This window comes from Cervus elaphus, chromosome 4 (assembly GCF_910594005.1).
Source record: "Cervus elaphus chromosome 4, mCerEla1.1, whole genome shotgun sequence".
In the NCBI taxonomy this organism is placed as follows: domain Eukaryota; kingdom Metazoa; phylum Chordata; class Mammalia; order Artiodactyla; family Cervidae; genus Cervus; species Cervus elaphus.
This window is the reverse complement of record NC_057818.1, coordinates 60,323,288-60,395,376: the sequence shown is the minus strand read 5'-3', so window position 1 is coordinate 60,395,376 and position 72,089 is coordinate 60,323,288. Positions and strand designations below refer to the sequence as shown.

General features: G+C 39.7%; 1 protein-coding gene and 3 pseudogenes across 1 annotated transcript; all 4 read right to left on the bottom strand.

Moving 5' to 3' along the window:
- Positions 1 to 26,868: 26,868 nt before the first annotated feature.
- Positions 26,869 to 40,933, bottom strand: LOC122692837 (annotated as a pseudogene).
- A 7,928-nt stretch (positions 40,934 to 48,861) lies between these two features.
- LOC122692836 lies at positions 48,862 to 49,643 on the bottom strand (annotated as a pseudogene).
- Positions 49,644 to 59,797: 10,154 nt separating this feature from the next.
- LOC122690101 lies at positions 59,798 to 60,614 on the bottom strand (annotated as a pseudogene).
- Positions 60,615 to 70,288: 9,674 nt separating this feature from the next.
- LOC122690134 (vomeronasal type-1 receptor 4-like) lies at positions 70,289 to 71,023 on the bottom strand. The gene has a single exon (XM_043897136.1). It carries the CDS (start codon positions 71,021 to 71,023, stop codon positions 70,289 to 70,291), a length of 735 nt encoding a protein of 244 aa, XP_043753071.1.
- Positions 71,024 to 72,089: the final 1,066 nt, after the last annotated feature.

Genomic DNA, 72,089 nt, shown 5'->3' with positions numbered 1-72,089 from the left:
GGAAAACTGTGATATCTGCTTAGCAGACCAGATGTAATCCTGTTCCTAGAAATCCATTTCTATGAATATATTCAACAACATTTTGTACATACATCACCCAAAGATTAGTTATATTAATAGAATTTATGAGAGCCCTAATCATTACTTGTAATAGCCCAAAACTCTTAATACCCACCTACCCATTAACAGCTGAATGATCAGTTAACCCTTTGATAGTCACACAATGAAGTCCTATATTGCAATGATAATGAAAAATCACCAATAATATAAAACAATAAAGATAAATTCACAAAGATGTAATGGAATGGAGGGCAAAAGTCCAAATGAAAGATGCTGTATGATATCTTTCATGTGAAGGCTAAGACAGGCAAAGTGATCTAGAATTAAATGTCATAATAGTTGTAAATGTGTACACAATAATCCAGGCCTAGAAATACACCCAACGAAGCTATAGTCTTGGAAACAGTGAGTTAGAAGGGGCAAAAAGAATTTCATGGGAACTGAGAACATTCTGTTTCTTGATCTAGTTGTGGTCTCCAGAGGTGCAATCATTCCTGAAATGTCACTGAGATATTATGCACTTTTAACCTGGGACCATGTCTCTAATTTTTTTTTAAGAAAACATGTATTTAAAAAAAATGTGGACGGGGCTTGGGAAAGGCTGTTTCTGTGAATGTGTCTCATCTGCTGCCTGTGTCTGTGAAGGAGGGGAGCTGTAAGCCAGGATCATAACTCCAACAATGAAACATCAGAGAATAGTAACACTGCTGCATACAGTGAATCACTGACTTTGTCATAAAATTCAGCAGAGCAGTATCCTAAATCTTCATGCTTTGTGTTGATGTGTTGCTCCATTTGCCATCATATTCATGGGGAAAATAATGTGTACAGAGAGATACAACTTGTGACCACATAATCTGCTCCTAAAGACCAGGAAATATAATGAACAGTAGACATATTTATCATACAGAAACTTTGAGAAAGAAGTTATATACTCTCCAGTAGTGCAAAGTGGAGACCCTGATATGTTCGGGAGTTTTTTTTTTTGAATGATTTTATATATTTTGTCTTTTTATTTATCTGTTTGTCTGCACCAGGTCTTAGTTAATGGCATGCAGACTCTTAGTTATGGCACATAAACTCTCAGATATCACATGTGGCTTCTAGTTCCCTGACCAGGGATTGAACCTGGAACCCCTGCATTGAGAGCACAGTCTTAACCTCTGGACCACAGGGAAGTCCCTTCCTTAGGAGCTTTTGCTTTAAGTTCCACCCACCTGGATTTCCTGGAGCTGATCTTGATGGCTGGAGACACTTACGGGGCCAGGAGGGTCAATGAACACACCCTGCCAGGTTTGGGTACATAGAGAACACATTTGAATGGCTAAATCACTGAAGACAAGCTTCAGTTAGAGCCTGCCATTGTCACGGAGATGCCTTTAAAGGGAATGACCATAAAGTTAGTACAGTCTGTGCCTGAAGGTCAAATCTGTGAACTTCAACCCACATTTGTTCTAGTAAAGGAAGAGATTAAAGTAAGAGAGTAAGCACCCAGGATTCCAGCTAAAGTCTGAGAGGAGCACGACATTCTTGTTGCCAACTCCCTGAGGCCATTCTGCCAGTTGTTTGCTGTTCATAACTGCATGGGGTAGGGACTGGCACTGATTTACTGCAAAGATAAGGAGATCCTAGGTACAGAGAGATCAAGGGATCTGTGTAAATTCACATGCTGATTACAGGCTGAGTGGTAAGACCCAGAGGAATCGGGTGGAGAGGGAGGGGGGAGGGGGGATAGGGATGGGGAATACGTGTAAATCTATTGCTGATTCATGTCAATGTATGACAAAACCCACTGAAAAACAAACAAAAAAAAAAGAACCTGGTAGGCTGAGTCCAAGACGGTGTCCTAAGCACTGTGACACACCAACCAAACACTTCAGCTGTGTTTTTGAATAATCCATTGTGAAATTTAGTTTTGTTTTTGTATCATACAGTTTATTCTATCAGTTCAGTTTAGTCATTCAGTCGTGTCCGATTCTTTGTGACCCTTGGGATGGCAGCACACCAGGCCTCCCTGCCCATCACCAGCTCCTGGACCTTCTTCAAACTCATGTCCATTGATTCGGTGATGCCATCCAAACAGCTCATCCTCTGTCGTCCCCTTCTACTCCTACCTTCAATCTTTCTCATTATCAGGGTCTTTTCCAATGAGTCAGTTCTTCACATCAGGTGGCCAGAGTATTGGATTTTATTCCATAGTGTTTATATATTAAAAGTTTCATTGTAGAAAGTTTCCATATCTGCATAAATATTTATTCTGTAGGTCAATAACATATCAAAATGATTCCCTGGATTCAGAAATGGAAACCCCCTCCAATATTCTTGCCTGGGAAATCCTATAAACAGAGGAGCCTGGTGAGCTATAGTCCATGGGGTCACAAACTGAGCCACTAACATGTACACAGACAGAGACACACAGTCCTGTAGGAAAGTATCTACTGTCCATATTGGATTTAATGAATGCAAGATTTCCTCAATATAAGTTTTGCAAGAGAAAGATGCATTCCTAACATGCCAGGCACAAATTAGCTATGGTATCTATCAAAAAAAAGTCTTGCACAATATTACCTTAATAAACTATGAACCATGAAATACTAGTATATGATAAATGAGTGTAAGATAGAAATGAAATAATATTTTTGATCTAAATCCTTAGGTCTTTTTAAATTTGAGGTTAAGTGAGACTACAATATAACAAGATTTGTGAAGAATATTACCATCCTAGACCCATGTAAAGTACAATCTGGAGAATATTGACTCTTGTGTGTTGCAAAAGTGAAACCATAAAGAAATGAATGTGTCTTTGGAATTGGTGTTAGAATATTATGAGATTAGACAACACATGAGAAGATCCATTTGGTCCTAACAAGTGTATTCCCAAACTCACCATTATAAAGCTGCCTTTTCCTTAAATGCTGCTTCTCTATCTTGAAGAGGGAAAGCAATCTCACCATCATCATCAGACCACAAATGTTTCAGAAAAGACATGATTGCTACATCCAGTAAGCACGTTACAGGCCTAGTGATATATATATATATATATATATATATATATATATATATATATATGTATATATATATAATCATTTCTGTTCTTCAAACAAATTCACATTCATGCTTTCCGTAGAGGATTACAAAATCATTTCTTTTCTATCCTAGTCTTTCTGGAAAGCATAGAGGCAGTATGATAACACTTTTAATACAAATTTAAAATTAACCTAGAATTTCTGAAAGGTAACATTATAACAGATTGAGGTTAAAAACACAACCCTTAAGCTCCTTGAAGATGATCTTTTGGCATGTCCCTGGTTGTCCAGTGGCTGAGACTCTGCCCTCCCAATGCAGGGAGCCTGGGTTTGATTCCTGGTTAGGAAAATAGATCCCACATGCTGCAGCTAAGAGTTCACATGCTGCAAGAAAAACACATGCTTTTTAAAATGATTCCTCATTATGATCATTAGGGTTGTTCCTGTGAGTCCTCCACAGTCAGAGTTTCACAAAATAGCTTTAGGAGCTGTCAAGTTCAGTGTTACCTGATGCTGGGAAAGATTGAAGGCAGGAGAGAAAGGGGAGGACAGAGGGTGAGATGGGCGGATGGCATCACTGACTCGATGGACATGAGTCTGAGCAAACTTTGGGAGACAGTGAAGGAAAGCAAAGCCTGGTGTGCTGCAGTCAGTGGGGTTGCAAAGAGTCGGACACACCTGGGGGACTGATCAACAAAGATCTTGATGTTGCTTTACCTAAACTCTCTCCTAAGGAATTGTTCTGCCTTCCTGACCTGCTTTGCCACTGGATCTGTTCCAACTCTACCCCCAGCCCACAGAAAGATCCCTTTTCCAAACATGAACACTTACTCAGACAGAAAGATCCCTTTTCCAAACATGAACACTTACTCAGACCTCCTTCCTTACGGACTCTGCCTCTTAGACTGAGATACAAAGTACTCGACTCCTTCTGATTGCTTCTCATGAGAAGGATGCTGGGCTCAGGGTGAAGGTCATGGCAGTCAGGACATGAGTGGGAGGGAGGCAGTCAGACCCCTAGATAAAGGTTTATGAGTTGTGATCTCATTCTCCTTCAGATCTGCAATTATCATTTCACTTGAAGTGGCTATGACAGGGCCAGCCTGAGAAGCTAATGATCTTTCTGAACAACTTTTTCTGAGTTGCTAATTACCAAAACCAATTGTGAGTCTCCTGTGAGTATCTCCAAAGAGACCACTGATGTGTTTGAGAGAAGCTCGTGATTTTTCATGATGAAGGTTATTTTGAAGTGATTAGGATTTCTACACAACTCTGAAATCTGTTGCCTTTGTAAACAGTTTGTTTGATCTTAGGGATTCCTCCACAACCACACCCAACCCACTTACAAAGTCAATTGTGAGTCTACCAGGCTTTTATTCTGGAAACAAAGAAAAAACACTCAATTAAACTTGAGCACGACATAAGAATTTTTTTGTGTGTGTGTTCATTTATTCATTTACTTGACTGTGCTGTGTCTTGGTTGTGGCATGCACACTATTAGTTGCAGCTAGTGGAATCTAGTTCCATGATCAGGGGTCAAACTTGCACAGCCCCTGCAATAGGGGCTTGGAGTCTCAGCCACCAGACCACTACGGAAGTCCCTGTATGGGACCTTCTTTCTTGTACTCAAAATATCTCTACCTCTTATCTTTCCTGCATCTCTGATCCTCCACTGAACTACGCAGTTTTAGATCCTGGGTGGAGACTTAGGTGGTCATTAGAGCTAGAGGAACATAAATGATAGTGAAGGAGTATTTTTGGGTCTTGAGGGTGGCTTTTCAGTGTTGGCTGGAGCGCTCATCTGTCTTTACAGCACTCTCAGGGCCTTTGTTCATGGTACACGGAAGGCTTCTAGTCACTGACATACCCACCATGGCTCTCTTTGGGCGTGGAGCCAAATCCTTGACTTGACCTTTCTCTACCATTTATGGTTCACACCTCAACTCCATTTTCTCCCCTGGAAGTAGACCAATGATTGCCTTCAGTTCAGTCACCCCGTCAACTCTTTGCAACCCATGGACTTCTGCACACCAGGCTTCCCTGTCCATCAGCAACTCATTGACCTTGGTGAAACTCATGTCCATCAAGTCTCAGATGCCATCCAACCATGTCACCCTCTGTCGTCCCCTTCTCCTACTGCCTTCAATCTTTCTGAGCATCTGGGTCTTTTCTGATGAGTCAGTTCTTAGTATCAGGTGGCCAAAGTATTGGAGCTTCAGCTTCAGCATCAGTCCTTCCCGTGAACATTCAGGACTGATTTCCTTTAGAATTGATTGGATTGATCTCCTTCCAGTCCCAGGGACTTTAAAGAGTCTTCTCTAACACCATGGTTCAAAAGCATCAAATCTTTGGTGCTGAGATTTCTTGATGGTCCAACTCTCACATCTGTACATGACTACTAGAAAAACCATAGCTTTGACTAGAAGGAGCTTGTCAGCAAGGTTGTGAGGCTGTCACGGCTAACGCCATGGCAGGCAGCCTAGATTAGGAGTAGGCCTGGTTTCCCAGGGTAATATAATAATCAGGCCTCCTAGAGCCAGCCAATCAACATATGCCTAGCCAGAGAAAAGGGAACCTATCAGGGGAAAGCTGAAAGCCCCACGTTGGGCCAACAAAAACTACCTTGCAACTGTGTAACCTATCAGCTTGCGCCAACTACGCACTGTGTAACCAATCCGATTGCGCCAACTACCTGCTGCTTATTTTGACCTAATAAATACCCGAGAGAACTAGGGCTCGGGGCCTTTCGTCCTCACACACCAGGTGACGGCGGGAGGCCCTGGCTCGAGTCAGTAATAAATTCCCCTATTGCAAGTTGCATTGTTTCGAAGAGTCTTCTTTCCCGACCGGGGACTCGGACTACGGGCAGAACAAGGTAATGTCTCTGCTTTTTATTTTATTTTATTTATTTATTTATTTTATGTCTCTGCTTTTTAATATGCTGTCCTGGTGTGTTATAGCTTTTCTTCCAAGCAGCAAGCGTTTTTTAATTTCATGGCTGAGTCACCATGTACAATGATTTGGGAGCCTAAGAAAATGAAGTCTGTCACTGTTTCCATTTTTTCCCCTTCTATTGCCATGAAGTCATGGGTCCAGATGCCATGATCTTTGTTTTTTGAATATTGAGTTTTAAGCCAGCTTTTTCACTGTTCTCTTTCACTTTCATCAAGAGGCTCTTCAGTTCCTCTCTGTTTTCTGCCATAAGGGTGGTGTCATCTGCATATCTGAGGTTATTGATATTTCTCCCAGCAAGTTTGATTCCAGTTTCTGCTTCCTCCAGCCTGGCATTTGGCTTGACGTACTCTGCATAGAAGTGAAATAAACAGGGTGACAATATACTGCCTTGACATACTCCCCAGTTTGGAACCAGTCCGTTGTTCCATGTCTGGTTCTAACTGTTGCCTCCTGACCTGGATACAAGTTTCTTAGGAGGCAGGTAAGGTGGTCTGGTATTCCCATGTGTTGATGAATTTTGCGCAGTTTGTTGTGATCCCCACAGTCAAAGGCTTATGCTCCTGAGTCCTGAGTTTCAGTGTCTCTACTGTGCATGAAGAAAGCTCTGGCTGAAAGGATTTGGAATAAGTCAGAGGCAGACTGTGTCATAACTTTTTGCAAAGGAATTTCTACTCATTTCTTTACTGGGGTTAAAGCACTGAAATATATGCCTGATCCTGTTGAAGGAGCTTGCCATTTAGGTGGCAGAAATGGATGATCCTGCTCTCATTTTTTATTGTCTGTATAGGGCAGGAAAGCTACCCTCTGGAATGGGAGATCCCAGTTCTTCATTCTGTCCTTAATGTTTTGCTGATTTCAGACTTCTAGGCTCATTGCTTCTTTCAGAGATGAAGCTTTGAGCTCTGGGCTGTAGGGATTCGAGGACACCTGGCTGTCCCTTCTACCCTCCACATAGCTTTAAGAACCCCTGGGAAGCTACCATATTTTTCCCAAGGACAGTCTGGAGATGGAACAATGAGTTGGTCATTGAAAGCCAAGTTTTCTGATACAAGGATGGTGTGACGGCAGCTCTGAAGCTTGCTCTGGAGCTCTACCTCTAGTTTTATACTCCACTCATCAGAAAGACGTTTTTTTTTTCCTTTTTCTGGAAAATTCTCATTTTATAAAATTTTAATTAATTTAATTGGAGGCTAATTAATTACAATGTTGTAACAGTTTTTGCCATGCATTCACATGAATCAGCCATGGGCTTACATTTGTTCCCCATCCTGAACCCCCCCCTCACCTCCCTCCCCATCCCATCCCTGTGGGTCATTGTTCCATTGATCTATATTTCTGTCTTTGTTCCAGTACCATACTGTCTTAATGACTGTAGCTTTGTAGTATAGCCTGAAGTCAGGCAGGTTGATTCCTCCAGTTCCTTTCTGGCAGAATCTTTATGGTTTTCTACGTAGAGGATGATGTCATCTGCAAACAGTGAGAGTTTCACTTCTTCTTTTCCAATCTGGATTCCTTTTATTTGTTTTTCTTTTCTGATTGCTGTGGCCACAACTTCCAAATCTATGTTGAATAGTAGTGGTGAGAGTGGGCACCCTTGTCTTGTTCCTGACTTTAGGGGAAAGGCTGTCAATTTTTCACCACTGAGGATAATGTTTGCTGTGGGTTGGTCATATATAGCTTTTATTATGTTGAGGTATGTTCCTTCTATTCCTGCTTTCTGGAGGGTTTTTTCATAAATGGATGTTGAGTTTTGTCAAGGGCTTTCTCTGCATCTAAAGATAATCATATGGCTTTTATCTTTCAGTTTGTTAATATGGTGTATTGCACTGATTGATTTGCTGATATTGAAGAATCCTTTCATCCCTGGGATAAAGCCTGCTGGGATAAAGGAAAGCCGTGGGATAAAGGTCATAATGTATGACCTTTTTACTATGTTGTTGGGTTCTGTTTGCTGGAATTTTGGTAAGGATTTTTGCATCTATGTTCATCAGTGATATTGGCTTGTAGTTTTCTTTTTTTGTGGCATCTTTGTCTGGTTTTGGCATTAGGGTGATGGTGGCCTCATAGAATGAGTTTGGAAGTTTGCCTTCCTCTGCAATTTTCTGGAAGAATTTGAGTAGGATAGGTGTTCATGCTTCTCTAAATTTTTGCTAGAATTCAGCTGCAAAGCCATCTGGTCCTGGGCTTTTGTTTGCTGGAAGATTTCTGACTACAGTTTTGATTTCCATGCTTCTGATGAGCCTGTTAAGATTTTCTATTTCTTCCTGGTTCAGTTTTGGAAAGTTATACTTTTCTAAGAATTCATCGATTTCTCTCAAGTTGTCCATTTTATTGGCATATAGTTGCTGATAGTAGTCTCTTACGATCCTTTGTATTTCTGTGTTGTCTGTTGTGATTTCTCCATTTTCATGTCTAATTTTGTTGATTGATTCTTCTCCCTTTGTTTCTTGATGAGTTTGGCTAATGGTTTGTCAATTTTATTTATCTTCTCAAAGAGCCAGCTTTGTACTTTGATTTTTGCTATGGTCTCTTTTGTTTCTTTTGCATTTATTTCTGCCCTATTTTTTAAGATTACTGTTAACCCTGGAGTTCTTCATTTCTTCCTTTTCTAGTTGCTTTAGGTGTAGAGTTGGGTTATTTATTTGACCTTTTCCTTGTTTCTTGACATAAGCCTGTACTGCTATGCACCTTCCCCTTAGCACTGCTTTCACAGTGTCCCATAGGTTTTGTGTTTTTGTGTTTTCATTTTCATTTATTTCTATGCATATTTTGATTTCTTTTTTGATTTCTTCTGTGATATGTTGGTTATTCAGAAGCATGTTGTTCAGCCTCCATATGTTGGAATTTTTAATAGTTTTTCTCCTGTAATTGACATCTAATCTTATTTCACTGTGGTCAGAAAAGAAGCTTGGAATGATTTCAATTTGTTTTGAATTTACCAAGGCTATATTTACGGCCCAGCATGTGATCTATCCTGGAGAAGGTTCCATGTGCACTTGAGAAAAATGTGCAATTGATTGTTTAGTGGTGAAATGTCCTATAGATATCAATTAGATCTAACTGGCCCACTGTATCATTTGAAATTTGTGTTTCCTTGTTAATTTTCTGTTTAGTTGTTCTATCCATAGGTGTGAATGGGGTTTGAAGTCTCCCACTATTATTGTGCTATTGTTAATTTCCCCTTTCATACTTGTTAGCATTTGCCTTACATAATGCGGTGCTCCTATGCTGGGTGCATATATGTTTATAATTGTTATATCTTCTTCTTGGATTGATTCTTTGATCATTATGTAGTGTCCTTCTTTGTCTCTTTTCACAGCATTTATTTTAAAGTCTATTTTACCTGATATGAGTATTACTACTCCTGCTTTCTTTTGGTGTCTATTTGCTTGGAGTATCTTTTTCCAGCCCTTCACTTTCAGTCTGTATGTGTCCCTTGTTTTGAGGTGCGTCTCTTGTAGACAGCATATATAGGGGTCTCACTTTTGTATCGATTCAGCCTGTCTTTGTCTTTTGGTTGGGGTATTCAACCCATTTACATTTAAGGTAATTATTGATAAGTATGATCCCGTTGGCATTTACTTTGTTGTTTTGGGTTTGAGTTCATACACCCTTTCTGTGTTTCCTGTCTAGAGAAGATCCTTTAGCATTTGTTGAAGAACTGGTTTGGTGGTGCTGAATTCTCTCAGCTTTTGCTTGTCTGTAAAGCTTTTGAGCTCTCCTTCATATCTGAATGAGATCCTTGCTGGGTAAAGTAATCTGGGTTGTAGGTTTTTCTCTTTCATCATGTTAAGTATGTCCTGCCATTTCCTTCTGGTCTGAAGAATTTCTATTGAAATATCAGCTGTTATCCTTATGGGAATCCCCTTGTATGCTATTTTTTGTTTTTCCCTTGCTGCTTTTAATATTTGTTCTTCTTGGTTGATCTTTGTTAATTTGATTAATGTGTGTCTTGGGGTGTTTCACCTGGGATTTATCCTGTTTGGGACTCTCGGGCTTGGGTGACTATTTCCTTCCCCAGTTTAGGGAAGTTTTCAACTATTAGCTCCTTAGGTTTTTTCTCACAGCTTTTCTTTTTGTCTTCTTCTTCTGGGACTCCTATGATTCGAATGTTGGGGTGTTTAACATTGTCCCAGATGTCTCTGAGGTTGTCCTCATTTCTTTTTATTCTGTTTTCTTTTTTCCTCTCTGCTTCATTTATTTCTATGATTCTATCTTCTACCTCACTTATTCTATCTTCTGCCTCCATTATTCTACTGTTGGTTCCCTCCAGAGTGTTTTTGACCTCATTGATTGCATTATTCATTATTGATTAACTCTTTATTTCTTCTAAAATAAACCTTTTTATTTAAACCTTTCTTGCATGTTGAACCTTTATTGAAACCTTTCTTGCATCTTCTCAGTGCTTGTCTCCTGGCTATTTATCTGTAACTCCATTTTGTTTTCAAGATTTTGGATCATTTTTACTATCATTATTCTGAATTCTTTTTCAGACTCCCTATCTCCTCCTTTTTTGTTTGGTTTGGTGGGCATTTATCATGTTCCTTTACCTTCTGAGTATTTCTCTGCCCTTTCACCTTGTTTAGATTCCTGTGTTTGGGGTGGCCTTTCTGTATTCTGGCAGTTTGTGGTTCCTCTTTATTGTGGAGGTTCCTCACTGTGGGTGGGGATGGACAGGTGGCTTGTCAAGGTTTCCCGGTTAGGGAAGCTTGTGTTGGTGTTTTGGTGGGTGGAACTGGATTTCTTCTCTGTAGCATGCAATGAAGTGTCCAGTAATGAGTTTTGAGATGTCAGTGGATTTGCTGTGACTTTGGGCAGCCTGTATAATGAAGCTCAGGGCTATGTTCCTGCATTGCTGGAGAGTTTGCATGGTATGTCTTGCTCTGGACCTTGTTGGCTCTTGGGTGGTGCTTGCTTTCAGTGTAGGTATGGAGGCTTTTGGATGAGGTCTTATTGATTAATGTTCTCTGGAGTCAGGAGTTCTCTGGTGTTCTCAGGTTTTGGACTTAAGCCTCCTGCCTCTGGTTTTCAGTCTTATTCTTACAGTAGCCTCAAGACTTTTCCATCTATACAGCACCAATGATAAGCCATCTAGGTTAATGATGAAAAGCTCCTCCACAGTGAGGGACACCTGAAGAGGTTCACAGAGTTACATGGAGAAGGAAGAGGGAGGAAGGAGATAGAGGTGACCAGGAGGAGAAGAGGGGAAATCAAAAGGAGATTGAGAGCAAGCTAGCCAGTAATCAATTCCCTATGTGCTCTCTACAGTCTGGACCCCTCAGAGAGGTTCACAGAGTCATATAGAAAAGAGAAGAGGGAGGAGAGAGACAGAGGTGAGCAGGAGGAGAAAAGGGGGAATCAAAAGGAGAGAGACAGATTCAGGCAGTAATCAGTTCCCTAAGTGTTCTCCACAGCTGGGAACACACAAACAGGTTCACAGCATTTGGTAGAGAAGAGAAGGGAGAGGGAAGAGATAGAGGCAGCCTCGTGGAGAAAAAGGAGAGTCAAAAGGGGGAGAGAGCAATCAAGCCAGCAACCACACTCCCAAGTAAAAACGGGTGCTGAAAATTGGGTTCTTAAAGGTAGAAAATTGATAACAAATACCAAAAAGCAAAGATTAAAAATCTAGAATAGAGGTTAGACTCTCAAAAATACAATATTAAAAAAACAAAGTCACAAAAATTATAAAATATATACATAAAGCTTGCTTTAAAAACAGGGTCTTTTTTTTTTTTTTTTTTGCAAGGTAAATGTAGGTTATAAAAATGAAAATTAAAGGAGTAATAGTGAACTTAAAAATAAAATTTTTTTAATTAAAAAATAATAATTGTAAAAATATATCTAGGAATTTCTCTGGAGCCATTGCAGGCAGTGTGGGGTCAGTTCAGTTTCAGATAGTTTCTTGACCCAGTTTATACTTCTCAAGACTTATAGGCCCCTTCCAATGTAGTCGGTGCTAATTACAGGGCTTCAATCTGTTGCACCTGTCACTTCCAAAGCGGTTCCCTCTGTTTTAGCTTCTTCTGTTTGCTGGTCTCCTCCGTGTCTAATTTCCGCCCTGACACAAGGGGGCAAAGGTGGTCACTTATTTAGGCTCACTTGTTCAGTCATGCTGTGGGGAGGGAGGAACACCGCTAACAAACATCACTGGCATGTGTGGGGAGTGCTCACAGTGTCTCGGCTGCACTGAGTTTGCTGCCACTCAGGGCAAGTGTGCTTTCCCAGTCTACACTTCTGAGACTCTAGGTTCCTCTGCTGGGGAGCTGTCTGAGGCGGGCCCTGGGTTGCGTGCACTTCCCAGGTCTGAGCCACTCAGGTTCAGGTTCTTGGGTACTTCACAAAGGAGCAGAATCAGTTGGGCCTGCAATTTTGCCCTTCCCGGGGCCGAGCAGCTCAGGTGACCAGGTGCTTGGCTAGCACAGTCTCCCGAGGTGGGGAGCACGTCTTATCACTTCCCAGGTCCCAGCCGCTTGGTTTCCTGGGTGGCAGTGGGCACGCCCATCTTAGGTGTGCCCTGTGTCTCTTCTGCGCAGCTGATCTCTGACTGCGACCATCCCGGTGGATGTCAACTCCAGAATCCGAAGAAGTCTTGGCTAACAACTGGGGACCTGCTTGCAGTTTGGTAGAGGATGCCTCTCTGGGGCAGAGATTGCCCCTTGCTGGCTCTAGCTGACCCCGTCTGTCTCCCTGTCTCTGGCGGGGGATGGGCCAATCCGCAGCTGGCTAGCTCTCCTCAGATATTTGATCAGTCCTTTGTTCTGTGAGTGGGCCTGGCAGTGCCTTAGGTTAGGGCTTTCACAGGATAGTTTTCTCTCTCTCTCTCTCTCTCTTTTTCTCTCTCCTTCTGGGTATCCCACAGTTTTGGTTGTCATCTCACGTTAGTTCCCTCAGATTGCCCTCAGGGCATTAGGCCCAGTCCTTTCCCTAAGTAATGCAGCCTGCATGTCCTTGTTCAACCACTTGCTGGTGGTGGATGTGAGCGCTGGGAGTTGCCATTAGGCACGTAGTCTGTGGGTTTTATTTATCTATTTATTTATTTATTTTTCCTCCTGATTATGTTGCCCTCTGAGATTCCAAAACTCCCCACAGACCCACTGGTGAGAGTGTTTCCTGGTGTTCGGAAACTTCTCCTCTTTTAAGACTCCCTTCCGGGATGGATCTCCATCCCTACCTCTTTTGTCTCTCTCTGTTTTTATTTCGTCTCTCTTTTTATCTTTGTATTTTGTCGTACCTCCTTTTGAAGACAATGGGCTGCCTTCTGGGTGCCTGATGTCCTCTACCACCATTCAGAAGTTGTTTTGTGGAATTTGCTCAGTGTTCAAATGTTCTTTCCATTAATTTGTCAGGGAGAATGTGGTCTCCCCATCCTATAGCTCCGCCATCTTAGGGCTGCCCCCAGAAATGGTAATGAGACACAATGCAATATTACTCAGCCATTAAAATGAATGAAATAATGCCATTTGCAGCACCATGGATGGACCTAGGTATTATCATACTAAATGAAGTAAGCCAGACAGAGAAAAGCAAATCAAATACAATATCACTTTTATGTGGAATCTTTTTTTTTTAAAAAAGATCCAAATAAACTTACTTACAAACCAGAAAGAGACTCACTGGCATAGAAACAAACATGATTATCAAAAGGGAAAAGGAGGAAGAGGGATAAATTAATAAGTTTGAATTAACATATACACACTACCATATATAAAATAGCTAAACAATAAGGACCTAGTGTACAGAACAGGGAATTGCACTCAATAGTTTGAAATAACATATAAGGGAAAAGAATGTGAAAAAGGAAAAAAAAAATAACTGAATCACTTTGTGTGTACACCTGAGACTAACATGACATATAATTCAATTTTTAAAAATATCTTAATTAAAAAAGCAAAACAAAAAACACACAGAAAACCCTCATTTAAACTGGACTAGGAACTTGCACGTGGATTGCTTCTACATTTGAGCCCATGGTGCAAGTGTCATAGGCATATAAAGTATGTCTGGAAAACCTTTACCCTTTATACACTGAAGGATCAGAAGTGGAATTTTATTTAGGCTGTGCTGGGTCTTTGTTGTTGTGTGAGGGCTTTCTCTAGTTGCAGTGAGTTTGGGCTCCTCACTCTGGTGGTTTCTCTTGCAGAGCACAGGCTCTAGGCACACAGGCTCAGAAATTGTGGTGCATGGGCTTAGTTACCCTGTGTTATGTGGGATCTTCCCGACCCAGGAATCGAACTGGAGTCTCCTGCATTGACAGCTGGATTCTTTACCATCAAGTCACCAGGGAAGCCCTAAATATACACTACTATATGTAAAATAGGCAATTAATAAGGACCTAGGGGGAATTCCCAGATGGTCCAGTGGTCAAGACTAACTCCTTTCTATGCAGGGAGAAGGCGTTCAATCCCCGGATGGGGAACCAAGTCCGACATACCCCGAAGCCTGGTTTACAACAAAAATGAAGGGACCTACTGTATAGCACAGGGAACTCTACTCAATACTCTGTAATGGCCTATGTGGGAAAAGAATCTAAGAAGAGTAGATATACATACAAATGTATAACTGATTCAATTTTTTTATACACCTGGAAGTAACACAACACTATAAATCAACTATACCTTGATAAAATTTTAAAAACATACAGTTTACGTTTTTCTGATAAGATTAGGGGATACTGAGTTCTTCATGTACAGAAAGCAGAGACTGAATACCATGCAGTCACGGCTCATAAGCAGGAAGGGGCTGATAAAGGGAAAACACACAGAAATCAGGCCAGTTGTATACACCAACCATGAACCGGGATTATGATAAAGAGCAAAAGTAACATTAAAGATGCAGGACAGGGTGTGGAAACACATGAAGGTGCTCGCCAGGAGTAGGATGCTTTGGGTGGCTCTGGACTCAGCGGAGGATCTGGGAGAAACACTAGCCTTGTGAATATACTGGACTCTCTGACTGTGTCTGTACAGGGTGAGAATCATGGAGCCACTGGCCCAGAAGATGAGCACAGAAAATGACATTTCAGGGAACACTATCAAAGCTACATATATTGAGCCTGAGATTTTCTCAAGATCTGTATCAGAACAGTAGCCTGAATGTCTCATGTGTGTGCTGCGCCTTTTGTCAGAAACATATAACGCATACAGAGGAAAAAAGAGATGTACAAACATGCACTGGATCCAGCAGAAGGAAATGAAGAATGTGATGTACTTTGGGGCTTTGACTTTAATATTCTTCCAACAGGAGTTCATGGGGCTGATCGTGATGGTCTGAAACACACTCAAGAGGCAGGTGGTGCCGATGGACATACTCCTGCCCACTCTCTCAACATATAAAATAAGTTTGCAGCCAAAATCACTAGCAAAATATTTCAACCTCAAAGTTGTAATTGTCTGAGGGACTCCTTTCGAGAGAATGACCAAAATGTTGGCAATAGCCAGGTGCTTGCAAATCAAAACTGTGACCCTCATCCTGCAGTGAGTGTGGTAGAGAAAGAGGTGATGGTACAGAAGGGAGAAGTTGCCCCAGATCCCAAGCACCGTCTGTAACAAGAAGGTTATTCCTACGGCCAGGTGGCTGGAGGCTGTTGTGTCATTCAAGATACTCCCCTTTATATGATGGCAACAATGATGCCTTAGAGCAGGATGGTTTATATAAATCTGTGACATTGACAGCCAACTTTCCTTGTGTGATTTGTGAAATTGCCAAGGCTTCACGTGACAGGAAACGATGATGAGAGGATCAGTATATTTTATGGAAAAAATAGCAGGAAGGATGAAGTGGTGGTGACCTGGAGGAAGCAATGACAACTGAGAGTAAATTGAAAGATAACATGAAACAAGACTTTAAGAAGAAGCTTACTGGAGGAATAAATATCTCCATCACTGCCTTCATCATAAAAGAGGTCAATTCTAAGTGCATTCCCTTCTAAGTTTTAAAGAAAATTATGTATTATTATTGTAGGGGCTTCTGTGATGACTCAGTTGGTAAAGAAAATCTGCCTCCAATGCAGGAGACCCTGGTTCAATTCCTGCATCGGGAAGATCTGCTGGAGAAGCCATAGGCTTCCTACTCCAGTATTCTTGGGCTTCCTGTGTGGCTCAGCTGGTATTTTAAAGAAGATAATGTATTATTTTAGAAAAAAAAGACAGGAGTTTTTCTAGGGTCTTACAATTTAAAATATATGCTAAAGTTTCTTCCCTGGTTGTCTGGTAGCTAAGAATCTGCCTCTCAAAGCAGGGAACACAGATTTGATTCCTGGTTGGGCAACTTAGACCCTATATGCCACGGGGTAACTAAGCCTGGGATCTGCAACTAGAGAGTCTGTGCACCACAACAAATAATCCTGCATGATACAAGAAAGCTCCCGTATGATGCAACTAAGACCCAATGCAGTTAAATAAATAAATATTTAAAAAATATATGTACACTAAACAGAACAGAATATATAAAACATATGATGAAGTAAGTTTTGCATACATGAAAATTAAGACTGGTTTTCTCGTCAATACACATACACACACAAAGATACAACTTAGAACCACACAAGCATGTCCTGAAAACCACAAAATAGAATATACAGTGGATAGAGTCTTCAAACAGAAACTTTGAGAAGGAAGTTATTCAGTGGATAAGACATTCGACAAATATCCCACATCCTTGGTAATCAGGACAATCAAAATATAACCACTACCTATATGTCATTGAATACCATCAAGAAGTCTGAAACAGAAATGACAAAAATGCCAAGTTTTGGCATAGCTGTAGATGAACCAAGAATCTCATACACTGATTGTGGGTGTTCAAATTGGTACACACATTTTGGAAAACTGTTGTTATCTACTTAGCAGATCAGATGTAATCCTGTTCTGAGAAATCTGGTCCTATGAGTATACTCAATAGGATTTTGTACATGTATCACCCAAAGATTAGTTCTATTAATAGAATTTAATGAGAGCCCCAATTATTACTTGTAATAGCCCCTAACTCTTAAAACCCACCTATCGATTAACAGTTGAATGATCAATTAATCCTTTGATAGTCACAGAGTGAAGTCCAATATAGCAATGATAATGAAAAAATGACAATAATATAAAACACTACAGATAAAGTCACAAAGATGGAATGGAGGAGAAAGTCCAAGTGAAAGATGCTGTATGATTTCTTTCATGTGGAGGCCCAGAGAGGCAAAGTGATCCAATATTAAGTGTCATAATAGTTGTAATCATATACTGAATCATCCAGGCCTACAAATATAGCTAACAAAGCTATAGCCTTGGAAACAGTGAGTTAGAAAGGGCACAAGAGAGTTTCATGGAAACTGAGAACGTTCTGTTTCTTGATCTAGTTGTGGTCTCCAGACATGCAATAATTCCTGAAATTTCACTGAGTTTCGCACATATAACCTGCAAACATGCCTTTAATTTTTAAAAAGACCTGTATTATGAAAAAATGTGGAAGGAGCGTGGGAAAGCCTGTGTCTGTGAATGTGTCTCATCTGCTGCCTCTGTCTGCAAAGGAGGGGAGCTATAAGCCCATTTCATAACTCCAACAATGAAAGATCAGAAAATAGTAACACTGCTGCATACAGTGAATCACTGATTTTGTCATAAAATTCAGCAGATCTGTATCCTAAGTCTTCATGCTTTGTGTTGATGTGTTGTTCCATTTGGCATCATATACAGGGGGAAAATAATGTTTACACGTAGAGATGACTTGTGAGCACACAATCTTCTCCTAAAGACTAGGAAATATAATGGACAGTAGACATAATCTTCATACAGTAACTTCGAGAAAGAAGTTACATACTGTCCAGTAGTGCAAAATGGAGACCCTGATATGCTCAGGAGCTTTATTTTCTAAGAGGATTTTATTTATTTCATCCTATTCATTTATTTATTTGGCTGCACCAGGTCTTAGTTAATGGCATGTAAACTCTCAGTTATGGCCTGTGGCTTCTAGTTCCCTGACCAGCGTTTGAACCCAGACCCCCTGCATTGGGAGCGCAGTCTTAACCCCTGGACCACAGGGAAGCTTTTGTTTTAAGTTCCACAGGGAAGCTTTTGCTTTAAGTTCCACCCACCTGGATTTCCTGGGGCCGATCTTGCTGGCTGGAGACTCTTAAGGGCAGTGGTGCCAATGGACACACCCTGCCAGCTCTGGGGGTATAGAGATCACATGTGCACGGCTAAACCCCTGAAGACACGCTTCAGTTAAAGGCTGCTGTTGTCATGAAGATGCCTTTAAAGGTAATGACTAAAAAGCGACTACAGTCCTGTGCCTGAAGGTCAAATCTGTGAACCTCAACCCTCATTCATTGTAGTAAAGGAAGAGATTACGGTAACGAGAGAAACCGCCCAGGATTCCAACTAGAGTGTGAGATGAGCACACCGTTCTTAATGCCAACTCCCATTCTGCCTGTTGTTTGACGTACATAACTGCATGGGGTAGGTACTGGCACTGAATTATTCCAAAGATAAGGAGATCCTAGGTACAGAGAGGTCAGGTGATCTGTCTAAATTCATATGCTGATTACAGGCTGAGTTGTGGTATGAACCTTGTAGGCTGATCCAAGACAGTGGCCTAACTACTGTGATGCACCAACCAAGCACATCAGCTGTTTTTGAATAATCCAGTGTGAAATTTTGTTTTGTTTTTATATCATACAGTTAATTCTATCAGTTCTGTCCAGTCACTCAGTTGGTTCTGACTATTTGCAACCCCATGGACGGTAGCACACCAGGCTTCCCTATCCATCACCAACTCCTGGAGCTTGCTCAAACTCATGTCCATTGAGTCCATGATGCCATCCAGCCGTCTCATCCTCTGTCATCCCCTTCTCTTCATGCATTCAGTCTTTCCCAGCTCAGGGTCTTTTGCAATGTGTCAGTTCTTCTCATCAAGTGGTTAAAGTATTGGAGTTTATTCCATACATTTTATACATTATAATTTTGGTTGTAAATAGTTTCCATATCTGCATAAGTATTTATTCTGTAGGTAAATAACATATCAAAAGATTCCCTGGATTGGATATGGCAACCCACTCCAGTATTCTTGCCTGGAAATCCTAAGAACAGAGGAACCTGGCGAGCTACGGTCCATGGGGTCACAAACTGAGCCACTAACACATATACACACAAACACATACAGACATATATAAAAGTACTTCCTGCCCATATTGGATATAATGAATGCAAGATTTCCTCAATGTAAGTTTTGCAACAGAAAGGTGCATTCCTGTCATGCCAGGCACAAATTCACTATGGTATCTATCAAAAAAAGCCTTGACAATATTACTTTATTTAAAAAACTATGAACCATGAATTACTACTAAATGATAAATGAGTGTAGGATAGAAATGAAATAATTATTTTTGTCTAAACCCTTAGGTATTTTTAAAATCAAGGTTAAGTGAGACAACAATATAGCTTGATTTGTGAAGAATATTAACATATTAGGCACATGTAAAAGTATAATCTGGAAAATATTGACTCATGTGTTGCAAATGAGGAAGCATAAAGAAATGAAGGTGTGTTTGGAATTGGTGTTAGAATATGAGATTAGACAACATATGAGAAGATACATTTGGTCCTGACAACTATATTCCAAACCTCACCATTATAAAGCTGCCTTTTCCTGAAATGCTGCTTCTCTATCTTGAAGAGGGATAGCAATCTTGCCATTGTCATCAGACCTCAAGTGTTTCAGATAAGACACCATGCTATGTCCAGTGAACATGTTATATGCCTAGAGTTAGATATATATATATAAAATCCCTTCTGTTCTTCAAACATGTTCATATTTATGCTTTCTGTAGAGGATTAGAAAATCATTGCTTTTGTATCCTAGTCTTTATGGAAAGCATAAAGGCATTATGATAACACTTTTAATACAAATTTAAAATTAGTCTAGAATTTCTGAAAGGTAATGTTACAGCAGATTAAACTTAAAAATACAACCCTTAAGCTGTGTCAACATGATGTTTTAGCACTTGCCGGTGTCCAGTGGCCAAGACTCAGCGCTCCCAGTGCAGGGAGCCTGGGTTTGATACCTGGTGAGGAAAATAGATCCCACATGCTGCAACTAAGAGTTCACATGCTGCAAGTAAAATAAGTACTTTTAAAAATAATCCTCATTATCAACAATAGGATTGTTCCTTGAGTCCTCCACAGTAAGAGCTGTCAGGTTCGATGTTGCCTGAAGCCGGGAAAGATTGAAGGCAGGAGGAGAAGGGGACGACAACGGAAGAGATGGGTGGATGGCATCACCGACTCAATGGACACGAGTCTGAGCAAACTCTGGGAGACAGTGAAGGACAGGGAAGTCTGGCGTGCTGCAATCCATGGGGTTGCAAAGAGTCGGACCCAATTGAGCAACTGAACAACATCAAAGGTCTGATCTCACTTTACCTAAACCCTCTCCTAAGGAATGGTTCTACCTTCCTGACTCTACCCCCAGCCCAAAGAAAGATCCCTTTTTGAAACATGAACACTTACTCAGACCTCCTTCCTTATAGACTCTGCCTCTTAGACTGAAATACAAAGTACTCGACTGCTTCTCACTCCTTCTCATGAGAAGGATGCTGGTCTCAGGATGAAGGTCATGGCAGCCAGGACATGAGTGGGAGGGAGGCAGTCACACCCTGAGATATATGTTTATGAGCTGTGATCTCATCCTCCCTCAGAACTGCAATTATCATTTCACTTGAAGTGGCAATGACAGGGCCAGCTTGAGAAGCTAATGATCTTTCTGAACAACTTTTTCTGAGTTGCTAATTACTCCCTGTGACTATCTCCAAAGAGACCACTGATGTGTTTGAGAGAAGCTCATGATTTTTCATGATGAGGGTTATTTTGAATTGATGAGGATTGCTACACAACTCTGAAATCTGTTGCCTTTGTAAACAGTTTGTTTGATCTTAGGGATACCCCCACAACCTCCCCCAACCCATTTAAGAAAGTCAATTCTGAGTCTGCCAGGCTTTGTTCTGGAAACAAACAAACAAACAAACACCCAATTAAACTTGAACAGAACATAAGAATTTTATATGTGTGTGTTCATTTATTCATTTACTTGGCTGTGCTGGGTTTTAGTTGACATTTGCACTATTAGTTTCAGCATGTGGGATCTAGTTCCCTGATCAGGGATCAAACTTGCACACCCCCTGCAATGGGAGCTTGGAGTCCCAGCCACCAGACCACTAGGGAAGTCCTTGTATGGGACCTTCTTTCTTGTACTCAAAACAGCTCTACCTCTTCTTCTCTTTCCTGCATCTCTGATCCTACACTGGACTATGCAGTTTTAGATCCTGGGTAAGGACTTAGATTCATGTGAGAGGTAGAATAATAGAAATGATAGTGAAGGAATATCTTTGGGTCTTGGAGGTGGCTTTTCAGTGTTGGCTGGAGCACTCATCTGTCTTTGAAGCACTCTCATGGCCTTTGCTCATGGTACACGGAAGGCTTCTAGTCACTGACATATCCACCATGGCTCACTTTGAGCTTAGACCCAAATCCTTGAGTTTACCTTTCTCCACCATTGACAGTTCACACCTCAACTCCATTTTCTCCCCTGGAAATAGGCCGATGATTGCCATCAGCTCAGTCACTCAGTCATGTCCAACTCTTTGCGACCCATGGACTTCTGCACACCAGGCTTCCCTGTCCATTACCAGCTTCCAGAGCTTGCTGAAACTCATGTCCATCAAGTTGGTGATGCCATCCAACCATCTCATCCTCTGTCATCCCCTTCTCTTCCTGCCTTCAGTCTTTCCCAACCTCAAGGTCTTTTCCAGTGAGTCATTTCTTAGCATCAGGTGGCCAAAGTATTGGAGCTTCAGCTTCAGCATCAGTCCTTCTAATGAATATACAGGACTGATATCCTTTAGGATGGACTGGTTGGATCTGCTTGCAGTCCAAGGGACTCTCAAGAGTCTTCTCCAACACCACAATTCAAAAGCATCAATTCTTTGGCACTCAGCTTTCTTTTTTTTTTTTCTTTTTTTAAAAAATTTTATTTATTTATTTATTTTATTAGTTGGAGGCTAATTACTTCACAACATTTCAGTGGGTTTTGTCATACATTGATATGAATCAGCCATAGATTTACACGTATTCCCCATCCCGATCCCCCCTCCCACCTCCCTCTCCACCCGATTCCTCTGGGTCTTCCCAGTGCACCAGGCCCAAGCACTTGTCTCATGCATCCCACCTGGGCTGGTGATCTGTTTCACCATAGATAGTATACATGCTGTTCTTTTGAAACATCCCACCCTCACCTTCTCCTACAGAGTTCAAAAGTCTGTTCTGTATTTCTGTGTCTCTTTTTCTGTTTTGCATATAGGGTTATCGTTACCATCTTTCTAGATTCCATATATATGTGTTAGTATGCTGTAATGTTCTTTATCTTTCTGGGTTACTTCACTCTGTATAAGGGGCTCCAGTTTCATCCATCTCATTAGGACTGATTCAAATGAATTCTTTTTAACGGCTGGGCACTCAGCTTTCTTGATGGTCCAAGTCTCCCATCCATACACGACTACTGGAAACACCATAGCTTTGAGTAGATCGACCTTTGGCAGCAAAGTAATGTTTCTGCTTTTTCATATGTTGTCCTGGTTGGTTATACCTTTACTTCCAAGGAGCAAGTGTGTTTTAATTTCATGGCTACAGCCACCATCTGCAGTGATTTTGGAGCCCAAGAAAATAAAGTCTGTCACTGTTTCCATTGTTTCCCCTTCCATTTGCCATGAAGTGATGGGACTGGATGCCATGATCTTTGTTTTTTGAATGTTTAGTTTTAAGCCAGCTTTTCACTCTCCTATTTCACTTTCATCAAGAGGCTCTTCAGTTCCTCTTTGCTTTCTGCCATAAGTGTGGTGTCACCTGCGTATCTGAGGATATTGATATTTCTCCCAGAAATCTTGATTGCAGGTTGTGCTTCATCCAGCCCAGCTTTTCGCATGATGTACTCTGCATATAAGTTAAATAAACAGGGTGGCAATACACAGCCTTGACGTACTCCTTTCCCAATTTGGAACCAGTCCGGTTTTTCATGTCTTGTTCTAACTGTTGCTTCTTGACCTGCATACAGATTTCTCTGGAGGCAGGTAAGGTGTTCTGGTATTCCCATCTCTTGAGGAATTTCCCACAGTTTGTTGTGATCCACAAAGTCAGAGGCTTAAGCTCCTGAGTTCTGAGTTTCAGTGTCTCTACTGTGCATGAAGAAAGCTCTGGTTTTAAAGGATTTGGAATTAGTCAGAGACAGACTGAGTCTTACCTTTTTGCAAAGGAATTTCTACCCATTTCTTTACTGGGGTGGGGGTGGGGGGTAAATCAGTAAAATATATGCCTGATCCTTTTGGGAGATCTTGCCATTTAGGTGGCAGAAATGGATGATCCTGCTCACATTTTTATTGTCTGAATAGGGCAGGAAATTACCCACTGCAATGGGAGATCCCAGGTCTTCCTTCTGTCCTTAATGTTTTTTCCTGATTTCAGTGTTCTAGGCTCATTGCTTCTTTCAGAGGTGAAGCTTTTGGCTTTGGGCTCTAGGGATCCAGGGACACCTGGCTGTCCCTTCTGCCCTCCACATGGCTTTAAGAACCCCTGGGAAGCTACCATATTTCTCCCAAGGACAGTCTGGAGATGGGACAATGAATCAGTCATGAAAAGCCAGGTTTTCTGATACAAGGATGGTGTGACGGCAACTCTGAAGCTTGCTCTGGAGCTCTACCTTCAGTTTTACACTGCACTCACTAGCAGATGGTTTTTTTTTTTTTTAATTTATTTTTTCAGTGGGTTTTGTCGTACATTGACATGAATCAGTAATAGATTTACACGTATTCCCCATCCCGATCCCCCCTCCCACCTCCCTCTCCACCCGATTCCTCTGGGTCTTCCCAGTGCACCAGGCCCGAGCACTTGTCTCATGCATCCCACCTGGGCTCGTGACCTGTTTCACCATAGATAGTATACATGCTGTTCTTTCACAACATCCCACCCTCACCTTCTCCCACAGAGTTCAAAAGTCTGTTCTGTACTTCTGTGTCTCTTTTTCTGTTTTGCATATAGGGTTGTTGTTACCATCTTTCTAGATTCCATATATATGTGTTAGTATGCTGTAATGTTCTTTATCTTTCTGGCTTACTTCACTCTGTATAATGGGCTCCAGTTTCATCCATCTCATTAGAACTGGTTCAAATGAATTCTTTTTAATGGCTGAGTAATATTCCATGGTGTACATGTACCACAGCTTCCTTATCCATTCATCTGCTGATGGGCATCTAGGTTGCTTCCATGTCCTGGCTATTATAAACAGTGCTGCGATGAACATTGGGGTGCACGTGTCTCTTTCAGATCTGGTTTCCTCAGTGTGTATGCCCAGAAGTGGGATTGCTGGGTCATATGGCAGTTCTATTTCCAGTTTTTAAAGAAATCTCCACACTGTTCTCCATAGCGGCTGTACTAGTTTGCATTCCCACCAACAGTGTAAGAGGGTTCCCTTTTCTCCACACCCTCTCCAGCATTTATTGCTTGTAGACTTTTGGATAGCAGCCATCCTGACTGGCGTGTAATGGTACCTCATTGTGGTTTTGATTTGCATTTCTCTGATAATGAGTGATGTTGAGCATCTTTTCATGTGTTTGTTAGCCATCTGTATGTCTTCTTTGGAGAAATGTCTGTTTAGTTCTTTGGCCCACTTTTTGATTGGGTCATTTATTTTTCTGGAATTGAGCTTCAAGAGTTGCTTGTATATTTTTGAGATTAATCCTTTGTCTCTTTCTTCATTTGCTATTATTTTCTCCCAATCTGAGGGCTGTCTTTTCACCTTACTTATAGTTTCCTTTGTTGTGCAAAAGCTTTTAAGTTTCATTAGATCCCATTTGTTTAGTTTTGCTTTTATTTCCAATATCCTGGGAGGTGGGTCATAGAGGATCTTGCTGTGGTTTATGTCGGAGAGTGTTTTGCCTATGTTCTCCTCTAGGAGTTTTATAGTTTCTGGTCTTACATTTAGATCTTTAATCCATTTTGAGTTTATTTTTGTGTATGGTGTTAGAAAGTGTTCTAGTTTCATTCTTTTACAAGTGGTTGACCAGCTTTCCCAGCACCACTTGTTAAAGAGGTTGTCTTTTTTCCATTGTATATCCTTGCCTCCTTTGTCAAAGATAAGGTGTCCATAAGTTCGTGGATTTATCTCTGGGCTTTCTATTCTGTTCCATTGGTCTATATTTCTGTCTTTGTGCCGGTACCATACTGTCTTGATGACTGTGGCTTTGTAGTAGAGTCTGAAGTCAGGCAGGTTGATTCCTCCAGTTCCATTCTTCTTTCTCAAGATTACTTTGGCTATTCGAGGTTTTTTGTATTTCCATACAAATTGTGAAATTCTTTGGTCTAGTTCTGTGAAAAATACCGTTGGTAGCTTGATAGGGATTGCATTGAATCTATAGATTGCTTTGGGTAGAATAGCCATTTTGACAATATTGAGTCTTCCAATCCATGAGCATGGTATGTTTCTCCATCTGTTTGTGTCCTCTTTGATTTCTTTCATCAGTGTTTTATAGTTTTCTATGTATAGGTCTTTTGTTTCTTTAGGTAGATATATTCCTAAATATTTTATTCTTTTTGTTGCAATGGTGAATGGTATTGTTTCCTTAATTTCTCTTTCTGTTTTTTCATTGTTAGTATATAGGAATGCAAGGGATTTTTGTGTGTTAATTTTATATCCTGCAACTTTACTATATTCATTGATTAGCTCTAGTAATTTTCTGGAAGAGTCTTTAGGGTTTTCTATGTAGAGGATCATGTCATCTAGCAGATGGGTTTTAAGGAATGGCATCAGCATGCAGGGTGAGGAGAGCATGGCGAGCTTAGCGGAGCCCTCAGTTGAGTTTTCCTCATGTAAATTTTGGACTGTTTTCTACTGTGTCTCAGGACACTTCTCCTAATATCGGCTGAGGACCAGAGAACTTCTCAGGCTTAACTTTTGTCCTGAATCTATGACATTTCTGTCGCTTGCTACTCTCTGCTGGAGCTGCTAATTTCCTGTATACCAAAGAAGCAGCCCTCTGTGGACTTCCCTGGTGGTCTAGTGGTTAAGGCTCTGCACTCCAAATGCAGGATTCTAGGTTCAATCCCCTGGTTGGGGAACTCGTCCCCTCAAAGTGCAGCTAAGTGTTGGCCTGCAGCAACTAGTGAACCCGCATGCTGCAACTACGACCTGGAATAGCTAAATAAATAAATGAAAATATTAAAAAAGTGCCCTCTGTCCCAAATACAATACTATACCCATCTTATGAAATTCTTCTTTTTTTTTTTAAACACAAACATATCAGCAAAAATCTGGAATAAGTTCTCAAAACTCCATACTAAGTAAAGTAAGTCAGACAGAGAAAGACAAATATATGATATCACTCATATGTGGAATCTAATAAATTATTATTTTTTAGAATCGAATTAAAGAATGATACAAATAACTTACTTAGAAAAGAGGAGGAGACTCAGATTTCAAAAGGAAGCTTATGGTTACCAAAGGGGAAACGTGGGAGGGAGAGATAAATTAGGAGTTTGGGATTAACAGATACACAGTACTATATATAAAATAAACAACCAACAAGGGCCTGCTGTATAGCATAGGGAATTTTACTCAATATTCTGTAGTAAATTAATGGGAAAATAATCTGAAAATGAAAGAGTATATGTACAACTGAATCACTTTGCTCTACACCTGAAACTATCACAATGTTATAGATCAATTATACCCCAATAAATATTTAAAGACATGTAATTTACATTTTTCTGATAAGATTAGGGATACTGTACTGAGTTCCTCATCAATGAATGCAGAGAATGGAGACAGTGGAGTCACGGCTCATGAGCAGGAAGGGGCTGATAAAGGGAAAACACATGGAAATCAAGGCAGCTGTATTCATCAACCACCAACTGGGGTTATGATTAAGAGCAAGAGTAACGTTAAAGATGCAGGACAGGGTGTGGAAACACATGAAGGTGCTCGCCAGGAGTAGGATGCTTTGGGTGGCTCTGGACTCAGCGGAGGATCTGGGAGAAACACTAGCCTTGTGAATATACTGGACTCGCCGACTGTGTCTGTACAGGGTGAGAATCATGGAGCCACTGGCCCAGAAGATGAGCACAGAAAATGACATTTCAGGGAACACTATCAAAGCTAAATATATTGAGCCTGAGATTTTCTCAAGATCTGTGGCAACACAGTACCAGAAACCTCTTGTATTGGTCATGTTTGTGTTGCACCATTTGTCAGAAACATATAACGCATACAGAGGAAAAATGAGATTTACAAACAGGCACTGGATCCAGCAGAAGGAAATGGAGAGGGCAATGTACTTTGGGGCTTTGACTTTAATATTCTTCCAACAGGAGTTCATGGGGCTGATCGTGACGGCCTGAAAGATAACCAAGAGGCAGGTGGTGCTGATGGACATACTCCTGCCCACTCTGTCAACATACAAAAGAAGTTTGCAGGCAAAATCACTGAAAACATGTTTCCACCCCAAAGCTGTAATTGTCTGAGGGGTTCCTTTCGAGAGAATGATCAAGGAGTTGGCTATAGTCAGGTGTTTTAGAATCATAACCGTGGCTCTCATCCTGCATTGACTGTGGTAAAGAAATAGGTAACGGTAAAGAAGGGAGAAATTGCCCAGAATTCCAATCATAATCTGTGATATGAATATTATTCCTAGGGCAAGATCTCTGGGGGTTATTTTTTTATTCAATATTTTTAAATATTTAAAACCTTTAAAAAAAAAAAGGGTTTTTATCTTTATTATTTATTTATTAGGCTGCACCAGATCTTTGATCTTCAATGTGGCATATGGGATCTAGTTCCCTGATCAGGGATTGAACCCAGGCCCCCTGCATTGGGAGCACTGAGTCTCAGCTACTGGAATACCACAGATGCCCCCAAAATATTTTCCATTAAATAGTGACAGTCGTTCTTCTGAGTTAAATGTCTCATTGATGTTTTTTGACAACAAGTGTAATGTTACTTTTGTGCTCCTATTGGCTTGCCAATGTTTCATGAGACAGGACGAGATGGAGAGATAGCTGGTGTATTTCAAGGAAAAGTCAGCAATAAGGATGAAGAAGAGTTAACCTGGAGGAAGCAATGACAAGTGAGAGTAATTGGAAAGAGAGCTTATTACAACATTTCAAGAGTAAGCTGAAATTTGCTAGCCAGATTAGAGAAAAGTAACACTTCAATCACAGCCCATATCATCAGACAAATCTATTCTGAGTAGATTCCATTTCTAATTTTAAAAATTATGCAAGTTTTAGAAAAACAACTTCAAAATTTTAATTAAAAATATACCTGAAACACCATAAAACATATAAACCATATGGCAAAATGAGTTTATCTTATCTTTAGCTTCTATTAAGACTGGCTCACATCAAAACACACACACAAGATTTGTCACCAACACAAAGAACTCCTAAAGACCATATAGTAGAATAAAACATGACCAAACTGTTTTCAACAGAAACGTCAATAGTTATTCAATGGATAATACATATGTAAAAAATATTCAATGTCCTTGGGAATCAAGAAAAGGAAAGTATAACCATTACCTACACATCAAACACCATCCAGAAAACTAGAATGGAAATGACAGAAATACAACGTTTTGGCAAAGATGTGGGTCAACCAAGAATCTCAATCAGATATTAAAATTGGAACAAAGATTTTGGAGATTAGATGTAATCTTATGTTTCAACAGTTCCTCTCCTATGTGTACCATCAAGACTAGTAGAATTTATATGCTAGTACTTACTCACTACTCATGTGTGTGTGCATGCTCAGTCACTTCAGTCATGTCTGACTATTTGAGACTCTATTGACTTTAGCCCTCCAGGGATTCTCTAGGCAAGAAAATTGGAGTGGGTTGCCATGCCCTCTTCCAGGGGATCTTCCCAAAGCAGGAATCAGACCTGTGTCTTCTGAATTGCTGGCAGATATTTACCCACTGAGCCACCTGGGAAGCCCACACATTACTTATAATAGCCCTAAAATAAAAACTACCCATTAGTCCATGAACAGTAGAATAAATCAGTAGGATTAATCCTTTGATAATTACACAGTGAAGACCTATATAGCAATGCTAATGTATACTAAAAATTAAATGCAATAATACGAAAAGTAGTCATGTGTGGATGTGAGAGTTGGACCAGAAAGAAAGCTGAGTGCCAAAGAATAGATGCTTTCAAATTTTGGTGCTAGAGAAGTCTCTTGAGAGTCCCTTGGACTGAAAGGAGATCAAACCTGTCAATCCTATAGGAAATCAACCCTGAATATTCATTGGAAGGACTGATGCTGAAGCTCCAATACTTTGGCCACCTGATGTGAAGAGACGACTCACTGGAAAAGACCCTGATGCTGGGAAAGACAGGGCAGGAGGAGAAGGTGGACCAGAGGATGAGATGGTTAGGTAGCATCACTAACTCAATGAACATGAGCTTGAGCAAACGCCGGGAGATAGGGAAAGGCAGGAAGCCCAGAGTGCTACAGTTCATGGGATTGCAAACAGTCAGACACAAGTTAATGACTAGAACAACAACATACACATAGATTCCCCAAAATCATATGCAACTGGGAGATAAGGCCGATATGAAGGTTTTCAGACCCTATGATGCCATTTAAGTATAAATCAGGTGAAAGTGATCTAATCTCTTAAATGTTAGAATAGTTGTAAAGCTCTTACCAAAAATCCTGACCTACAAATAGATTCAAGAAAACTATAGTCTTGGGAATAGAGACTTGGAGTATAAAGGGCTTCTAGGTGATCCACAACATTCGGTTTCATTCATATACATATATATAATTTTCTTTATTGAGTTTTGGCCGTGTTGGGTCTTCACTGTTGCACAGGCATTTCTCTAGTTTCAGAGAGCAGGGTCTACTCTCTAGTTGCGGTGCTGAGGCTTCTCATTGCAGTGGCTTCTCTTGTTGTGGAGCTCAAGCTCTAGGGTGTTCAGGCTTCATTCATTGCAGCATGTGAGCTCAGTATTTGTGGCTCCCGGGCTCTAGAGCATAGGCTCAATAGTTGGTGCATGAGCTTTATTGCTCCGCAGTGTGTGGAATCTTCCCAGATCAGGGATTGAACCCACATCTCCTGCATTGGCAAGCTGACTCCTTACCACTGAGCCACCAGGGAAGCTCAACAGTCTGTGTTTTGATCCAGTCATTGCCTACAGAGATGTGATCATTCATGAAACTCCACTAGGCTGTGTACTTATAACCTATGCATATGTTTTTAACTAAAAAAAAAAAATCTATTACAAAAACCAGATTTTAAAGAGACTGTGAAAAAGCTGTTTCTTTGAATGTTGAATCTGCTGATTGTGTCTGTAAAGGATGAACCTTTGAGAGCCACAGGTCCTGATCATAAGCCGAACAACGAACTTCAGACAATAACAACATGGCTGCATATAGTGAGTCACTGATTTTATAATTCAGAAGAGTGGTATCCCAGATCTTTGTTCTTTGTGTTCATCTGTTGCTTCATTCGGCAAGTCTATGCACTGAAAATTGATATACACCAGCTTATACAAAGTCCAGCAGAGGAATGTGAAACCTCCACTCCTTTGGAACTTTTCAGTTCTACCCAACACTAGTTCCTGGGGAGGATCATGATGGCTTGAGACACATAAGAGGCAAGTCTGTGAGGATAGAAAATTGGATATGTCATTGAAGACATGTTTTAACCAATAACTGCCAGTGTGATGGGGATGCCTTAAAGAGAATGACCAAGAAGCAACTGTATACACGTGCTTGAGGATCAAATGTGTGGATCTCAACCTTTAGGAAGAGATAATGGTAAAGGAAGAAAATGCTAGGATTCCTCCTGTAGCCTGAAATGAGCAGACCCTTCTTTGCAAATCTCCAGAGGCCGTTCTGCCAGCTGCTGGTGACTGGTGTTTTGTCTTCAGAATGAGAGGATCCTGTTTTGGAACATATGCTGTGGGCTACAGTCATCAGATCAGTGGAAATCCCATATTTGCTTTGATAAATATTTACCTAAAGTAAGAGGCCTCACAGAGTTGAATATGTAACCGTTATATAGTGTTTATGATGGATGCATCACTATCGTACTACATCACATGAGGTGCCTTCTTTGATTTTTGTACCTACCGGAGGTACATTATTTTCCTGAGGGCATTATTTCCAGTATTTTCAGCATTATTTCAATAAGGAGACCTGAGGTGCAGAGAGTTGAATGACCTGTGTAAATTCATATGCTGCTATGGGGCTGAGTGATAGGAACCTGGTAGGATAGTTGCCAAGACAGTGCCCTGATTACCGTGTTACACTAATGAATCATGTTAGCTCTGTTTTCAAATCATCCAGAGCTGAATTTCATTTTGTTTTTATACTTTTCCACCTAATTCACATCATTTTAAAATTTTATTATATAATTATGGTTGTAAAGTTTCTATTTTTAGGAACTTTAAAAAATTATTTTTTTAAGGGGGGTGAAATTGCTTTCATTTGTTTTAATATAAATTTATTTAATTGGAGGCTAATTACTTTACAATATTGTAGTGGTTTTTGCCATACATTCACATGAATCAGCCATGGGTTTACATATGTTCCCCATCCTGAACCCCTCTCCCAACTCTCTCCCCTCAGGATCATCCCAGTGCACCAGCCCTGAGCACCCTGGCTCATGCATTGAACCTGGACTGGCGATCTATTTCACATATGATAATATACATGTTTCAATACTATTAGGAACTATTTTTTAGTCTAAGACTTTACCATATGGTCAATATCAAATATAAATGATTTTTTGAGGTCATAATAAAGTACAGATGCAGTTTCACAGACTACTGTTACAGTAAATGTGCTAATTGGATTTAACGATGCAAGATTTGTTTAGCATCAGTTGGCCACAGAAAGGCTTGTTTGCTCATTCCAGGAACAAAACACAATGGTATCTATCAAATAAATTATTGGATGATAAGTCCTTCTCCACTTAACTGTAATGCATGAAGTACTGCTATGTGATAAAAAAGAGTGCAGCTCTTTTACCTGTTATTAATAATTTTGGTCTAAATGCCTAGGTATTTATTAATGCTTACAATGAGTAAAATTGTTAACAATGAAGCAAGATTTATGAACGATGTTAAAATACAAGAGACATGTATTTTATGCATGTCTTAAATGCAACACAGTTAAATGCAACTTAGTGAATATGGAACCCTGTGTATTGTTTAAGTTGAAATCATAAAGATATGAGTTGTGAGCTTGGAATTGATGTTAGAATATTATCAAGCCATACAACACAAGACAAGATACATTTTGTCCTGACTATATCTTAACACTCATAATAAAGAGTTATCTTTTCCTTAAATTTTACTTCTCTAACTTGAGTAGGGAAAGCATCTCTCCACAGTTGTTAGACCTCGAATGTTTTCAATGGAGATAATCACTGTATTTAGTAAATGTATCATACTCCTAGAGCTTGATAAAAAAAAAACAAACCATTTTTATCCAAAAACAAATTTATATTCCCAATGTATGCAGAGGATTAGAAAATTGTTACTGTGCTATCCTGGCTTACCTGGTGGCTCAGCAGTAAAGAATCTGCCTGCAATGAAAGAGATGTGGGTTCAGCCCCTGGGTAGGGAAGATCCCCTGGAGGAGGAAATGGCAACTCACTCCAGTATTCTTGCCTGGAAAATTCTATGGACAGAAGAGGCTGGCAGGCTATAGTCCTTAGAGTCTTAAAGAGTCAGACATGACTGAAGTGACTGAGCATGCACGCACAGTGCTATCTTACTCTGTACTATAGGCAAAAAGGCATTATAAATGTACCTCTAATTATAAAGATAATTTAATCTTTAAATCCTGTGAAGTAATATAAAGGTGGCTCAGTGGTAAAGAATCCACCTGTAATGTAGGAGACGCAGGTTCAATCCCTGGGTTGGGAAGATTCTCTGGAGAAGGAAATGGCAACCCACTCTAATATTCTTGCCTGGACAATTCCATGGACAGAGGAACCTGGTGGGCTACAGTCCACGATGTCACCAAGAGTTGGACACAACTGAGCCCTCAAGCATGCATGCAAGGTAACATCAGAATGATTTCAAAACAAAAAGCCTTATGACCTTAAAAAAACGATTCTTCATCCTCACTCCAATGCTTCAACATTGATCACCCACAGTGAAGATTTTATTTAACGACACCAGGAGGCATTAGGCAGGGATTAGGATCCTCATGTCTCTTTACAAGCTCAGCTCATACCTGCAGTCTTATTCTGCTTCACTGTCTAGCTTTGCCACTGAATCTGTTCTTACCCGCCAGATCCCTTTTCCAGACATGAACACTTACAGACTTCCTTCCATAAACTCTGTCTCTTGGGCTGAAATAGAAAATACTCGCCTGACTCCTTCTCACTACCAGGATGGTGGGCTCAGGGTGAAGTTCATGACAGTCAGGACGTGAGCAGGAGGGAAGCAGTCAGACCCTGAGATATAGGTTTATGTTCTGTGACCTCATCTTCCCTCAGAATGCAATTATCATTTCATTTGAAGTAGTAATGACAGGGCAGGCTTGAGGAGCTAATGATCTTTCTGAAAAACTTTTTTGAGTTGCTAATTACCAAAACTAATTATGACTTTCTGGTGAGTATCTCCAAAGAGACCACTGATGTGTTTGGGAAGAGGCTTGTAATTTTTCATGATCCCTGATGGCACAGAAGCTCACCTGTGGAAGGAAGAGTCATGCTGATGTGTGAGTGACTGGTAGTGAGTTATGTGTGTCTCAGGATTCCCTGATTCCCCGAGAAGCTCTTCCACTAAACATCTAGTCCATCCTTCATCTCCGGACTTCCAAGCTGCACTACTATGAGACTTGGATTTAGAAGTAGTACCAGAAGAATATCTGGGATAGGGCTAAAAGGAAGAACATGCATGATGTTACTTTTTCATTTGTATAATTAAAAACAGGTTAATTTGAGACTTCCCCAGTGGTACAGTGGATAAGAATCTGCCTGCGAATGCAGGTGGACATAGGTTCAAGCCCTGGTCCGGGAAGATCCCACATGGTGTGGGGCAACTAAGCTGGGGTGCCACAACTATGAGCCTGTGCTTGAGAGCCTGGGAGCTGCAACCAGAGAAGCCACCGCGAAGAGAAGGCCATCAACTGCTACGAAGACCCAGCACAACCACCAAATTAAATAATTTAATTTAGAAATGAAAATATGGAGAAGTTTCTAAGAGATGGTACTTTACAGATAGGGTACTTTTCTGTGTCATATGCAATCCATATAATCTACTTTTCAAGATTTTATTTGTTTTAAAACCACTTCTTAAAAATCAAGCAGTTCAAAGGGAAATGCCAGTAAGGCATTTTCCTTAATGGTACTGGGTTTAAAGAAGTGAATGTTAATTTAAAGATGTTTTATCATAATGCCCTCAAGCATAAAACAAGACCAGGAGCTGACTGTGGCTCAGATCATGAACTCCTTATTGCAAAATTCAGACTTAAATTGAAAAAAGTAGGGAAAACTACTAGACCATTCAGGTATCACCTAAATCAAATCCCAAATGATTATGCAATGCAAGTGACAAATAGATTCAAGGGATTACATCTGATAGATAGAGTGCCTGAAGAACTATGGACAGAGGTTCGTGACACTGTACAGGTGGCAATGTTCAAGACCATCTCAAAGAAAAAGAAATGCAAAAAGACAAAATGGTTGTCTGAGGAGGCCTTACAAATAGCTGAGAAAAGAAGAGAAGCAAATGGCAAAGGAGAAAAGGAAAGATATACCCATTTGAATGCAGAGTTCCAAAGAATAGCAAGGAGAGATAAGAAAGCCTTCCTCAGTGATCAATGCAAAGAAATACAGAAAAAACAGTAGACTTGGAAAGACTAGGGATCTCTTCAAGAAAATTAGAGATACCAAGGGAACATTTCATGCAAAGGTGGGCACAATAAACGACAGAAATGGTAGGGGCCTAACAGAAGCAGAAGATATTAAGAAGAGGTGGCAAGAATACACAGAAGAACCATACAAAAAAGATCTTCATGACCCAGGTAACCATGATGGTGTGATCACTCACCTAGAGCCAGACATCCTGGAATATGAAGTCAAGGGGGACTTAGGAAGCATGACTACAAACAAAGCCAGTGGAGGTGATGGAATTCCAGCTGAGCTATTTCAAAACCTAAAAGATGATGCTGTGAAAGTGCTGCATTCAATATGCCAGCAAATTTGGAAAACTCAGCAGTGGCTGCAGAACTGGAAAAGGTCAGTTTTCATTCCAATCTCAAAGAAAGGCAATGCCAAAGAATGCTCAAACTACCACACAAATGCACACATCTCACACACTAGAAAAGTAATGCTCAAAATTTTCCAAGCCAGGCTTCAACAGGACGTGAACTGTGAACTTCATGATGTTCAACTGGATTTAGAAAAGGCAAAGGAATCAGAGATCAAATTGCCAACATCAACTGGATCATCGAAAAAGCAAGAGTTCCAGAAAAACATCTACTTCTGTTTTATTGACTACACCAAAGCCTTTGTGGAAATCACAACAAACTGTGGAAAATCCTTCAAGAGATGGGAATACCAGACCACCTGACCTGCCTTTTGAGAAACACGTATGCAGGTCAAGAAGCAACAGTTAGAACTGGACATGGAACAACAGACTGGTTCGAAATTGGGAAAGGAGTATGTCAAGGCTGTATATTGTCACCCTGCTTATTTAACTTATATGCAGAGTACATCATGCAAAATGCCAGGCTGGAGGAAGCACAAGCTGGAATCAAGATTTCCTGGAGTAATATCAATAACATCAGATATGCAGATGACACCACTCTTATGGCAGAAAGTGAAGAAGAATTACAGACCCTCTTGATTAAAGTGAAAGAGGAGAGTGAAAAAGTTGGCTTAAAACTCAATGTTCAAAAAACGAAGATCATGGCATCCGGTCCCATTGCTTCATGGCAAATAGATGGGGAAACAATGGAAACAGTGAGAGATTTTATTTTGGGGGGCTCCAAAATCACTGCAGATGGTGACTGCAGCCATGAAATTAAAAGACGCTTGCTCCTTGGAAGAAAATTTATGACCTACCTAGAGACCATATTAAAAAGCATAGACATTACTTAGGTGACAAAGGTCCATCTAGTCAAAGCTATGGTTTTTTCAGTAGTCATGTATGGATGTGAGAGTTGGACTCTCACATTGACCGCCAAAGAATTGATGCTTCTGAACTGTGGTGTTGGAGAAGACTCTTGAGAGTCCCTTGGACTGCAAGGAAATCAAACGGGTCAATCCTAAAGGAAATCAGTCCTGAATATTCATTGGAAGGACTGATGCTGAAGCTGAAACTCCAATGCTTTGGCCCCCTGATGCAAAGAACTGACATCTGAGAAGACCCTGATGCTGGGAAAGATTGAAGGGAGGAAGAGAAGGGGATGACAGAGAATGAGATGGTTGGATGGCATCACTGACTCAATGGATATGAGTTTGAGCAAGGTTCGGGCATTGGTGATGGACAGGGAAGCCTGGCTTGCTGCAGTCTGTGGGGTTGCAAAGAGTCGGACATGACTGAGTGACTGAACTGACTGACTGACGCTAACAGTGACATTAAGTGCAAATAGGGATACATGCACAGAAAACAGAGCATTTTGAAAAGCATCTTTTATAAACAAAGGTGCAAGGATCAGGTGGTATAACAGATTGTTTTTACAATTCTTTTAAGCATCAAACAAGCCAGTGCCACTTTCTCAGATCAACAGCATTGGATTGTTACCAGAGGTCTTTACACTTGTGCTGAAATTTCATTAAGGAGAACTCATTGGTTATGGGATTGATGAAGACAAACAAAATAAGAGCCTCCATCACTGCTTTGGATTTTCCAACAGACACACTCACAATCTGAAAAAGGTCCAATCTCTAGTCCCCACGGGTGGTTTTGGTCCTGATGGGAAGTTAAAGAAAACACAGTTCACACAAAAGCACATCCACTTCTGATTCCAACTACAAGTGTGGGCTTTCCCAAATCCATGCCCATTTCGGTAATTTTCTTGAAGGACTCAGAACTAACTGGTGCTGTTCTCCTCACAGTTATGGTTTATTATATGGCAAGATAGAGATTAGCACCAGACAAGGAAGAGATACAAGGGGTACAGCAGCCTAGGACGCCAGACCGCTCACTGTTCTCTGCACAGGGCATCTCCTGGTCTCTGGCCGCAGCTCTCAGCAAAATGCACATATTTCTCTGAGCATCTGTATTTAGTACATTTCCTATAGGCTTCACAAGACAGATGGCAATAACATCTCTGAATTCAGTATCTCTGAATTCAAATCTCTAACATTTGAAGAGCCAGTATGAGGTAAATAGAGATTTAATGAGACAGTCACTCCATCCTACAAAGCTATTACATGCATTTTCACAGATTCCTACTAATTCAAGTTTTCTTTCCCCTTTGCTCTACTGACCTCACTTTGGGTAAGGCTTATTCTTCACCACACGACCCTCTGTTTCCAAGTCAGTGAATGCAGTCATATCTGGACAGCACATACTCCAAACACACAGATACACATACATAGACAGTCTGACACACATGTGTTTTCACACTCAAATATATACTTAGTCACCCCATATTCCACACTCACCCCGTACTCACAAACGCTCATGACACATGGAACCACACTCACATTATTGCACACCCTTCACTCACATATCAACATAAATGACACAATCACACTCACTTTCACAGAATCATTTATTTGGTCATCAAGAGGGTTATTATATCCATCCTATGTTTGTATAAGGAAAGTCTGGGAGTGAAGGCCAGAAAAAGAGCAGAAATGTATGCACCTTACCCTCTATCTATCCTGTCAAACACTCAATATATGCATGCATATATTAGACATGCATCTTTTAAAAATTTCTGAGAGCTTTGCCACTTGAGGTGGGGAGTATGGTATAAATGCTGGAGTGCCTGTGGGTATGACTGAGAGTGGGTGTGATGGAGAGAGATAAGCAAGAGGACATGGGGGGCAGGTCAGAGGGTAAGGTGAGGGAAAGTGGTTCTGGGGTGCAGAGTAGGAGGAAAGAGGGTGCAGGAGTAAACAGCACATGGATTTGAAGGCTACAGTGGGTTTCAAGTCCACCACGGGATTTAAGGGAACTCAGAGGTTAAGCAAAAACGTTAAGGTCACCTCACATATTTGCATTGTGGGGAATAAGGGTTACAGGAGGCATGGGAACATAAAAGAGATTCCATTGAATATGTAGGTTATATCGGTGGTATGTTCATTTTTACAATTCCAATTCCTCCAAACCATGAATCTGGTATATCTCTCCACCTGTTTGTGTTGTAATTTCTTTCCTCAGTGTCTTACAGGTTTCCAAGCACATGTCTTTTACTTCCTTTGTTACTTTCTGAGGAAATGGATGCTTTTACTATGTTTTTAAAGCATTTTACTAGCTTTGAACACAGTTGATTTACTATCTTTACCAATGAGATTTTTCCCTTTGTAATGTTCATGCTTCTAGTGTGGCCTTTTTTCTGCTTAGAGAAGTCCCTCTAACATTTCTTTTATAGCTGGTTTCACAGTGCTGAATTCTTATCTTTTGCTTGCCTGTAAAACTTTTAACCTCCCAATCAAATCTAAATGAAAGCCTTGCTGAGTAATCCTGGTTACAGATATTGGTTGGGTCAAAAAGTTCATTTGGGTTTTTCCATAAGATCTTACAGAAAAACTCAAATGAACTTTTTGGCCAATCCAGTATTTTCCTTTCATCTTTTAAGTAATACTGTTCCACACCCCTTGACCTGCAGAGTTTCTGCTGAAAAGTCAGTTGATAGCCTTATGGGTATGCCCTTGTAGGTAACTTGTTCCTTTTATCTTGCTGCTTTTGATATTCTTTATTTTTAAAGAGTCACTTTGTAGCATAGGGAAATATATTCAGTATCTTGTAATAACCTAAAGTGTCATATAATCTGAAGAAAAAACCCAAGTCACTTTGCAGTACACTGAGGCTAACACACTATTGTAAATCAACTATAACCCTAATGAAAAAAACAAAGAGAGAGAATGGAGTCTCTATTTCCCATAGCCTTCCGGCTCTCCTGAAAGAAAGCCCTGCTGGCTTTTAAAGCTAAATGTTCTGGGTGCTCATCTTCTCCATGTTGGAGCCCCATGTGGGGCTCAGAACTCTCACCCCTTGAGGAGAATCTCTGTAGTTGTATTATTATTGTCCTGTATGTAGGTCATGCACCCAGTGCTATGGTTCTTGACTCTACAGAGATTCCAACCCTTCTACCTGCCTCGTTGTGGATCCTTCTGCATTTCTTGAGTTGTAGCAGACCTTTTCTGGTAGCTTCCAGTCTTCCTCATCAATATTTGCTCTGTATACACTTGTAATTTTGGTGTATCAGTGAGAAGTGAAGAGCTCACAGTTTTCCTGCTCCACCATTTTTGAGCACTCTCCTGGGGTATTCTTGGTATAGCAGCCATCAGCTGACTAAAACAGATTTTTCTGGTTAAGGAAAGTGGATTGATTATACTTATCTGAACTTTAGAAGTCAAATAGAGATAATTGAAAGACAGATTGAAAACAGGAGCGGGGGACTCAATTTGCCAATACAGGCATGGTAGATGGAGAGAATTCATATGTAAGTCTATGAAAGGGAACAAATTCTATGAACAACATAAATCAGACTGGAAGCAATTCTTATCTAGGTTCCACTTCAAAAATTCTCTTTGGACACTGAAAGTGAAGGAATGAGTGAATTGGCAACTGTGCACTGTGGAAATACATATAACTCACATATATCAGATAATTGTAGGGGATTTTCTTATTTCTTATCCAGGCAAAGTAGAGCCCGTGTACACTGGAGTCACAGCTCATGAGCAGAAAGGGACTGACAGTAGGGAAGCACGCTGCTATGATTATAGTCTTGTTCACAAGGAAACAGCTCGGATAATCAAAAAGAGCCACAGCAAGTTGAAAGATGGAGGAAAGAATATAAAAATAGACAAAAGTGCTCACCAGGAGAAGGATGGTTTTGGTATCTCCGGACTCAGGGAAGGACCTGGGGAAGGGGTTGTTCCCCTGAATGTGCTGGACCTGCTGTTTATGTCTGTACAGGATGAGAACCATGGAGCTGCTGGCCCAGAGCATGAGCCCCAAACATAAAACATCAGGGAACAACAGCAATGCTGCAGACAATGCCTCTCTGGTTTTGTCAGTAAGAATAGAAGAACAGTATCCAAAATCTATTTTCTTTGTGATGTTTTTGTCACTCCATTTTCCATATATATAGGAAAAATGACATTTACCAGTATTTGCAGGATCCAACCGGAGAAGGCAATGGCAACCCACTCCAGTGTTCTTGCCTGGAGAATCTCAGGGACAGGGGAGCCTGGTGGGCTGCCATCTATGGGGTCGCTCAGAGTCAGACACGACTGAAGTGACTTAGCAGCAGCAGGATCCAACACAGGAAAATAGAACCACGTACTTGGGAGCTGTTACTTTCAGCACTGCCCACCTGGAGTTCCAGGGACTGATCGTGATCGCCTGAAAGACACTCCAGAGGCAGATGCTACTGATGGACACTCCCCTCCCCACTCTGTGCAGAAGGAAGAGAAGTTTGCAGCCAAAATCATTGTGGATATGCTTCCACCCAAAGACTGCCATTGTCTGGGGGACCCCTTTACAGAGGACCAAGGAGTTGGCCACAATCAGGTGCTTAAGGATCAAATCTGTGGATCTTAAACTGTAACCCATGAAGTGAAGGACAATATAACTGCAAAGGAGTGAGAAATTCCCCAGGATTCCAATCACAATCTGTGTTGAGATGATCATGTCCATTGTCAAATCGCTGCTGGCCATCCTCTCAGTTCACAGTCACTGATGCTTGTCTTGTGAGTTAGAATATCCTGCCTGGGAATGTGAGGTGTGGGTTACATACATGGTGTCAGCTGATATCTCATATTCTCCACTTAACATTAGTCCCACTTGGAAACTAGCAGTTTATAAACAGTTGTCTGTATGATATTTAAAGAGCACTAATACATAAAAGTGCCCACTCCAGTGTTCTTGCCTGGAGAATCCCAGGGATGGCGGAGCCTGGTGGGTTGCCATCTATGGGGTTGCACAGAGTTGGACATGACTTAGCAGTAGCAGCAGCCACAGCAGCAATAAGTAAAAGTAATCACTGCAGGCTCTACACGTGATCACTTCTTCATTCTTCAAAATCTATGAGCTACATGTAACTCCATGGCTGATTCATGTCAATGTATGACAAAACCCACTGCAATGTTGTGAAATGGTTGGCTTCCAACTAATAAAAATAAATGAAAAAAAAAATCTATGATCCAGACACTAGTTTGACCTTAATGATACAGAAGAGGGTGAGAACGACAGAGCAGTTGAGTGTTTGTCAAAATCTGCTTTTAGGACAGAGTGAGGACTTGAAACCCACTGGACTGGTAAATAAAGTGCATTGATCCCCTATTTCTGCCAAAAAGTTAACTACCTGTGTTCATATAATAATCCAGATTTATATTTAGCTTTTTTCCCCCACAACTTGTTCTTTGATTTTAGAATGGTACTATTTTATAATTTCCATTATAAGAAGATTCCAGTTTTGTAAAATTTTGTTCTGGGGGGCACTATGTAGTATGACTGAGGCTTTAGCTGTCTTAGTGTACGTACATGCACTGTTGCCAGGAGAATCTGGCAGGAACCTGCCCAAGACAAGGTAATGTCATGAACATGAGGATGGCTCAGAATTAGGGTGCAAACAGGAAAATCCTTTGCTTTTATTTCAGAAAAGCAGTGATAATAGCATGTATCCCAGAAATTGTTAAATAGTCACATGTACCATAAACTTTGGGACATAAAATACTCATGCATGATTAATTAGTGTAAGGAATTACTAAATTATTATTTTCAGGTGATATAATTATCTATTTGTAATAGAAAATATGACAATGAATTAGGATTTGCAAGTGATGTTAACATACCAGCGATATATATAAATCAAAACCTGCAAGGCATGTATTCTTATGCATTTTACAAATGAAAATACCACATATTTAGATTGATATTAAGATCCTTTTTAAGTGGGTGGAAACAATATGATATATGAATGACAGTTGCTCCCTGAAACTCAACATTATGTGACATTCCTTAACATTTCATAACATTAAGAGTGAAGACAGCCTCACCATAATCAGTGGACTCAGGATGTTATCAGTGAGGACACAATTACTGTCTCCATTAACATCCGGAGTCAGAGAAAACATTTTCCTTCAAGCCGTTTCCATTTGGGTACACTTTCTGTGCAGAATGACATATTTTTTGCAGACTCGTCATACGCTTTATGGAGAAGGCAATGGCAACCCACTCCAGTACTCTTGCCTGGGAAATCCCATGGACGGAGGAGCCTGTTGGGCTACAGTTCGTGGGGTCGCGAGGAGTCAGACATGACTGAGCGACTTCACTTTCACTTTTCACTTTCATGCACTGGAGAAGGAAATGGCAACCCACTCCAGTATTCTTGCCTGGAGAATCCCATGGACGGAGAAGCCTGGTGGGCTACAGTCCACCGGGTCGCAAAGAGTCGGACACAACTGAGCGACTTCACTTTACTACTCACCCTGAACACCAAGTCTATGTTTACCCTAAGGTAGATTCAAGAATAAACTGATTTTACATCTGCAGTTTTAAGCACCTTAATAATCAGGTTTCGTTACCACTTGGACCAAGCCACAATGGTCACTGTCAGTGCGGATTCAATTAAACTCCAGGAGGAGCCAGCAGGGATGGGTTTAGGGTTAGGACCCCATCTCTCTTTATCAGTTCAGCTCATATTTCACAATATTCCCATGTTCCCACCTAGAGTTGGCACTGAATCTGGTTACTACACAGAAGACTGTGCCTTTCTGATATAATTGCTTTACTCAGCATCTTGATCTGCCTTTCTTGTACAGACTCTGCCTCCAGACTGAAATAGAACATTCTTACCTGGCACCGTCCTGCTCCTAGGAGAGTGGGCTCCCTGATGGTCATTATACCCAGCATGTGTGTAGGAGGGAGGTAGCCGGACCCTGATATATGGGTTTGAGATGCTGTGCCTTCCCGGCTCCTCCCATCAGAGCTGCAATTATCATTTCACCTGCAGCAGCAATGGGAGTGCAGGCCTGGGATCTGAGAACATTTCTGGAAACTTTTCTCTCAGTTGTTAATTACTGGAAAAAATTACAAGTTTCTGGTTAGCACCTTTAGGAGACTAAAGGAGTGTTTCCAAGAGCCTTCTTATTTTCTGTGACCACTAATGGCAGACAGGGTCTCACATGGACGACTATAAGAAATACTGAAATATGCACGTGACTGAGGTAACTATGTGGGTCTCTCTGGGTTCTTCACTTCCATGAGATGTTTCTCTAGTACTCTGCCAATCAGCAGTCCACTAATCTGAACCATCAATTAAAGTATTGGTGGAGAAATGGAATGACTCCAAATACCTGGGGGGTATACTCAAAGAGATAAAAGGGAAAGGAGGAACATGATAGGGAACTCATTATACGAATCATTAGCACAAATAAAATCAATGATTTAGACTTATTTTCATCATTCCATGACAATTATGAAGGAAATCTTGTCAGAAAATACACTTTATTCTTATTTAATTCTGTTGGTGATAAGAATGGGATGCAGAATAAATGCACAAAGAGAGGGTTCAAAAAGAGTATCTTTTGAATAAAATCATCTGGATCTGAAGGCTCAGTGGTCTGAGCAATTACTTAATTCAGGAGGATCAAACCTAGAGACTAAATAAAATACTACTAAAAACCAGTGGATCAATGGGAAATCAAAAGAAAATCAGAAATTACCTTGAAGCAAATAAAAATAAACTTTAGAAATCAAGAAATAGAAAAGGCAATTCTAAGAGAAACTGAGAAAGATGAAAGTCTACCTGAAAAAACAAGAAAAATTTCAAATAAACAGCCTAACCTACCATCTAAAGAAATTATGAGGAATTACATAAAATGTCAAAGATAGGAAACAAAGGAAATGATATAAATCAAAAAGAGTATTTTAAAAATCAGAGATCAAAACACCAACAGAACAAGTCAATGACACCAAGAGGTGATTTTTCAAAAAGATACACACAACTGATGAACCTTTAGCTGGGGTTCATTAAAAAAAAAAAAAAAAAAAAAAAAAAAGGACCTGGGACTTCGCTGGTGGTGCTGTGGTTTAGACTTCACCTCCTAGTGCAAAGGGTGCAGGTTTGATCCCTGGAAAGGGAGCCAAGATCCCACATCCCTTGTGGATGAAAAGCAAAATGTAAAACAGAAGCAATATTGTAACAAAATCAACAAATACTTTAAAAATGGTCCACATAAAAAATCATTAAAAAAAAGAAAAAGAAAATAGGTACATGTACTGTTTTGTATTAGATTTTTCATTTCTTACATTGTTTGTGAATTTAAAGTTTGCATAATGTTGTAAGCACTCATTAGCATTGCTGTATGAGAATTTCATTTTAGGAATATCAAATAATGTCATGAGTCCACTGTTTTTAGGAGTGATTCTAGAGAAATGGAATTTAAGGGAGAGTTTTGCATTGGTTCCTGGGTTTTTGGAAATGGCTTTTGAATCTGAAGCCCTTCCATTGTGACTCAGCTGGTAAAGAATCTGCCTGCAGTGTGGAGACCTGGGTTCAATCCCTGGGTTGGGAAGATCCCCTGGAGAAGGGAAAGGGTACCCACTCCAGCATTCTGGCCTGGAGAATTCCACAGACTAAGTCCATGAGGTCACAAAGAGTCAGACACGACTGAGCGATTTTCACTTCACTTCGAATCTGATTAGAAGTACAGACACTAATGAGCTCATTTCCAGCAGTAAAGAGAGCGCCTAGAGTCCATGTCCTGATTCAGCAGTACAGACTCCCAACACATCTGCATGGGATACACCCCATCACCTCTTAGATAAGTAAGTATCTGAGTGACTCTGCTTACAATACTTTTGAACATTTGGGAGAAACTAATGAATGTATTAACATTGGTTGCATGCTCCTAATGTTGCTGGACTAAGAGGTGAGTGAAAAGGTTGAGCTCAGGGATTGGAATGCCCCATTCAAGCACCATATATAGAACCCCAAGGCTTCTATGTGTGCCCTGAAGGAGATCTTTACCCCCTCCCACCCTTTAGCTGAGATTGCTGAAAGTCAAGCAGAGAATCTCACCCTCTTGTTGTGTATTACAAAGGATAACTCAGGAGAAAAATTGTGGGGTTCACACAATTATGTATCGAGAATTATAAGTCAAGTTGATTTTTTTAGGAAGATTTTATTTTAGAATAGTTATAGATTTTCAAAAATGGCAAGACTATACAGAGTCTCCTTATATTCCACATTCAATTGGTTACTCTGAAGTCCTGTATGTGTCAAGTTGTTTAATCAATGAACCAATAGTAATTAATTTGTGTTAACCAAAGTCAACACTTTATTCAGATTTTCTCAGTTTCTCTTTTATATCCCTTTTCTTTTCCAAGAACTGATCCAGATACCAATTGTCATGTTTGCAGTCATCATTCCCTAGTCTCTTTGTTGTGACAATTAATCAGACATTCTTCAGGTTTAATGATGGTGATAGATTTGAGGAGCACTAGTTTGGTATTTTCTGGAATGTCCTTTAAGTGAGATTAATATGACATTCCTCTCATGATTATACTTGGGTTCTGTGTCTTGGGGAGAAAGACTGCAGAGGTGTAAAAACCATTTTCATTTCATCATGTCAAGGGTCCATACAACCAACATGACTTATCACTGTTGATATTAACCTAGGTCTCCTGAATGAGGTAGGGGCCTCTGATTTTTCTCATCAAATGTTATTTTTGTCCCTTTTCAATGTGTACTCACTGAAAGTAAGACACTATATGAAGGCCACACTTAAGCATGGGATGTTATTTTCAACTTTTTCATGATAAACTTTTAACACAATTATGTAGAATCTTTCTGAAGGGGAATTCTGTTTCCTCAAATACATTATTTCTTCAATTGTATTTCATTTCAGTTTTCACTGGTACACATTAATTTTTATACTTTGAGTTATAATCCAAAACCATTTTCTTAAAAAATCAAATTGTCCAACTAGGTGACTTCTGTGTGTCTCTGATATAGCCCATCATTATGGTTCTTCTTAGTTCTTATTTAAAGCATTTCCTATTTTCTACTATTTAATATAGGATTCTCAAGGAAATGTATATATATATATATATATATATATATATATATATATATATATATACACATTTATTCAGGTTTATATACATTATATACAGGTTTATATTATATATATATATATAATATATATATTATATATATATATAATTCTGTCCTAGCCCCAGCTTCAGCCATCACTTCACAAAGCAACAGATGCTTTTATTAGTGAATGGTGTGATGAACCACAGTACGCACCGTACGTGTGGTCATGGCCACTGGTGTCTGAAAGGTGGGGTTGTATGCAGGTAGCCCAGGGGACAGCATATCCAGCCAAACATGATATTTCTCAAACTTTAAAATCTGACAGAATTTACCTTCTTTGGATTTTACCTGCCTTGGACAGGTGAGTTGCTTCTTCTTTCTGATTTCCTGTTTTTGGAAAGAGAATATCCATCCCATTTGGTCACACCACTGGAATTTGGTAAGCGTATTACGTATCTGCTTTCAAAAAAAAAAGACAGTGGAGGAAACAAGCTCTTTTATTTCAGACTATACTACAGTGCTACAGTCACCAAAACAGTATCAAACTGGCACAAAAATAGACACATAGATAATTGGAATAGAATAGAGAGGCCAGAAATAAACCCATGTGCTCTTGGTCAATTAATCTATGACAAATAAGGTGAAGTAAGCCAGAAAGATAAAGACCAATACAGTATACTAACACATATATATGGAATTTAGAAAGATGGTAATGATAACCGATATGCAAGACAGAAAAAGAGACACAATTGTATAGAACAGACTTTTGGACTCTATGGGAGAAGGCGAGGGTGGGATGATCTGAGAGAACAGCATCAAAACATGTATATTATCAAGTATGAAACAGATCGCCAGTCCAGGTTGGATGCATGAGACAAGTGCTCGAGGCTGGTGCACTGGGATGACCCAGAGGGATGGGATGGGGAGGGAGGTGGGAGGGGGGTTCAGCATGGGGAACACATGTAAATCCATGGCTGATTCATGTCAATGTATGGCAAAAACCACTACAATATTGTAAAGTAATTAGCCTCCAACTAATAAAAATAAATGGAAAAAAAAAAAGGCAAATAAGGCAGGACTATATAGTGGAGAAAAGATAGTTTCTTCAAAAGTCGTGCTGGGAAAACTCGACAGCTATGTACATGTAAGACAATAAAATTATTTCAATATTTTGTACACCTTAAATTTACACAATGCTTATATCAAATACATTTTAATTTTAAAAATCAGCTGACATAGTTCATCTATTGTTTTAAAATTATTGGAGTATTCTTTTGTTTTTGTGTTTCTTTTTGGAAAGTGCATTTCACTTCAGTCTGGTCATTTCTGCATGAAAGTATTTAAATGTTTCAATCTCAGTTCCAAACAACATATTTCTAATAAGTACTACTACCTCTCTAGGCATGTTATCTATAAAACTCATAATGGACTGCCAAAGTCTCTACTGAAGGAGATGGATTTTAAATTCCAACTACACACCAGATCACTCTTTATTCTGTGAGGACGTTAACTTGTTCTGTTTCATTAATGACTATTGCACATATTAACCCATAGTCATGCATACCTTTCTCTATAAGTTCGTGCCTGTATAACTTCTAGGAAACTTATTGTTGCAGACTGAAAACTACACACCTGAATAGCTTACAATATGCAGATTGGGGAATACATGTAACTCCATGGCTGATTCATGTCAATGTATGATGAAACCCACTGCAATGTTGTGAAGTAATTAGCCTCCAACTAATAAAAAATAAATGAAAAAAATGTAGATTGTTTCAAGACTTGATTTTATTATCACATAAATTATGAACTAATTTTCTGAAAGTATTAGAAAAATTCAATCATATAATTCTTTACAAGATAACTGTATGTCATGACAATACTATTACAATTGTTTGTTTGAAGAAGACGCTCAGCATGTCCTGTTTACCATTCTCTTGAGATTCAAAATTTTAGCTGGGTCTCTGAGGTGAAGCCATAAGGAAGGCTGACCACTGAAGAATTGATAATTTGGACTGTGGTGTTGGAAAAAACTCTTGAGAGTCCCTTGGACTCCAAGGAGATCAAACCAGTTAATTCTAAAGGAAGTCAATCCTGAATATTCATTAGAAGGACTAATACTGAAGCTCCAATACTTTGACCACCTTATGCAAAGAAATGACTTATTAGAAAAGACCCTGAGGCAGGGAAAGATTCAAGGCAGGGAAAGAGGATGACAGAGGAAGAGATGGTTGGATGATATCATCAACTCAATGGACATGAGTCTGAGAAAACTTCAGGAGATGTTGAAGGACAGGGCAGCCTGGCGTGTTGCAGTCCAAAGAGTCAGACATGACTGAAGGTCTGAACAACAACTGAGGTGAACTGATGAATGGTCAACTCTACACTTCAGAAATACACCCAATTCACATATTTCTCATAATAGTAGGGGACTTTGTATTCCTTATCCAGGCAAAATAGAGCCTGTGTACATTGGAGTCACAGCTCATGAGCAGAAAGGGACTGACAGTTGGGACACAAAATGCCAAGATTACAGTGATGTTCACAAGGAACCAGCTGGGATAATCAAAAAGGGCCATCATCAGTTGAAAAATGGAGGAAAGAGTATAAAAATAGACAAAAGTGTTCACCAGGAGAAGGATGGTTTTGGTAGCTCTGGACTAAGGGGAGAATTTGGAGGGGTATCAGTCCTACGAATGTGTTGGGCATGATGCTTATGTCTGTACAGGATGAAAACCATGAAGCTGCTGGCCCAGAGCGTGAGCCTCAAACACAGAACATCAGGAGTGATAGCAATGCTGCAGACAATGACTGTTGGATTTTGTCATGATGAACAGAACAGTATCCAAAATCCTTCCTGTTTGTGTTGCTTTTGTCATTCCATTTGCCATTTATATGTAGAGGAAAAATGAAATTTACCAGCATTTGCAGGATCCAACACAGGAAAATAGAGAGAACCACGTACTTGGGAGCTGGTACTTTCAGCACTGCCCACCTGGAGTTCCAGGGACTGATCGTGATCACCTGAAAGACACTCAAGAGGCAGATGCTACCGATGGACACTCCCCTCCCCACTCTGTGCAGAAAGAAGAGAAGTTTGCAGTCAAAATCACTGTGAATATGCTTCCACCCAAAGACTGTTATTGTCTGGGGGACCCCTTTAGAGAGGAGGACCAAGGAGTTGACCACAATCGGGTGCTTAAGGATCAAATCTGTGGACCTTAACCTGGAGCCAGTGAAGTGAAGGATGATATGATGGCAAACGAGTGAGAAATTCCCCAGGATTCCAACCACAGTCTATGTTAAGAAGATAACGCAGATAAGATATTTGATAAGATATTGTCAAATCTCTGCTGGCCATCCTCTCAGTTCACTCACTGATGCTTGTCTTGTGAGTTAGAATGTCCTGTATGGGAACATGAGGTGTGGGTTACATGCATCATGTCAGCTGAAATCCAGTATTCTCCATTTACCCTTAGTTCCCACTAAGAAATATTTACTTTATGTTTTTCAGTTACCAGCAGCTTTAAAAAGTTGCATATATGATATTTAAAGAGCATTAATATGTAAAATTAGAAGCTGTAGGCTTTACACATGATCACATCTTCATTCTTCAACAGTCTGTGAGGCAGGTAATTATGTGACCTTAATGATACAGAGGAGGGTGACATAAGCACAGAGAGATTGAATATTTGTCAAAATCTGCTCTTAGGACAGAGTAAGGACTTGAAACCCACTGGACTGGTAAAGATAGTGCATTGAACCCTGACTTTTCCAAAAAGTTAGTTAATTGTTCATATAATAATTCAGTTTGATATTTAGTTTTGTTTTCAGAACTTGTTCTTTGATATTTGATTGCTGCTATTTCATAATTTTTATTAAGACAAGATTCCAATTTTGAAAAGTTTTCATCTGTAAGGCACTTTGTATTATAAATGAGGCTTCAGGTTTCTCGGTATATGTACATGTACTGCTGCCTGCCAGGAGAATATGGGAAGAGCCTGCCCCAGGACCAGGTAATGTCATGAAGATGAGGATGGCTCAGAATTAGGATGGAAACATGAAGTCTTTTGCTTTTATTTCAGAAAAGCAGTTATAATGCAAGTACTCCAGAAAATGTTAAATAATCCCACATAATATCATTAACTTGGGACATAAAATAGTCATACATGATGAAGTAGTACAAAAGGAAAAAGTAAATTATTATTATTTTCCAGTGATACAGATATCTATTCATTAATAGCAGAGTTAATTGAATATATGGCGATGAATTAGACTTTTCAAATGACATACCAGAGATAGATACAAATCAGCACCTGCAAGGGATTTATTCTCATGCATTTTATAAATTAAAATAGTAGGTATTTAGATTCATATTAAAATACCTTTTAAATGGGCAGAAACAATACGATATATGACTGAGAGCTGCTGCCTGAAACTTGGAATTATGTGAAGTTTCTTTAACTGCTCATTTGATAACATGAAGAGTGAAGACAACCTCACCATAATCAATGGACTCTGGATGTTTTCAGTGAGGACACAATTACTGTCTCCATTATCATCCAGAGTCAGAGAAAACATTTCCCTTCAAGCCATTTCCAGTTGTATTCATTTTCGGTACAGAACTGCATGATTTTTGCATACTAATCATACTGTTTACTGCCACCCTGTAGTTATTATTGTGGCCTCTCTAGTCATCCTGAACATTTAGTCTATGATTCCTCTGAGGCAGACTCAAGAGAAAATTGATTTTATGTCTACATTTTTAAACACCTTAAACAAAATCAGATTTTGTTATCACTTGGACTATGTCACAACAGCCACTGTCAGTGAGGATTAAATTAAACTCCAGGAAGAGCCAGCAGGAATTGGTGTAGGGTTAGGACCCCATCTCTCTTTGCCATCTCAGCTCATGATTCAGGATTTTACTGCCTTATGCATGGTGTTGCACTGAATCCAGTGACTACACAGAAGACTGCCCCTTTCTGATATGATCACTCAGCATCTTGATCTGCCTCTCTTTTACACACTCTGCCTCTCAGACTGAAATAGAACATCCTTATCTGACACCTTCCTTCAGCCAGGAGAGTGGGCTCCCTGATGGTCATTATACCCAGTTTGTGTGTCGGTCCCTGATATGTAGGTTTGAGATGCTGTGTCCTTCCCTCCTCTCCCATCAAAGCTGCAATGATCATTTCACTACCAGCAGCGACGGGAGTGCAGGCTTGGGAGCCAAGAACATTTCTGAAAACTTTTCTCTCAGTTGTTAATTACTGGAAGCAATTACAAGTTTCTAGTTGGCACACTTATGAGACAACTGGATATATTTGAGAGGCATTTTCTTTTTCATGATCACTGACGGCAACAGGGTCTCATGAGGAGGAAAGCAGGAAATGCTGAAATTCCACACATTAGGGACTGATATAAGCCATGTGTGTCCCTCTGGATTCATTACTTCCTTGTGATGTGTCTCTGCTCTGAAACTAGTACTTTCCTCACCTTCAACCACTGGACCAAACCATCAACAAAAGTACTGGTAGAGAAATGGAATTAGACAAAATACCTGGGAAGTATATTTGAAGAGACAAAAGGAAAAGGAGGAATATGATTAAACACTCATCATATGGACTACTGGCACAAATCAAATCAATTTAGACTCATTATCATAACTCGATGCCAATTATTATGGAAATCTTGTAGGAAAATATAACTCATCTTCTGTGATAAGGAATGGATGTGGGACATATACACAGTAAAAAAGGGATAGGGGTTGAAAAGTATATGCCATAAAATAAAATCACCTAGATATGATGGCTCAGTGATTTTGACAATTACCTAATTCAAGAGGATCAAACCTGGACACTAAACAACAGGCTATTAATAACCAATGGATCCATGTGAAATCAGAAGAAAATGAGGAATTACCTTGAAGCAAATAAAAATAAAAACAGAAAATTTCAAAATCTATAAAACACAGCAAAAGCAGTTCTAGAGGGAAATTTATATGGATAAAAGCCTATCTCAAGAAGCAAGAGAAATCTCAAATAAACAGTCTAACCTACCAAATAAAGAAATTAGAAAAAGAACTACATGTAACGTCAAAGATATCAGAGAGTGGAAGTGATATAGATGAAAGAGAAAATTTTAAAATCAGACATCAAAAGACCAACAGGACAAGTCAATGAAAGCAAGAGCTGGTTTTTTGAAAAGATGCACAAAACTGATAAGCCTCTACTGGGGGGATCAGGGAAAAAAAGAACAAAAAGAGGACCTAGAACTTTCCTGGTGGTCCAGAGGTTAAGACTTTCAACGCAGGGTGTGCAGGTTTGATCCCTGATCATGGAGCTAAAATTTTGCTGTCTAAATCAAAACATAAAACAGAAGGGATACTGTAACATATTCTATAAAGACTTTAAAAATGGTTCACATCAAAAAATCTTTTTAAAAAAGAAGTACATTTACTGTCAAGTGTTACCCTTCTTATATTCCTTATGTTGTTTGTGAATTTAAGATTAGCATGAAGTTGTATAGCACTCATTGTCATCGCTGCATATGCCAATCTGTCCATGGGAGAAACACTGCAAGAATACTGGAGTGGGTTGTCGTTTCCTTCTCCAGGGGATCTTCCTTGACCCAGGGATTGAACCCCCATCTCCTGTGACTCCTGCACTGCCAGGCAGATTCTTTCCCACTGAGCCAGCTGGGAAGTGTATGTAATATACAATATACAATTACAATGTACAATGTACATTATACAATATACAAGATTTCATTTTATGAATTTCAAATAATGCCATGAGTCTGTTGTTATGAGGAGTCATTCTAGGGAAATGGAATTTACGGGAGAGTTTTTCATCAGTTCCTGTTTTTGGAAATGGCTTTCTAATCTAATTAGAAGTAAAAACACTAACGAGCTTATTTCCAGCAGTAAAGAGAGCACAGATAGTCCATGTCCTGATTCAGCAGTGCAGACTCCCAACACATCTGCCTGTTACAAGAAGTGAGTATCTGGGTGACTCTCTTTATAATACTTTTGAACATTTAAGAAAGTAATGAATGTAGTACCATTGGCTGCTTGCTCCTAATGTTGCTAGATTAAGAGGTGAGTGAAAATGTTGATCTCAGGGATTGGAATGCCCCATCCAAGCACCATATAAAGGACCCAAGGCTTCTATGTGTGCCCTGAAGGAGACACTTACCTCCTCCCACCTCCTAGCTGAGATTGCTGAAAATCAGGCAGGGAATATCACCCTCTTGGTATTTATTCCAAGGGAAGACTCAGGAGAAAAGACTGTGCAGTTAACTCAATTATGTTTTGGGAATTCTAGTCATGTTTTTTAGAAGGATTTTATTTTAGAACAACTTTTGATTTACAAGAATGGCAAGACTGTACAGAGTTCACATGTGTCTCACACTCAATGCATTGACTCTTAAAAACCTCTATTTGGTGTATAAAGTTGTCATAATTAACAAACCAATAGTGATGCATGTGTTAACTAAAGTCAACAGTTTATTCAGATTTTCTCAATTTTCCCTTTATATGCATTTTCTTTTCCAAGAACTGATCCAGATACCAAATCTTGCACTGTAGTCACCTCTCTCTAGGCTCCTCTTTGCCAAGACAATTAGTCAGACGTTTCTCAGATTTAGTGATGTGACAGATTTGAGGAGAACTATTCCAGTATTTTCTGGAATGACATTTAACTGATATTAATGTGACACTTCTCTCATCATTATACTTGGGTTCTGTGTTTTGGGGAGGAAGACTGCAAAGGTGTAAGAGCCATTTTCATTACATCATATCATGGGTCCATACAATCAACATGGTTTATCACAGTTGATATTAACTTCAGTCTCCTGGATGAGGTAGGGTGTCTCTGATTTGTTCATGAAAAGTTATTTTTGTCCCTTTTCATGGTGTACTCTTGAAAGGAAAACACTCTATGCAGACCACACTTAACAATGGGATGTTAGAAAGTGATCTAGTTTTATTCTTTTACAAGTGGTTGACCAATTTTCCCAGCACCACTTGTTAAAGAGATTGTCTTTTCTCCATTGTATATCCTTGCCTCCTTTGTCAAAGATAAGGTGTCCATAGGTGCATAGATTTATCTCTGGGCTTTCTATTTTGTTCCATTGATCTATATTTCTGTCTTTGTGCCAGTACCAAACTGTCTTGATGACTGTGGCTTTGTAGTAGGGACTGAAGTCAGGCAGGTTGATTCCTCCAGTTCCATTCTTCTTTCTTAAGATTGTTTTGGCTATTTGAGGTTTTTTGTATTTCCATACAAATTGTGAAATTATTTGTTCTAGTTCTGTGAAAAATACCGTTGGTAGCTTGATAAGGATTGCATTGAATCTATAGATAACTTTGCATAGTATACTCTTTTTCCCTATATTGATTCTTCTGATCGATGAACACGGTATATTTCTCCATCTATTTATGTCCTCTTTGATTTCTTTTACCAGTGTTTTATAGTTTTCTATATATAGGTCTTTAGTTTCTTTAGGTAGATATATTCCGAAGTCTTTTATTCTTTTCGTTGCAATGGTGAATGGACATGTTTCCTTAATTTCTTTTTTTTTCTGTTTTCTCATTGTTAGTCGTATACACCATACACAAAAATAAACTCAAAATGGATTAAAGATATAACCGTAAGACCAGAAACTGTAAAACTCCTAGAGGAAAACATAGGCAAAACACTCTCTGACATAAACCACATCAGGATCCTCTATGACCCACGTCCCAGAATACTGGAAATAGAAGCAAAAACAAACAAATGGGACCTAATTAAAAGCTTCTGCACAAGAAAAGAAACTATAAGCAAGGAGACAGCCTTCAGAATGGGAGAAAATAATAGCAAACGAAGCAACAGACAAAGAATTAATCTCAAAAATATACAAGTAACTCCTGAAGCTCAATTCCAGAAAAATAAAAAACCCAATCAAAAAGTGGGCCAAACAGCTAAACAGACATTTCTCCAAAGAAGACATACAGATGGCTAACAAACACATGAAAAGATGCTCAACATCACTCATTATCAGAGAAATGCACATCAAAACCAGAATGAGGTACCACTACACACCAGTCAGGATGGCTGCTATCCAAGTCTACAAGCAATAAATGCTGGAGAGGGTGTGGAGAAAAGGGAACCCTCTTACACTGTTGGTGGGAATGCAAACTAGTACGGCCACTATGGAGAACAGTGTGGAGATTCCTTAAAAAACTGGAAATAGAACTGCCATATGACCCAGCAATCCCACTGCTGGGCATACACACTGAGGAAACCAGAATTGAAAGAGACACATGTACCCCAATGTTCATCGCAGCACTGTTTATAACAGTCAGGACATGGAAGCAACCTAGATGCCCATCAGCAGATGAATGGATAAGAAAGCTGTGGTACATATACACCATGGAATATTACTCAGCCATTAAAAAGAATACATTTGAATCAGTTCTAATGAGGTGGATGAAACTGGAGCCTATTATACAGAGTGAAGTAAGCCAGAAAGGAAAACACCAATACAGTATACTAACGTATATATATGGAATTTAAAAAGATGGTAATGATAAACCTGTATGTGAGACAGCAAAAGAGACACAGATGTATAGAACAGTCTTTTGGACTCTGTGGGAGAAGGTGAGGGTGGGATGATTTGGGAGAATGGCATCGAAACATGTAAATTATCTTACATGAGATGAATCACCAGTCCAGGTTTGATGCATGATACAGGGTGCTCGGGACTGGTGCACTGGGATGACCCAGAGGGAAGAGATGAGGAGGGAGGTGGGAGGGGGGTTCTGGATGGGGAACACATGTACACCCATGGAGGATTCATGTAAATGTATGGCAAAACCAGTCCAATATTGTAAAGCAAAAAAAAAAAAATAATAATAATAATTAATTAGTTAATTAATTTTAAAAAATGGGGTGTTATGTTCCACATTTTTTATGATATACTTTCAACACAATTATGTGGAATATTTCTGAAAAAGAGTTCTGTTTACTGAATAAATTATTTCTTCAATTGTATTCATTATCAATTTAGACTGATGCACATTTCTTTTATACTGTGAGTTATAATCCAAAACTACTTTCTTCGAAATAAAATTGTTCAACTTGGTCATTGGGAGGTCTTTTAGGTGACTTCTGTGTGTCTTTGCTATAGACCATCATTATGTTTTTTCTTTCTTCTTATTTAAAGCATTTTTCTGTTTTCTAGAGGGTTTGCCTGCTGGCTCAGTGGTAAAGAATCTGCCTGCCAATGCAGGAGATGCAGGTTCAATCCCTGGACTGGGAAGATCCCCTGGAGAAGAAAATGGCAAGCCACTCCAGTATTCTTGCCTGAGACATCCCATAGACAGGGGAGCCTGGTGGCTATAGTCCATGGGTTCTCAGAGTTGGACATGACTTAGTGACTAAATAACAAGACAACACATTTTTCTAGTACTATATGAACCTCCAGGAATTTATAGACACACACACACACACACACACACACACACACACACACATATCCTGTTCTGTTCTGGTCCAAGCTTCAATAACTACTCCACAGAGCAACAGCTGCTTTGATCAGTGAATGGTGTGATGAATCAATATATGCACAGTAGATGAGCCCATGGCTACTGGTGTCATAAAGGTGGCCTTGAGACAGGCAGTCCAGAGGACAGAACATCCAGACAAACAGGATAGTTCTCAAACTTTAACATCTGATGGAATTTACTGTCCTAGGATTTTTACCTGCTTTAGGGAGGTGACTTGTTTCTACTCTGATTTCTTGTTTTTGGAATGACAATGTCCATCCTAGGCAGTCCCACCATTGTAATTTGGTAAGCATATTATTTTTCTGCTTTTGAAAAAAGAGGAAAATGGGGGAAACTCGTTCCTTGACTTCAGACTATACTACGAAGCTACAGTCATGAACACAGCATCCAGCAGGCACAAAAACAGACACACAGATAATTGGAATAGAATGGAGAGGCCAGAAACAAACCCATGCACTGTTGGTCAATTAATACATGACCAAAGGCAGGACTATATAATGGGGTTAAGAAATTCTCTTCAAAAAGTGTTGCTGGGAAAACTGGACAGCTACATGTGAAAGAATGAGATGATTTGAATATTTTCTCATAGCATATGCAGAAATAAACTCAAAATAGATTAAAGGCCCCAATATAAGACTGGAAACCATAAAACCCCGACAAGAAAACACAGGCAGAACACTCTCTGACACAAGTAGTGGCAATATTTTGCTGGTTCTGTCTTCTAAAGTGAAGGTAACAAAAGCAAAAATAAACAAATGAGACTTAATTAAATTTAAAACCTTTTGCACAGCAAAGAAAGCCATGGACAAAAGGATAAGATAACCTATTGAATTAGAGAAATTATTTTCCAAGAATATGACTGATAAGTTCATATCCAAAAGGTATACACACCTCATGCAACACAGTCTTAAAAAGAAAACATGATATAAACGGGTAGAAAACCTGACTAAATATTATGTCAAAGAAGATGTACAGATGGCCCTCAGGCACATGAAAAGATACTCAACATTGTTATTCATTAGAGAAATGCAAGTCAAAACCACACTTAACACCCATCAGAATAGATATCATCAAAGAGACCACAGATAACAAATGCTGGTGAAGATGTGGAGAAAGGAAAACTGTAGTACACTGTGGAAGGGAATGGAAATTGGTGCAGCCACTCAGTATGGAGTGCCTCAAAAACCTAAAAAAGAACTACCATGTGATGTAGCAATTATACACCTGAGTATACACCCAAAGAAAATGAAAATACTAATACATTAACAGGTGAGTGGTTAAAGGTGTTTTATAAACACACACACACACACACACACACACACACACACACACACACACACACACACACACACACACACACACACACTGGTATAACAGTCAGGTGGTTCAGTGGCAAAGAATCCAAGGAGACATGGGTTTGTTCCCTGGGTCATGCAGATCCCATGAATAAGGAAATGACAGCCCACTCCAGTAATCTTGCCTGGGAAATCTCATGGACAGAGGAGACTGATGGGCTTAGCCCATTGGGTCACAAGGGGTCAGACAGAATTGAGCAGGCACACACACAAAAATGAATTAAATTTTCCATTTACAACAACATGAATAGACCAGAAGGTCTTATGCTTAGTGAAATAAGGCAAAGACAAATACTGTATACCATCACTTATTTGTGGTACCTAAAATATATAAAAAATTAATGAATGGAACCAAACAGAAATGAACTCATATATACAGAGAAGAAACTAGTGGTTACCAGTGGGGAGAGAAAAAGAGGGTGGAATGAGATATGGTAAGGTTTCAGAATTTAGAATCTATGTAAACATTGACTCACTATGATGCATTTGCAATACTAATACTGTAAATCAACTGGATTTGATAGAAAAGTTAAATTTAAAGGATACATATTTTATCATGTTGATATGTGGCAGAAAACAACACAATTCTGTAAAGCAATTATCCTTCAATTAAAAAATAAACAAATTCCTAAAAATGATGGTAAAAAGGATATATATTTTGTAATTGAGGTGCTAATTATGTGTACAATAGCAATCATGTTACAATATACAAGTATATCACCAGCTTGTATATGTTAAACTGTGTTATATATCAAATACATTTTAATTTAAACAATCAGCTGAAACATACATTTTTGTTGTTTTGCTAGCATTTTTATTGGAGCATTCTTTTTGTGCTCCTTGTGCTGCACTTCACTTCAATCTGGTCATTGCTACATGGAAATAGTTAAATGTACTAATTTCCATATAAAACAATATTTCCAATAAATGCTGCCATGTCTCTAGGCATGTTATCTATAAAACTCATCACTGGCTCCCAAAGTCTCTACAGCTGGAGACTGAGTTTAAACTCTAACTCCACAGCAGACCACTCTTTATTCTGTGAGGTCACTAACTTGTCTTTCATTAAGGACTATCCCAATGCTAATCCATGTTCATGCAAACCTTTCTCTATAGTTCATGTCGATTTAGTTTCAGTGAGACATCTGTTGTAGATTGAAAATTACACATTTGAATAGTAAATAATATGAAGGTGGTTTCAAGACGTGTTTATTATTGTATAAATTCTGAACCCCTTTTCTGAAAATATTAGAAAATCTTCAAGCACACAATTCTTTACAAGATAACTATATGTCATGACAATTCTGTTACAACTGTTTATTCGGAATAAGATGCTCAGCATGTCCTTTTTAGTATTCTCTTGAGATTCAAAATTTTAGTTATGTCTCTGAGGTGAATAAACAGTCACTTGTACATTGTGGAAAAATAGCCAAGTCACAGATTTCTCATAATAGTAAAGGATTCTGTATTTCTCATCCAGTCAAAGTAAAGCCTGCATACACTGGAGTCACAGCTCATGAGCAGAAAGGGGCTGACAGCTGGGAAGCATGCTGCTATGATTACAGTCATGTTCACAAGGAACCAGCTGGACTGATCAAAAAGAGCCAGAAGAATTTGAAAGATGGAGGAAAGAGTAGAAAAGTAGAAAAAGGTGCTCCCCAGGAGAAGGATGGTTTTAGTAGCTCTGGACACCGGGGAAGATCTGGAGGAGGCGTTGGTTCTACAAATCTGCTGGACCTGCTGCTTATGTCTGTACAGGATGAGAACCATGGAGCCGCCGGCCCAGAGTGTGAGCCCGAAACTTAAAACATCAGGGAACAACAGCAATGCTGCATAAAAGGCGTCTCTGGTTTTTCTATTCTTCTTGTCAGTAAGAATAGTAGAACAGCAACCATAATCTCTTTCCTCTGTGATGTTATTGTCACTGCATTTGCCAGTTATATGGAAAGGAAAAATGACATTTACCAGCATTTGCAGGATCCAACACAGGAAGATAGAGGGAACGGTGTACTTAGAAGCTGTTACTTTCAGTGCTGCCCACCTGGAGTTCCAGGGACTGATCGTGATCACCTGAAAGACACTCAAGAGGCAGATGCTACTGATGGACACTCCCCTCCCCACTGTGTGCAGAAAGAAGAGAAGTTTGCAGCCAAAATCACTGTGGATCTGCTTCCACCCAAACACTGCCACTGAGTGTGGGACCCCTTTAGAGAGGAGGACCAAGGGGTTGGCCACAATCAGGTGCTTAAGGATCAAGTCTGTGGACCTTAACCTATAACCCATGAAGTGAAGGATGATATAACTGCAAAGGAGTGAGAAATTCCCCAGGAGTCCAACCACGGTCCGTGTTAAGATGATCGTGCCTATTACAAAAAAGATGACGGCCATCCTCTAAGTTCACAGTCACTGGTATTGTGAGTTAGAATGTCTGCATGGGAATATTAGGCGTGGGCTACATGCATTGTGTCAACTGAAATCCAATATTCTCCACTTAGCAATAGTTCCCACTTGGAAATATTTGCTTCTTGTGTTTCTGTTACCAGCAGCCTTTAAAGGGTTCCATACATAACATTTAAGGAGAACTAATATGTTAAATTAATCACTGAAGATACTTATGTGATCACATCTTCATGCTTCACAAATTTATTAGGCAGGAACTGAAGGGACTTTAGTTATACAGAGGAGTGTAACCTACCCCCAGACAGGTAAAGTATTTGCCAAACCTGCTTCTTAGTGCAGAGTGAGGACTGAATCCCATTGGGCTGCTCAAGGCAGTGGTTTAAGGAACCCCCCAGGTGCTTAAATGATTAAGACTCTGCCTTCCATCGCAGAGGGTCCAGGTTAAATCCCTGGTCCAGGATCTAAGATCTCCTGAACTTTGATGCACAGCCAAAACAAAAAAAGAGAGTGCACTGATCACCAGCCATGTCAAACAGCTAGTTAGTTGCAGGCATATAATAAACCAGATCTATATTTGATTATAATTTCACAACATTTCTGTTTGTAGACCTGTGGTATTTTTAAATTTTCAATTAACATGATTCCATTTATGTGTAAAGGTTTATTCTATGGAACCACATATTATGAATAAAATCTTAGCATCTTAACACATGAACATCACTGCTGGCAGTAGAATACAGCAGGAGCCTGCCTCAGGACAAGGCAATGTCATGAATGAGAATGATCCACTGTGAGGATGGCAACAGAAAGACTCTTTTGTTCCCGTGACAGAAACACAACTAAAATAGCGTCTATTATAGAAATGTTTGAATAATCATATACAGGCAATAAACATTAGGGCATAAAACACTAGCATGTGATAAAACAGTTTAAGACAAAACAAAATTATTATTGTCCAATGATAAACTGAATCAGTATGTTATTGTCTGAGCCCAGTGAATATATTAGTAATGAATTAATATTTGCAGTTGACATTAACATACAAGACACAGGCAAAATTTGGCACTTGCAAAGCATGGATTCTCGTGTCTCTCACAAACTGATGTATTAGATTTGCTAGAATGTCAACAAATTGGTGTTGGTGTCAGTTTCTGAAGTGATCACTTACCCAGAATCTTGATCTGCCTTTCTCTCATAGACTCTGCTGCTCAGAAGAAAGTACAACGAACATACCTTCCAGCTGCCAGGAAAAGGGCTTGGTGGGATGGCCATTATACCCAATATGTGTGTGGGAGGGAGGCAGCCAGATCCTGATAAATGGGTTTGAGACACTGTCCTCCCCTCCCCTCCCATCAAAACTGCAATTATTTCACCTGCAGCAGCGATGGGAGTGCAGGCTTGGGAGCTGAGAACATTTCTGGAAACTTTTCTCTCAGTTGTTAATTACTGGAAACAATTACAAGTTTCTAGTTAGCAGCCTTAGGAGACAACTGGCTGTACTTGACAGGTAATTTCTTTTCCATGATCCCTGAAGGGGATGGTCTCACGAGGAAGAAATGCTGAACTCACACACATTAGGGATTGACAGAAACCATGTGCGTCCCGCTGGATTCTTCACTTCCCTGAGATGAGTCTCTGCCCTAATACTGGTACTTACTTCACCTTCAACCATTGAATGAAACCGTCAAAGAAAGTATTGGTAAAGAAATGGAATGAGACAAAACACCTGGGAAATATATTCGAAGAGACAAAAGGAAAAGGAGGAACATCACCAAGAACTCATGATAGGAACCACCGGCACAACTTATATCAATTTAGACTCATTTTCATAATTCAATGCCAATTATTATGGAAATTTTGTAGGAAATATACTTTATTTTTATTGAACCCTGTGAAAAGAATTGGGTGCAGAAGAAATAAATAGAAAAAAGAGTGAGGGTTTGAAACAGTTATAAATAAAAGCACATAGATCTGATCGCTCGATTATTTTATCAAGTACTTAATTCAGGAGCATCCTGGAGAGGAAACAATATGCCACTAAAACTCAGTGCATCAGTGCGAAATTAAAAGAATATCTGAAATGCAAGTAGGAGGCTTCACAAAAAGCAAACACACTGACAACTTGATCATGTACTTCTAGCGTCCAGAACTGTGAAAAACTGGGAAAACTATCTATGTTTAAACCTCCCAGGCTGTTGTATATGAAGGCAAACCTAAATGTAATAGAAACTGTAAGAGTCTGTCTGTTTGATCCTGGGACTTCCAAGGGTGATCCTGCAATTTATGTCAGAGAAAGTGTTGCCTATGTTCTCTTCTAGCAGTTTTATGGTGTCATGTCTTCTATTTAACTCTTGGAGCCATGTGGAGTTTATTTTTGTGTATGGTGTGAGGGTGTGATTTGACTTCACGGATTTACATGAGGCTGTCCAGCTCCCAGAGAAGAGTTAGAAGAAATAACTTGAGAAAGAATGAAGAGACGGAGCCAAAGTGAAAACAATGCCCAGCTGTGGATGTGACTGGTGATGGAAGTAAAGTATGATGCTGCAAAGAACAATATTGTATAGGAACCTGGAATGTTAGATCCATGAATCGAGGTACACTGGAAGTGGTCAAATAGGAGATGGGAGGAGTGAACATTGACATTTTAGGAATCAGTGAACTAAAATGGGCTGGAACAGGCGAATTTAATTCAGATGACCATTATATGTACTACTATGTGCAAGAATCTCTTAGAAGAAATGGAATAACCCTCATAGTTAACAAAAGATTCCAAAGCACAGTATTTGGGTGCAATCTCAAAAATGACAGAATGATCTCTGTTTGTCTCCAAGGCAAAGCATTCAATATCACAGTAATCCAGGTCAATGCCCCAACCATCAATGCTGAAGAAGCTTAAGTTGAATGGTTCAATGAAGACCTACAAGACCTTCTAGAAATAACACCAAAAAAGATGTCCTTTTTATCATAGGGGATTGGAATACAAGGGTAGGAAATCAAGAGATACCTGGAGTAACAGGCAACTTTGGCCTTGGAGTACAGAATGAAGCAGGGCAAAGGCTAACAAGAGTTTTGCCAAGAGAACACACTGGTTATAGCAAACACCCTCTTTCAACAACACAAGCGACAACTCTACACCAGATGGACATCACCAGATGATCAACACCAAAATCAGATTGATTATATTCTTTGTGGCCAAAGATGGAGAGGCTCTATACAGTCAGCAAAAAGAAGACCAGGAGCTGACTGTGGTTCAGGTCGTGAACCCCTTATTGCCAAATTCAGACTGAAATTGAAGAAAGTAGGGGAAACCACTAACCATTCAGGTATGACCTCAATCAAATCCGTTACAATTATACAGTGGAAGTGGCAAACAGGTTCAAGTGATTAGATCTGATAGACAGAGTGCCTGAAGAACTGTGGACAGAGGTTGGTGACATTGTACAGGAGGCACTGTTCAAGACCACACCCAAGAAAAAGAAATGCAAAAAGACAAATGGTTGTCTAAGGAGGCCTTACAATTAGCTGAGAAAAAAAGGGATGAGAAAGGAAAAGGAGAAAAGCACAGATATACCCATCTGAATGCAGACTTCCAGGGAATATCAAGGAGAGATAAAAAGCCTTCCTCAGCTATCAATGCAAAGAAATAGAGGAAACCAATAGAATGAGAAAGGCTAGATATCCCTTCAAGAAAATTGGAGATACCGAGGGAACATTTCATGCAGAGATGGGCACAGTAAAGGACAGAAATGCTATGGACCTAACAGAAGCAGAAGATATTAAGAAGAGGTGACAAGAATACACAGAAGACTATACAAAAAAATCTCATGACCGAGATAACCACGATGGTGTAATCACTCACACTCACCTAGAGCCAGACATCCTGGAGTCTGAAGTCAAATGGGCCTTAAGAAGCATCAGAACCAAGAAAGCTAGTGGAGGTAATGGAATTCCAGATGAGCTATTGAGAGGGTAACAGGCAGGAAGGCCAGGGGTCTCCAAATGGAGGAAATAGGCTGCAAGTGCCAGACATTTTTGTCTCTCTTAAGAGGTAGGAGGAAACATCCTGGTGATATTTTTTTCCTTCTCTATAAAAATTTAAAAGGCAGTTTCTCTTAAAATGCTGTGTGCCATGATACCTGCTTTCACCTGAAGCTAACTGTTCTCAAACCTTGAGTCAACTAATACATTTTTCTTATGGAAATGTTTGTCTCAAGCTATGTTAATGTACCCCAGACTCTGTCTTCAATCTGCAAGTGGCTCAGAACCTACTTGACAAACCAGTATGTTATACTCAGATATTGTTCCCCTAATCTATGTAAATGAAACTATTTGTATGGTAATCTGCCCTTCTACAAGATTCAAGTCAATCATTTTATGGCCTGGGATGAATTACCTGGTGCCAAGATTATCACAAAATGCAGTTTATGGATGAGGGGCCTGGTGCCATTCTGAGTTTTAAGACATTCCTTTCTTTTCACTAAAAGACTGCTAGTGACTATATAACATCCAGCTGAAGACTAGTAGGGGGGGGTACTCTTTCTGCCCCCTTCTGATGCCTGTGTCAGAAGCTTTCTCTATCTCCTTTATACTTTAATAAAACTTATTACACTAAAGCTCTGAGCGATCCAGCCTCATCTCTGGCCCTGGATTGAATTAATCTCCTCTGGAGGCCAAGAATCCTGGGGTCTTATCATTCAGCAACAACCTATCACTATTTCAAGTCCTAAAAGATGATGCTGTGAACATGTTGCACTCAATACGCCAGCAAATTTGGAAAACTCAGCAAGGCCACAGGACTGGAAAACGTCTGTTTTCATTCCAATCCCAAAGAAAGACAATGCCAAAGAGTGTTCAAACTACCACACGATTGCACTCATCTCACATGCTAGCAAAGTAATGATCAAAATTCTCCAAGCCAAGCTTCAACAGTATGTAAACCAAGAACTTCCAGATGTACAAGCTGGATTTAGAAAAGGCAGCAGAGCCAGAGATCAAATTACCAACATCCACTGGATCATCAAAAGAGCAAGAGAGTTCTAGAAAAACAGCTACTTATGCCTTATTGGCTACAACAAAGCCTTTGTGTGGATTGCAATAAACTGTGGAAAATTATTCAAGAGATAAGAGTACCAGATCACCCGACCTGCCTGCTGTGAAATCTGCATGCAGGTCAAGAACTGTTAGAATGGACATGGAACCATGGACTAGTTCCAAATTGGGAAAGGAGTACGTCAAGGCTGTATATTGTTGCTCTGCTTATTTAACTTATATGCAGAGTACATCATGCGAAATGCCAGGCTGGATGAAGCACAAGCTGGTATCAAGATTGCTAGGAGAAATGTCAGTAACTTCAGATATGCAAATGACACCACCCTTATGGCAGAAAGTGAAGAGTAACTACAGAACCTCTGGATGAATGTGAAAGACGAGAGTGAAAAAAACTGGCTTAAAACTCAAGATGTGAAACAGAAAGGTTATGGCATCTGGTCACACGATTTCATGTAAAATAGATGGGGAAACAATGGAAACCATGACAGAATTTATTTCCTTGGTCTCCAAAATCACTGCAGATAGTCATGCAGCCATGAAACTAAAAAATGCTTGCTCCTTTGAAGACAAGTTATGATCAACTTAGATAGCATATTAAAAAGCAGAGATATTACTTTGCTGACAACAGTCCATCTAGTCAAGGCTATGGTTTTTCCTGTAATGTATGAATGTAAGAGTTGGACCACAAAAAACAGAGCACAGAAGAATTGGTGCTTTTGAAATGTGGTGTTGGAGAGGACTCTTGAGAGTCCCTTGAACTGCACGGAGATCCGACCAGTCAGTCCTAATGGAAATCAGTCCTGAATATTCACTGGAAGGCCTGATGCTGAAGCTGAAGCACCAATACTTTGGACACTTGATGAAGAATGGACTCATTGGAAAAGACCTTGATGCTGCGAAGGATTGAAGGCAGAAGGAGACGACAGGATGAGATGCTTGGATGGCATCACCGACTTGATGGACATGAGCTGAGCAAGCTCCGGCAGTTGGTGCTGGACAGGAAAGCCTGGCATGCTGCAGTCCATGGGCCCACAAAGAGTTGGATGTGACTGAGCAACTGAACTGAACTAATTACCTTGGGCCCACTGATACTGGGGAAAATTCCCTATCTTAAATAAACTCACCAGTAAAATTAAGGGACCCGAAAAATGCACTTGCCATGTAGTATAACATGACTACCCAGATGATGTCACATACATGGGAGGAGAACTATTTATTATTTATATCATTATCAATATATTTTCAACACTATGAGCAATCTTTACCTCCCATGATGGTTTCTTACGAGGAACAAGCTAGTATAAGGGGATATGCCTTCACAAATTTTAGTGGTCTTATCTTTTGTCTGATTCCTTGTGACCCCATGGATTGCACCGTGGCAGACTCCCCTGTCCATCACCAACTCCTGGAGCTTACTCAAACTGATGTCCATAGAGGCGGTGATGCCATCCAACCATCTCAACCTCTGTCATCCCCTTCTCCTCCTGCCTTCAATCCTTCCCAGCATAATGGTCTTTTCAAATGAGTCAGTTCTTCTCATCATGGGCCAAAATATTGGGGTTTCAGCCAGCATCAGTTCTTCCAATGAATATTCAGGATAGATTTGCTTTAGGATAGACTGGTTGGATCTCCTTGCAGTCTAAGGAAGCCTCAAGAGTTTTCTTCAACACCACAGCTCAAAAGCATCAATTCTTCAGTGCTCAGCTTTCTTTACATTCAAATTTCACATCCATACATGACTACCAGAAAAAGCATAGCCTTGACTAGACAGACCTTTGTTGGCAATGTGATGTCTCTGCTTTTTAATATGCTGTCTAGGTTGGTCATAACTTTATTTCCAAGGAGCAAGCGTCTCTTAATTTCATGGCTGCAGTGATATTGGAGTCCCCCAAAATAAAGTCTCTCACTGTTTCCATAAGTTATGATGAACCTAGTCAGAATATTAAAAAGCAGAGACATTACTTTGCCAACAAAGGTCCATCTGGTCAAGGCTATGGTTTTTCCAGTAGTCATATATTTATGTGAGAGTTGGACTATAATGAAAGCTGAGCACAGAAGTATTGATTCTTTTGAACTGTGGTGTTAGAGAAGACTCTTGATAGTCCCATGGCCTGCACAGAGATCCAACCAGTCCATCCTAAAGGAAATCAGTCCTGAATATTCATTGGAAGGACTGATGTTCAACCTGAAACTCCAATATTATGGCCACCTGATGTGAAGAGCTGACTCACTGGAAAAGACCCTGATGCTGGGAAAGATTGAAGGTGGGAGGAGAAGGGGATGACAGAGGATGAGACGTTGGATGGATGGCATCACCGACTCACTGGACATGAGTTTGGGTAAACTCTGGGAGTTGGTGATGGACAGGGAGGCCTGGTATACTGCAGTTCATAGGGTCGCAAAGTGTCAGACACGAGTGAGTGACTGAATTGAACTAAACTGAATCAAAAACCTCCCAGAAAACAATGTGCAGGACCTGAGGGTATTACATGTGATCCTATTAAACATTTTAAAAAGTAACATCTATCCTTAAACTATTCCCAAAAATTGAAGAGGAGGGAAACACTCTTATTATTATATCAGGCTATCTCTACACTGATATCAGTACTATAATGAGACATTACAGAAAATTACAGATCACTTTCTTAATGAATATGGTTGAGAAAATTTTCAAGAAAATATTAGCAGACAGAATTCAACAATCTATAAAGGTTATCATAAATGATTATCACGTAGCATTTTTCCAGAGATGCAAGGATGGTTAAAAATCCACAAATCAGTCCACGTGATACACCACATTAAAAAAAGGAAGAGAAACACAAGATTGTGTCAGTAGATGTAGAAAAAGCATTGAAAAAGTCTAACATCCATTCATGGTACATACTCTCAGAAAAATGGGCATAGAGAAAATACATCTCAACATAATAAAGGCCATTTATGACAAATCCACAGAGGTGGATATCTGAAAGCTCTTTCCTGTAAAATCAGGCCCTAGAGAAGGATGCTCACTCTTGCCACTCTGGTTTAACAGTGTGGAGGTCCTAGCAACTGCATTTGGACAAAAATATAATAAGAGACATCCAACACCTAAGAGAAGAAGTAACACTGTCACTACTATAGATAAACGATACTTTATATAGAAAATCCTAAAGTATCTACCAGAAAACTAACTAATGAATTCAGTACACACACACACACACACACACACACACACACACACACACACAATGGAATATTTCTCACCTCTTAAGAATAAAGTTTTGCTGCTTCTAACATAGATCGACCTGGATATCATTCTGTTTAGTGAATTAAGACAGACAGAGAAAGACAAATACTGTATATTATCATTTGACGTATGCAATCTAAAACTAGTACAAATGGATGAAAATAATGGTGTAGAAAAAGACTCTTGCACATAGAGAATAAACTAGTGTTTACCAGTGGGGAGACAAAGTGGGAAGGGGCAAGACAGAGTAAAGATTCAGAAGTACACACTACTATGTATAAAATAAATAAACTACAAGAACATACTTTACAGCACAGGGAATATAGCCAATAGTTTATAATAGCTTTAAAGAAAGTATAACCTATATACTGAACCACAATGTTGTACCTCTGCCACTACTATAATACTGTAAATCAACTATAATTCAATGAAAAACTTAACATAAAAGAAGAGTTCTACATTATGATATGTGGTTGTAATGGCAGTCATATTACAATATTTACATGCAACAAATTACCAAATCTTACACTTTAAATTTACACAATGTTATATGTCAAATATATTTCAGTTTGAAAAATCTGCTGAAATATAGTTTTTTTTTGGCGTGTTTTTTATTGTACTTCACTTCAAACTGCTCATTTCTACATGAAAATATTTTAATGTTCTAATCTCCCTGCAAGACTCTTTCTAATAAATACTGCCATCTCTCTTAACAATGTTAACTATAAACTTGTAACTGGCTACCAAACTCTTACCAGATTTTACCTTCGAGTGCTAACCAGGGAATTCTTTACTCTGTGAGAACATTAATTTCTTCAGTTTTATTTCTGATGACTGTACACACTAGACCATTTTATGGTATACTTTTATGTATAATTCCATACCTACTTCATTTCTGGGAAATTCATTTTGTTAGACTGAAAGTGACACATTTGAACACTTTATAATATGCATATCATTTCAAGACTTGTTGTTTATTGCATAAATCTGAACTCCTTTTCTACAAGAAAATTTCATTGATATATTCATATTTCATGACAATATATTTCAATTGGTCTTTATGTTGAAGAAAATGCTTGGCATGTCTGGTAGAATACAATCTTGAGATTCAAAATTTAAATTAGGATTCTGAGGGTGAATAAATGAACTGGCAATGGATAATTACAGGAATAAATAAAATTCACACTTTCCTCATAATAGTAGAGAACTTTGCATTTCTAATCCAGGCCAAATAGAGTCTGTGTACACTGAAGTTATGGCTCATGAGCAGAAAGGGGCTGACAGTTGGGAAACACACTGCAATGATTATAGTGATGTCCACAAGGAACTGGCTGGGCTGATCAAAAAGAGCCAAAAGAACTTGACAGATGGAGGAAAGAATATAAAATTAGACAAAGGTGCTCCCGAGGAGAAGGATGAATTTAGTAGCTCTGGACTCAGGGGAGGACCTGGAGGAGGCATGAGTCCTACGAATGTGCTGGACCTGCTGCTTATGTCTGTACAGGATGAGAACCATGGAGCTGCCGGCCCAGAGCGTGAGCCCCAAACATAAAACATCAGGGAATAACAGCAATGCTGCATACATAGCGTTGTCAGTTTTGTCAGTAAAAATAGAAATACAGTAGCCAAAAACTCTTTCCTCTGTGATGTTTTTGACATTCCATTTGCCAGTAATATTGAAAGGAAAAATGACATTTACCAGCATTTGCAGGATCCAACACAGGAAAATAGAGAGAACCACATACTTGGGAGCTGTTACTTTCAGCACTGCCCACCTGGAGTTCCAGGGACTGATCGTGATCACCTGAAAGACACTCAAGAGGCAGATGCTACTGATGGACACTCCCCTCCCCACTCTGTGCAGAAAGAAGAGAAGTTTGCAGCCAACATCACTGTGAATATGCCTTGACCCAAAGACTGCCATTGTCTGGGGGACCCCTTTAGAGAGGAGGACCAAGGAGTTGGCCACAATCAGGTGCTGAAGGATCAAATCTGTGAACCTTAACCTGTAACCCATGAAGTGAAAGACGATATAACTGCAAACGAGTGAGAAATTCCCCAGGATTCCAACCACGGTCTGTGTTAAGATGATCATGCCTATTATGAGAAAGCTGCTGGCCATCCTTTCAATTCACAGTCACTGGTACTTTTGAGTTAGAATGTCCTGCATGGGAATATGAGGCATGGCTTACATGACTCATGTCAACTGAAATCCAATATTCTCCATTTAACAATAGTTCCCACTTGGAAATATTTGCTTCTTGTGTTTCTGTTACCAGCAGCCTTTAAAGGGTTCCATGTATAATATTTAAAGAGAACTAATATGTAAAATTAATCACTGAAGATACTCATGTGATCACATCTTCATTCTTCACATATTTATTAGGCAGGAACTGAAGGGACCTTAGTTATACAGAGGTGTGTTACCTACCCCCAGACAGGTTAATATTTGTCAAACCTGCTTCTTAGTGCAGAGTGAGGACTGAATCCCATTGGGCTACTCAAGACAGTGGTTTGAGGAACCTCCCAGGTGCTTAAATGATTAAGACCCTGACTTCGACCACAGAGGGTCCAAGTTCAATCCCTGGTCCATGATCTAAGATCTCATGAACTTTGATGCACGACCAAAACAAAAAAAGGGAGTACAGTGATCACCAGCCATACCAAACAACTAGTTAGTTGCAGGCATATAATAAACCAGATCTGTATTGGATTTTGATTTCACAACTTTTCTCTTTGTAGACCTGTGGTATCTTTTAATTTTCAATTAACATGATAGCATTTATTTGTAAAGCTTTATTCTATGGAACCACTTATTATGAATAAAATCTTAGCATCTTAACACATGAACATCACTGCTGGCAGTAGACTACAGCAGGAGCCTGCCTCAGGACAAGGCAATGTCATGAATGAGAATACTTCACTGTGAGGATGGCAACACCAAAGATTCTTTTGTTCCCATGACAGAAACACAACTAAAATAACATGTATTATAGAAATGTTTGAATAATCATATGTAGGCAATAAACATTAGGGCAGAAAACACTAGCATGTGATAAAATAGTTTAAGACAAAAAAAAAAATTATTGTCCAATCATACACTGAATCAGTTTGTTATTATCTGAGCCCAGTGAATATATTAGTATTGAATTAATATTTGCAGTTGACATTAACATACAAGACAAAAA

What these genes read in the sequence shown, in the direction of transcription:
- LOC122690134 (XM_043897136.1), bottom strand. Translation starts at nt 71,023, where the DNA reads ATGGCCAGCAGCTTTCTCATAATAGGCATGATCATCTTAACACAGACC.